The sequence below is a fragment of the Triticum aestivum genome, chromosome 4B (assembly GCF_018294505.1).
Source record: "Triticum aestivum cultivar Chinese Spring chromosome 4B, IWGSC CS RefSeq v2.1, whole genome shotgun sequence".
In the NCBI taxonomy this organism is placed as follows: Eukaryota; Viridiplantae; Streptophyta; class Magnoliopsida; order Poales; family Poaceae; genus Triticum; species Triticum aestivum.
In genome coordinates this window covers 17,646,765-17,718,853 of record NC_057804.1, presented here as the reverse complement: position 1 = coordinate 17,718,853, position 72,089 = coordinate 17,646,765, and the positions used below count along the sequence as shown (strand labels likewise).

The following is a 72,089-nucleotide window of genomic DNA, read 5'->3' as shown; positions in this document are numbered from 1 at the left end:
CCCTCTTGCCACTTTTGGATTATCAATCTCAATGAGTAACCTCCTTCCAAGAGTCACCTCCAATCGAATAACCTGAAAAAAGGGCGAAAAAAATTAGAAAGAACAAATCACAGAGAATTCCATATGAGCTGCTAGAATACTGACACTTGCACAACACACAGATTTACTTAAACCTAATGTTGCTACCAACTTGCTCTTGACTGTTACAACATGAACCTAAACCATGTTGGCAATGAAACAAGACAAGACAAAACAGCCAGAGTTGGACTTGAAAAAGAGATGTCAAAGTTTACAAAATATATGTAGCGAATTTCAAAGTTTACTACTCAAACATCAAGCTTCCAAAGCTCTGGTTCACAAATGAACTGATGGGCATAGGTCCAAACTAAGATCACTGCAAGTTTGTCATGGAAACTGCAGCAACAACATATGTATAATGCTACGTGGACATGGAACCAAGCAGTCATAGCTGGAAGGCAATCATCGCCAAAAGCATGGCAGTCTAGCATCACAGAATCAACCATGGCTCAATGGCCGACATGCAGTGCTCGAAGGCAAGGTCCTAGAGCAGGTGAGGCATAGGGGAGGACCCAGTAACCATCAACTTACAAAATCGACTATACCCAACGTCATGCAACACGGGCGCTGAGTCGAACCTTCGACCGTGCACGCATTGGAGGCCATGTCTGCCACCCAGCAACCGTCGTCGGGGACCACAACAACAATCACCAAGTAAGTGCCGACGAAAGCAACTTCAGCTTGACGACCATCTCCAGGTGACCCTTGAGCGTGTCAACTTTCCTCGGTGACCTATAACAACCTGGAGAATAGAGGAGTGAGCAAAAGATTATTAACAGGAAAAGACTAGAAGAATGGTTGGCTTAATCCAAACAGGGAATAAATCTGCTACATATTCGACATCAAAAGCTTACCGAATCCTTCTCAAGGACGCGGCCTCTTCTCACAGATGGAGAAGTTGGTTGGGTTAATTCAAACATGGAATAAATCTGCTACATAAGAAGATGCTTGTTCTCAGCAGACTACTCTTGTGTGTTGAGCAAACTAAATCGCACAGTAACAAGGGATCACCTCTCCAGACCTGCCATATTGCCACACTTTGTTGGGACGCTTTCTGCCTTGGTTTTGCACAAGGTTTGAACATGATCTGTTCAAAAGAAATGCACGTTTTTAACATGACAGATATGTGATAACTGATACCCAACACAAGCTAGCAGCTCCTTTCTCAATTCATATCATGAAGGGACAGTCATAAATGGCCTCATTTTCAAGCCTATAGCACCTATAGACGCAAACCTTAACATAACATTTACAGAGATAATCTAGGACTAAACCATAACATGAATAAACAGCAAACAACATACAACTTGACACTGAAATCAAAGGCTCATCTATTGGATGGTTCACTAGTCTGCATGTACTAACGAGCAACAAGAATCATTGTGTGAACATGTAAAAAGAAAGCTGTGTTGTGTTGGATTCTAAAGGACACATACTAAAGCAACAACAAAAGGCGTTCCACTAAATTCTTACTCACGGTTATTAAAGCAACATGCATTGGCTTGCGCACACACAAGCGGCAATCATGTGTTACACTAGGTAACGAAACTATCATCATTAGCAAGAAAGCAAGAAAACTTTGAAAAGACATGTCAAAGTTTACCAAATACTACCTCTGTTCCTAAATTTAAGTCGTTACGGGAGTGTAAAGTAAACTCCCACAACTACTTATATTTAGTATCAGAGGGAGTAAATGTACGGGATTCCAAATTTTACTACTGAAACAACAAGCTTCCAAAGCTCTGGTTTATAAATGAACTGATGGGCATAGGTCCAAACTAAGATCAGTTCAAGTCTGTCACCCTAATTATATTAACTACGTGAACATGGAATCAATCATCGCCAAAAGCATGGTTGTCTAGCATCACAGAATCAACCACGGCTCGATGGCCGGCACGCAGTGCTCGAAGGCAAGGTCCCAGAGCAGGTGAGGCCTAGAGGACGAGACCCAGGAAAATCAGCAACTTACCTAATCGACTATAGCCGAGGTCATACAGCACGGTCGCTGAGCCGAGCCTTCGACCGTGCATGCATTGTTGGCCATGGCTGCCGCCCAGCAACCTTCATCGGAGACCACGGCAACCACCACCAAGTCAGTGCCAACGAGAGACACTTCCGCTTGACAACCATCTCCAGGTGGCCCTTGAGCGTGTCAAGTCCCCTTAGTGACAAATAACCTCCCTTGAGCATGTCAAGTTCCCTTGGTGACAAATAACCTGGAGAGTAGAGTGAGCAAAAGATCACTCACATAAAAACAGACTAGAAGAATGGTTGGCTTAATTCAAACAGGAAATAAATCTAGTGTGTATTCGACATTAAAAGCTTACCAAATCCTTCTCAGGGACGTAGCCTCTGCTCATAGATGGAGAAGTTGGTGTAGCAAAGACATGTGCTTTTAAGAAGACGCTTTTTCTCAGAAGACTACCCAGTGTGTTGAGCAAACTAAACCGCACAGAAACAAGGAATCACCTCTCTGGATCCTGCCACACTTTGTTGGGACGATTTCTGCCTTGGTTTTGCACAAGGTTTGAATATGACCTGTTCAAAAGAAATGCACGTTTTTAACATGACAGATATGTGAGAACTGATACGCAACACAAGCTAGCAGCTCCTTCTCAATTAATATCATGAACGGACGGTCATAAATGGCCTTATTTTCAGGCCTATTACCTATCGACGCGAACAAATGTTCAAGGACTAAGTCATTTCTAGAGAGCAAAAAAGCCAGCACATTCAAGCCTTGGACAGTGGATGAGGACAAAAAAAGCATCTCTTAAGCCACCAAATCAGTGCTAGAAGGAAACTAAAGTTCCAACTAATCACAGCACAAACATATGACATGTTCCAACAAAATGATAGCTCAATACAATAACAAGATATAATTGGTTGGAAGAACATCGATCAATAGCTGCAGTTCACAAGTAAAAAGAGCAAGGCTCAAAAGGGAGGCCCAACCTATATCACTGAGTTATTAGATGTGATCATCAACCACACAAGCATCATATTCTTAACTCAGCAAATACTAGACAACGACAGAACTAATTAATACTAGAACTAAAGAATAATACACAAACACCAAGAGACAAAGCACATGCCTATCAGCACGAGGGAAAGCACAAAAGGGTATTTAATCCTACCTGCAAATATATCCTCACTGATATTGATGATACAGGAAGGCGTACTGATGCCGCCCTTTGTAATATTAAATGCCCTCCAGGTGTTGAGAAAACTAAATCTCTCGCGAAGAAGTTGCTTAAGGATGGAGAAGTTGATGTCATCAAAGACATGTGCATTTAAGAAGGTGCTTGTTCTCAGCAGACTACTCTTTGTGTGTCGTGCAAACTAAATCACACAGAAACAAGGGATCGCCTATCCAGATCCTGCCATTTTGAAACACTTTGTTAGGACGCTTTCTGCCTTGGTTTTGTATGAGGTTTGACCATGATCTATTCAAAAGAAATGCACGGCTTGAACTTAGCAGCTCTTTTCTCAATACAAACTTAGCAGCTCTTTTCTCAATAAATATCATGACAGGACAGTTATAAATTGCCTCATTTTCAGGCCTAGCTATTCATGGTTCACACGAAACATGTCAAAATATTGACAGATGCTGATAATAATCATGAATTCCGCGTATTTGTAATTCTCATAACAAAAAATAGGTAGCCTCAAGGCTACCTCAAGGCTACCTATGCACACATTGATAATCATTGTCCGCACATGTAAAAAGAAAGTGGTGTTGTGTAGGATTCTATAAGACCCATACTAAAGTAACATCAAGAGGCGTACCACTAAATTCTTAAACACGAATATTAAAGCAGGAGGCATTGGATTGCACACACGCAAGCGGCAATCGCGTGTTACACTGGGTAACAAAACAAGTATCATTAGTAACAAAGCCAGAAACTATGCACATCCGACTTCTATTTGTCCGAAAGGAGCACACGGCAAGCAAATCCCCAGCACAAGCAGAAGGAAAGACGGCTTAATGCACGTTGTAACCATGGACTTAACTTTCATGCATCAATGAGCAACAAGAATAAATCTCTGCAGAGGTAAACAACAATTGCTGTTCTGGCAAATCACAAAGTACATATATGAAAGCACCAGCAACTAGATTGACCACACACAAACAATGACCAGGCAAACAAGGAGCAACAGAACTGTCAAAAGCTATAGCCTGACCATGCAAGACAGGGTACTGAAAATCAAGGAAATCACACAAACATGGAGCTGAACCTAAATGACTATACACCTCCGAAAGCACCATGCAATGTTATGAGATCGGAAGGATAACCCACAAGCAGCAGGACAGGCACACACAAATAATAAAGCAAACTAATGAAAGCATGTCTAACCTTGTCAGCTAACGACACCGACGCGCAGCGAACGAGCAAAGAACCTGGACAGGGAACGAAACAAGAAACAGAGCTATGTCAGTTCACATGCAGAAATAAAAGGAATTGAAAACTTCAGCAAAGAACACAAACTTTGACAGCAAGACCGAGCAGCTGGCGAGCCAACAGAGCAGTAGACGATAACAACAGGACCTGCAAAACAAAAGGAATTAGGGCCCTACATGACATACATTGGTTAATGAACAGAGAATTAGAAAGGGCAAGCACAAACCTTAGCAGGCAAAGCAGCAGATGACAGGCCGAGCAGAGGCTAGAATCAGAGAGGCCAAGCAGAGGCAAAGCAGCAGATGACAGGCCGAGCAGATGACAGGCCGAGCAGGCAAAGCAGCAGAAAACAAGTCAGCACTCAGCCAGACAAACAACCTACACAGTAAACATAACCAGAATCAGAGGGTCAAAATGGGACAAAAAGAAAGATCATGTTTAGCTAATCAATTCCCATTTGTCAATGAGCAACAAGAACTATGCATGCATATGTAAACAGGAGAAGGTGCCCCGCATATCAACTACTCCCTCCATTCACTACTATAAGACATTTTTGCTTTTTCTTGGTTTGTATGTGTCTAGACACATTTTAGTATATATGTTCACTCATTTTAGTACATATGAAGTCAATACTGAAATAGCTACAAGGTCTTACATTAGTGAACCGAGGGACTATTTGTTTAGCCATGCCAACAAGCACCAACTATTATGTGTGAACAATGAGAAGCAAAGCAGCATGCATGTAAACAACAAACAAACACTTACTTGGCAATGCAACCATAGTTTCATTTTAGTTGTTGGTTAATTAACTTCCATATATTAGTGAGCAACAAGAAGAAATCCTTCCATATGTCAACAGCTAGAGCTGTTCTGTTAGATTTTAAATGACCTATTTTAAAGCAGCAAGAATTAGTTTGGGAATAGAGGAACAATGATCATCTATTCTACTGGAATCTTCCTACCAAGAAAAGCAACATGCATGAACAAAGAATAATTACTCCTTTCAACCAACATGCATATTTTAAAGCAGCAAAAATTAGTTCGGGGCACAGATTCCTACGAAACAAAGGCCTTACTCGACACTGTAACCATAGTTTCATTTTATTTGCTGGCAAATTAGCTTCCATGTATCAGTGAGCAACTAATTAGCTCCAACGTATCAATGAGCAACAATAATTACTCCTACTATGTGCCAACAGTAAGAGGTGCTATGTTGGATTTCAAAGCACATTATTTTAAGCAATAGGCTTTGGTTCGGGCATACAGAACCAATGATCAGCACAAACAGTGACCTGGACATCTAACACAGTGACATGAACCTATCTTTCCCAGAGCAGGAAGCAGAGAACCATAAGCAAAGAATGGTCGTTGTTTCTAACGAGATGGGAAGGAAAAACCCACAAAATAGCAGGAGAAATGTCAAAACAATAAAAGGTACTATGTTAGCGCAAAGGCATTTTATCAAACAAGAGACGAGCAAGAAAGAGTTTACCTCCCCGAGCAGGCAGCCCAGAGATGAACAAGCAAATGAGAGACGAGATGCGAACAATGTAAAGAGTGAGCGAAAAAGACGAGATGCAAACAAGCCAATGAGAGACGAGGAGCCACGCATCCAACCACTGCCGCTGGTTCACCGAACGTGGCACTTAGCATCCCTGACAAGCCCCATCCACACAGCCGCTGTAATTTTCAAGAGAACCCAGGTGCTCTTACCCATTTAACCGACAAGTGGGACCACACAACACAGGGACCACTCGCACCGATGGAGCCTCTCTCAACCGGGTAGAAATGTGGCGTGCAACCCTCACCCAGCGTGACACACCCTTCAACTCAACGGACGGAGGCCTGCACTGCTTTACCAGCGGGCACCCCGGATGAACCCAACTGATATAATACCCAAGCCATTGCTCCGCGGGCCAAACCATGAACCGGGACCACCATCAAGACAGGGTACACAACAAGCCAATAAAGTAGCAGAATTCCACCCCTGACACTCACACTAGCCAATCCACACGCACGCAAGCGTCTCGGCCAACCAGGAGGAGAGAGATGAAGCAACGCCGGTGATGCATAGGCAAGACCCACCCGCTGGCTTCTGGCCCTACCGAAGCATGGCCCCAGCTGTCATACGGCACCACTCGTATTGATGATACGGGATGCCGTACTGATGCCACCCCTTGTGATATTGAATAGCCTTCGTGTGTTGAGCAAACTAAATCACTCGTGGAGAAGTTGCTCAAGGAAGGAGAAGTGCTGTCATCAAAGAAATGTGCTTTTAAGAAGGTGCTTGTTCTCAGCAGACTGCTCTTTGTGTGTCGTGCACACTAAATCACACAGAAACCAGGGATCGCCTATCCAGACCCTGCCATTTTGAAACACTTTGTTGGGACGCTTTCTGCCTTGGTTTTGTATGAGGTTTGACCATGATCTGTTCAAAACAAATGCACGGTTTGAACACGACACTTTATGTGATAATGGATACCCAACATAATCTACTGGATATGGTTCACTAATCTGCATGTATTAACGAGCAACAAGAATCATTGTGTGCAAATGTAAAAAGAAAGTGGTGTTGTGTCAGATTCTAAAGGACACATACTAAAGCAACAGCAAGAGGCGTTGCAGTAAATTCTTAAGCACGGCAGAAGGCATTGATTTGCGCACACGCAAGCGGCAACCACGTGTTACACTGGGAACCGAAACAAGCATCATTAATAAGAAAGAAAGAAAACTAGGCACATCCGACTTCTATTTGTCCAAAAGGAGCACCAAGAAGCAAATCACCAGCACAAGCATAAGGAAAGACGGCTTAATGCACGTTGCAAACATGGATCAATTAACTTTCATGCATCAATGAGCAACAAGAGTAAATCCATGCAGATGTAAACAACAGTAGGTGGTCTCGGGAATCACAAAGTACACATTCTTGTGCATATTCTTTGTGAATAAACTTTGGCGAATCATAAAGTACATATATGAAAGTACGAGCAACTAGATTGACCATACACAAACAATGACCAGACAAACAAGGAGCAACAGAACTGTCGAAAGCTATAGCTTGACCATGCAAGAAAGGGTACTGAAAATAATGAAAATGACACAAACATGCACATGAACCTAAATGAATATACGACTTCGAAAGCACCAAATAGTGTTATTTTCTGATGAGATCAGAAGGATAACCCCACAAGCAGCAGCACAGGCACACACAAATAATAAAGCAAGCTATGAAAGCATGTCTAACCTTGCCAGCTAATGACACCAACATGCAACAAACAAGCAAAGAACCTGGGCAGGGAATGAAACAAGAAACAAAGCTATGTCACTTCTCATGCAGAAATAAAGGGAACCGAAAAAATTAGCTAACAACTAATAGATTTTAGCGCTCCAAATAATTACGCTCAAGCAATAATTATATGAAAAATATTTCGGATAGATAGGAAAGATTTTCTAGTCTTACACCCTCATCTTTAGATATCACAAACCAAAATTGTTGATTTAACAATATGTGCTACTGATGTTCATAACACCTCCATATGTACAAGGGACTATGAATTTGATGTACAATAAATAGCATCACATACTAATATAGCCCACAATACGGTCAGTGGTAAGAAAATATAAATGGCCTGTAGCCAAAGAGAAAAAAGACGCTCACACCGATGCAAAATATAATTAAAATAGTAGCAAGCTGAACTCACTGATCAAAATAGAAAGGAAGATCAGCAAGCCAAGTGTGACTATGACATCACAGGCTCAACCCCGTAGCATCATATTCATGAATAATATATAAAGATCAAGAGGGGGGAAATATTCATCCCAAGACACAATCTGTGGTGGAACTTCACAAGAGGAAGAAAATAGTTGCCTGTAACTAGTCTGTTCATAGAGTTTATTAACTAAATTAGTTGAGAGAGAGAAAATATAGGGGGATGCAACAAGGCTGAGGATGCATGTTATGTCGTTTTCTGAAAACTCAAGTTGAAGATAATGTTCATCCAAGGATGAGATCAATGGCTGGCTGTAGCTAGTCTGTTGACACAAGTTAGTAACTAAATTAATTGAGAGAGAGAAAATATGCAGGGATGCAACAAGAATGAGGATATTAATGATAGTACCTTAAACATTGCAACTCTAGGAGTAACTTGTTCTAGTTTGTGCATGGAAACATAATTAGCTCACTGTTAGAAACAGGATTAATGGTGCCATTGAACTGTGTATCATTCATGACCTATGATGCATGCCAATCCAATATCAACGCAAGACCTACCATCTCAACTAAAGATCAATAGTAGTAGGCTCTAGCCTGTCCAATATGAGTGCAAATGTGACCATCAACTCCTAGAAGCCTTCCATGGACGACACAATGGCCAGCAGCCCAGCCCAGAGTTTACTACAGCTCGATGGCTATGGACAAGCAAGCACCAAGACCATCGGAGGGAGCAGAGGAGAGTACCGGTCAGTGGCTTACCATCATCCACGCTGGTGTGGAAGAGGAATCGGGGCTACCGGAGGGGCCGGGGTGGAGCTGGCTCTGTCCTGCACATGTGCGTGTGAGGAACTACATTATGGAACCACCAAATCAAACAATAGAGAGGGAGAAGGAGGAGAAGGGAGACCTTCCATGGCAGCGTCAACAAAAGAAGAAGCCTCCTGGCTACTCCTCCCCTTGCATCGAGTTGGTGATGCTTGATGGCATCAGAGCAGGGGGAAGAGAGGCATCCTGAGCAGAGCATGGCCCTTGATGACGGCGCAAAAAATTAAGTTGAGTGAAGCAGCAACGTCTACATTGGTACTGGAGTTCAACCAGAAGATAGGCCAAAGCCACTTCGCACCATGGAACTTTGGAGACTATGTCGAATAACAATAGCAACTGGGCTAGAGCTAGATACTAGACCACTGTGAACACGGACATGATATGAGTGTCTAGAAACTATGTTAGAGCAGAGCAGCGATAACTTGGGAGAAAAAAGCATCTTGGTGGGAGGGCGGAGTAGAGAGCAACCTTCGGCATCGTCGTCGCCTCGGGGTAGAGGTACAACCCAATTATGTCCACGTCGAGCTTGACAGCTTGGGCGCGTGGTCCTGCATGTTCCTCATTGATGTCGTCCATGGAGAACGCCTGCTGCTCTGAATCGAACAAACAAATAAATTAGGAGATCTGAGATAGACTAGAAGTCCAAGCAACACTCTTTTCAGTGGAATATGTGGAAGTAGCACAATAACAATCAGGAACTAATCTCTATCAAACAGTAGCATAAACTATCTATCTCCAGTTCATTATACATATATCGAGAACTAAGAAAAATGATGAGCACCAAACTAAGTTAGATTCCAAAACTGGAATAGGTCAAGCATTCTTATCCAGCAGAACCAAACTACAGCTCACACTCAGTAAAATATCAAACAGAGGGTATCTCTTCTTCTCTTCTCCAATATTATCGGACTACTAGACCAAGAAAGAATCACCTACCATGGCCAAGAAGCATGCGTGCATAGATGTTTATTTAACTCAAGCCGTTAAATTACTTCAGGGAATTTAACCTAGGTAGCTTAGCATCACCTAGAAATAAACAAGCCCTCTTCTTACCAAAACTACTCCATCAAAATTCTATCAAGGGAAGAACAAGGTCTTACACCCAGAAGCTACATGCAGTGCCATTCATAACACACATGCTTAAGCAATCATAATAACGAGAGAACTTAATTAAAAACAAGAGCTGTGTTCAACAAGAGACATCCTGACTATTCAACAAGAAACATATTGACCATCTAAGAGATACAAATTACACAACACCTACACTACATGCTTGGCTAAAAGGACTATAAATCATCACAATGCCAAATTACTACCACAGCTTGATGACCATGGATGGGCACACAGAGCATACAAGAAAGCAGCAGAGAGCAACCAAAGTGGCTCACCTACACTGGATTCGAAGAAGTGGCCACCGGGAGGCGCCAAGAAGGGATAGAGTGCTGGCACAACCAGAGCTGCTTTGCCGGCCAAACTCATGATGAAAAGCATTTGTCTCCATGAACACACAGATAGGAACAACTCTGCCTGGCACCCCGGCCATGGTGGTTCCATATTTCCTGTACGCCAAGCTTACCAGACATATTTATCTGAGCCACACACAACCAAAAAACACATGACGAGCACATCAGTACCAAGATACAAAGTGTGTCTACATCTCCTAGTATACACTAAATTGAATGAAGACAGATAAAAATATCAGTTTAGATGTTCATGAGAAGATCTACATTGTTCATAGGCATAAATTCCCAATTTTATAAATTGCTAACACATGGAAAGAATAAAACATGCATGCTTCTAACCAAGAGCAGAACCGTAGTAGGCTTACTCTTACAAAGTAGTAATCACTTGGTAATAGAAGCTACTTCATGTAGTGCCATTCATAATACACATGCTTAAGCAATCATAAACAATAGCTATGTTGAACAAAGAGACATCCTAACCATTCAACAAGAAGCATCCTGACCATCTAAGAAGAACAAATTACATAGCACCTGCACTACACATGCCTTTCTAAAAGGCCCATAAACCATCACAATGCCGAACTGCTACCACGGCTCAATGACCATGGATGGGCACACAAAGCATACAAGAAAGTAGGGACGAGCAACCCAAGTGGCTTACCTATGCCTTATTCGAAGAAGTGGCCACCAGAGGCGCCGCGCAGGAATGAGCTTCGACACAGGCAGAGCTGCTTTGCCGAGCAAACTCGTGTTGGGCAGCATTGTTTCCATGTCATAGTCCATGAGCACACACTCGGTAATAACTCTGCTTGGCAGCCCAGACATGGTGGCTGCTTATACGGCAAGCTTCTCAACCATATTAATCTGCGCCATACAAGATAAAAAAAGGCATGAGCAAGCATGATTCAACCTTTTCAAGATTCCCAAACTATTTTTACCACAAAAAGCATTGCACTAAACAGCAGTTCAATATCATCATAATTTATCAAAAGAAATTTGCAAACTCAAATATCATAGGAGAGATTATATGTTCTTTTCTCAATATGTGAGGACATGTACTGCTAGTTTGATTGATATGTAGTACCAACTATCACTTAAATTAAAAGAGTGAATCACTTAAATTAAACAGTTTGAAACGCAACGACACTTCAAAAGAATATGCAACCAAAACGCAGAGTAGCAGAAAGAGTCACAATGTGCAAAAAATAAAATAGACATGCACCAAGCAAACTAGAACAAACACACATACTTGAACACACATCCAATGACGTTTTCCTGAGCCTATTGAGGCCACCAGGGCACAGAGGCCATGGATGACTACATGCCCAGAGCGAAAAGAATAGAGAAGGAAGAAAAGCAGTGGGAGTACAAGTGATGAACAGATGTGTATATTCAAGTTTATACAAAGTCCCGGCCATTTTCTTGTTTAACGAATGTGGAAGTACAAGTGGCCAGAAATTTCAGTCCCAAAACAGTGGCACCACTGAGATATCACGAGGGACGAATAAGAAACATGCAAAATGTAAATAGGTAAAAAATTCTGTGCCGCCAGGATGAAGAGATGGATATCAATGCGCAAGCACAGGGACAAACATAAACACTCATCTCTCTTCATCTCCTAGATGAAGAGATGGATGTCAATGCACAAGCATGGAGACAAAACATAAAAAAAAATCTCGATCATGGTCCATCATGGTGAACCAGGAAGGATGGTAAACGAAGAAAGAGCATACTGGATACTCATGTTCTATCTACACGATCAGCACTCAATGACCACTGTAGTGAGCAGATAAGTAGGTCTGGAGAACAAAGGAACTCACACGGTCCATGTTGAAGTGCATGAAGGAGAAGAAGCAAGCAGAGGACGAGGATGGTCTGGCGCTTGGGGAACCGTAGCCACCAGGCGGGAGCCAACTTCATCTATCCTCAAACAAAGCTTTCAAGGCGTCTTTCCTTCTTCAAGCATCCAACCAGATGCATGACAAAAAATAGAATTAGAATGAGCACATCAAGGATGTTTGGGGATTGAAGTGTTATAAGCAAGAAATCAAATTTTTGATGTCATGGTCAAGACATACAGCCAAGAAAAAAACGGCATGGTGATTTCGCTAACTAGTACAGCAACATCCTACCAGTTGCAATGCTGGAAGTGTTTTTCCTTCCATATGAAGCAAGAACAATAATTTTCTTCAGGTTCCACTATCAGCGATAGCAGAACAAGCACAAAGTTTAGCAACAAAACCAAAAGAAAAGAAACGAATTCATTGGCACCCGGCCAGCCTGACTAACACTCATGTAGAAGTAGAAACTACAGCCAACGCAAGCATGACAAGCTATCAAGTGGAAGGCTGGAGGTCCTAGCCTTCTCTCAGCAAAATAAATGTAATTTGAGTTGCATTTTGAATCTTAACTTGCAACAACATAACCATCTTGTGAAGAGTCAGTTTGTTACCTATAACTTGCCATGCACTCTCTAACAGATCATTTTTAAGACCGGAATTCATATAGGAATGAAATGCACATTTATAGTAACTTCCGTTCAATATGAAAAACAAAATCAGGGCACACAAGATCACACGCAAAATTTTAAATTACAAATGTGAATCAAGAAAAAATGTATGTCTAAATAGTTACTGTTTCTGGGAAAACTAACTTTAGTAATTAAAGATGTAGATGATTGATAAATGATATGCACTTAGCTACTCTTTAATAATCAGGAAGTATCAAATGCAATGTTCATCATTGGGCAGATACTTATTTGAACCAGCAAAATAGAACCATGATAAAGAAAAGCTTAACAAATCAGTTCAAAAGCCAAATTATGCAAGATAATAGGAAAGAGAAAGGAAGAAACCCAAATCTATGGAACCGCTACATTTGTCGAATAGTGTTACACATGGGCAATTTTATCTCTCTAGAGTTTCTATTATCTAAAGAACCGAGTTAGGAAGCTAAAATGCTATGACATCATGGGATTTTGGTACACACCAAATCACCTAGCATGTGAAATTGTCTCACTTTTTTGGGACTTCAGCTATGTTGTATGGAAGAACATGACAGTGAGGGGAACACGTGACATTGCCGAGGCACTGATTACAAGAGCTATTGATTATTCGCAATGCATCTGATCCGCTGTCCTATATTTTTTTTCCAGTGAGACTATATACACCATCCAATTACCGAGAGGCCTACATCCGATCCGCTGCCTGAGACAATTTGCTCTCGACCAATGGTTAATCTCAGGAATGAGCTTGACCAAGACAAACCTTTTGATGGCTTAAGCTTATTCCTAAAGCTTCTTTCTTCGGAAAGGGGTTTATATCATAACCATTTATGTAGTGTGAATCACTCCTTAAGATGGTTAGGAAATATAGGGAAACAAAAAAACTAAGCTCCTGATGAGCCAAATGTCTCGGCTTGAGATTAAATCATTATAACCGGCAACCAAAAATGCTAATAATTGTAAACTAACATGAGAACAAAAACCATGGGATGCAAACTGAAAACGCAGCATGGTGATCATATTATTGTATTCACTGCACATAGCACAACACACGGAATATAGGTCAGGTATGCCACACTTTTCAGCAATACAAAGCACAACAATAACACTTGGGAATAGATATGTCTCTCCTTGTCCAATCCCATCAATAGTGAACATAAGATAGACTAAGGGCTATTCTCACCTGATAGCACAAGGACAAGGTGGGCATGCTTAATGAAACAAATGACAACAGAGATTGTACAACATCAGCCTAGCAAAGACCGGACCACGAGCTTTTACAAAATCAAGCTAGATAAACCAAGCTATCATAATGTTTGTCTCCTGTGATAATCAAAAGAAATGCCAAGCCAGGTCTCTCTCTTATGAACACTACGCACCACTTAGGAACCCATTCAAGAAGACAACATGCTGTCTTTTTTCGTAAGATAAAAAGACTATTAATAATATGAATCCAAAGTACAAGCAAAAGCTCGAAAGACATGAGAAATAAAAATAGCAGGATATCTAGATACTCTTCAATTAGTAATTACGAGGTAGCCGAACAATGCTTGCAAAGCTAGTTATCAAATAAGCCATCAACTCAAAAAGAACAACATTAAATAATCCGACACAAGTTAAATATTAGCTCTTATTGTCCCCCTACATAGTTCTGCAACTATGGATGTTGTTCACTCTTGTTGGTGTATTTGTCATACACATACACAGTAGGCACTCTTGTTCTGCAACTAAATCATCGTCTCGATGGCCAAACCAGCTCCGATCAAGAGAGAGAAAAAGAGAGGAATCCAAGGACTCACCTGAAGCAAGAACTAGGCAGACACCACTGCCACTGCCATGGCACGACATCACCACTGCCAGCTGTTGCGCTCAACAAGTAATGAGATGAAGCCCAAGAACTGTTGCTGCATCCGTAGGGTCACATCATCATTGCACTTGGGTTGCATTGCATGTAGAATTGCAGGCAACTCCTCTACCCGATCCTCTGGCCTGGCCTACAAAGCAAAAAAAGGAAGATGTTAATAAGCACCTCAGAACTAACCGGGCCAACAATTTCGTTCTGTCACCACTTGGCACTTGCCTTAAAGACTAAGATCTATATTTTCAAAATCTGACCAGACAAGTCCAACACCGGCCCACTCAACTATTGATGGATCACATCCATTTGATAATGTTTCAATCAATCAAAACATAACTTTGCCACCCAAAGTCCGAACAATATCTTAAAACACAGAATGAAATATCATGTGGAGTCTTTTTACAAAAAAACCATGTAGAAGCACTCCACCCAAACAGACATGAAGGACTAATATGTAGGGGTTGTTTGGTTTAGATCCGTGACTTGCCCGACCAAAAAATTGGTCGTTGACTAGCCTAGTGGTGGCGTTTGGATTGGATCCAAATAATTGGCATGCCAGCCCTGCCTCAGCCTTCCCTCCTTCTTTTGCGCCAATTAGTTGGCAGAATCGCAGGCGAGGGAATCGTTCGCCAATTTTTTGGCTAGCCAACAGCGCCAACGATTTGGCAGGGCTGAGATGGGCACAAACCAAACAGCCCCGTAACTTTCAGGAATGTAGTCTGCCAACTAAAACAGTGAAAATAACAACTCAAATCCATAAAGAAACTGCTACTGCAACACAACTTCTAATGAAATCTGATTGTTCATTGATTCAAAATTCAGAACACAAGGTTCTCATTGCTGCTTAACAGGGATAATAGGGACTAGAGACAAGATGGTCAGAAGACCTCCAGCACAGGCGCCATGACCACATAACCAGGCCCTCAAATCAATGGTTCGACGGTCTACACCACAATCAGCCACGGCTCGAAGGACGGCCAATCTCAGGGGCACAAGTGAGATAGGGGGGGAGACCACAAACTCACCAGAACTGAGGACGAGGCAGCCTAATCGCCCTACGGGGGAGGTCAGAGTAGTGGCCGACAAGGAGGTAGCCCACCGAAGCCATACTAGCCGGACATGAAGGCTACGACACAGCCAGTGCCATCCCGTCAGTGACGGCGTCCAAACCAAAGGGCTGCGGCAGTAATCGTTCTGTCACTAAGCCACACCACGGTCGGGCACCTTTAGCAGTTGAAGATCTCATGCGGGCAGGTCGATGGACTAGCTGGTGATGTTGGGCACCTTCCCCCTCACACACACGATCTCTTCCTCTGGCGCCCACATGTCAACGATGGTGTGGCTGCCAGACATGCTCCAACATATGCTGCATCTTGCATATGTTCTAGTCTGCATGCATGAGAAAAGCAAGTCATGTACCGTACAGATAGAGGAGATTAAAACCTTGAACAATGCAGATTCCAAAACACTTGTACACTGATAAACGGAAGAGCGCAACTGAATCCCGATTTGCTGGAACTACCAAAGGCACTAGTTCTGAACGCCAATTAAATAACTGCATAGTCCAGCCAGCTACACTGGGAGCTACAGAGTGGCCGGCTGGTAGCCTCGTACTATTGTCAGATCAAGTTAATTTTGTGGCGCACATGAACATCTCCCAAAGCGGCTGATGCAATCAAAATTGGGACTAATAAATTAAGAGGAATTGAGCGACACTCCTAACCAATGGTTCTTGTTTTTCTTCAGGCCACAATCAAACAGGCCATAGATGAGGTGCTCTGTTTGATGGTTCAATAACTGACTCAAACTATGAACAAAACCAATAAGATATCTGACTAAGCACATACAAAGTACGCAAAAGAAATTATGACAGCCCGAGTACTAAGCTTGTAGGATAGCTATGCCCAAAACAAATATATTTGAGGACAAGACCAAAATAAAATACATAATGTTTCAGCTCTTCACTTGGGGACACAATCCATCCAAATTCAGCTAACCAATTTTCTTACTGAATCTAACTTAATTCAAGCAGATACTTGGCATGGGAGAGTAAACTACACATACACAACGGAGAGGGGGTGATACTGAAGAACTCCGATGGCGAACACCTAGTTGCTGACCGCTGTCGTGGGAGTAGGTGCAGCCTGCATCAAGCAGAATGCCAACCACCACCGTACCCTAACAATGATTGCCAGTGATGTTAAAATATTACACAAGAACAGAAGTTGCTATATGAAAACAGTAGTAAATAAACACATAATTCGAGCAAATGTGTTGGATGGGAGAATAAGACACATACTCATATAAATTGATGGAGAGGAGGCGATACCAATTGTATTACTATGGTCATAGCAAGTGATAAGTAAAAAGTGCACTGGGATTTCCTTTGTTGAAGTTATTACTTCATACAGTTTCTGATTTATCCAGTAATCTATGTGGGGACTGTTCAAGCTAACTCAGCATTTCTTTAATCCAATTATAGATGACCTGGTAGCCTTATATAAATTTTCATGTTGTGAAGAAAGTTTCAAACAGCTAATTTAATATTTTACGCAGAGACATCAGGCTAGCTGAAACCAAAGCAAAGTGAACACGGTGATGGTCATAAGTCTACTTGATTATCATATTTCTCCACGCCTTAAATCTGAACTGAACTCTTAGATCACGATTCATGTCATCTAAATATTACAGTTTGAACAGGACAATGGTGGAACTTTGAGCAAACAAATTTTTTTTCTCTTTGATCTGTAAAGTTATAACTATATATTTTGGAGGCAAAGCTATCCTTGTAATAAGGAGAGAAAACTCGAATACAGAAAAACACCCATAAGCTTTATACTGCATCACTGATTTGTTGGAACAACCAAAGACTTAATTGTTTCTGAGTTGATGGATTTTTTACAACAGAAACAAACTACATGGATCGGTGCACCCAAACCAAACCAAACCAAACCAACCGAGCTAGCTAGTGGGAAATTAAATCGCTGCAACCATGGAAGGGGAGGAAGGAAATTCGTCGCTACAACAAATTGCTCTCTATTAGAACAATAACATCATCCAAAGAGAAGGGGCTGCCCATTCATGAAGAGCAAAATATGCAGTATAGCGTTACCATCAATCAGTTGAGCACTTACTTGTAAGGCACAAATAAACAGAATCACTTGCAATAGCTTAGCAGCGACGAAACCAAGTGCCAAGTCCAAACAATGCAGTAGCTCGGTGCCAAACCCAACACATAATTTCTTAGAAAATAAAGCAGAACTCAACCAAGCCTAGAACATGAATAGGAATTGCAGGCAATAAAACATAAATGTTGCCTTTGTATTTCATTCACAGAGCAAAAATGTCAGGTGAGTAATTTGTTGGTGGCAGAATGACATTAATAGCATATGATGCGACACCCAGAACTGTTTGACGATCAATATTTATGCCAAGACCATGCCGAAAAACCTACTGCCCTTTTGCACGTCTAAAATCATTCGCCAGACCAGAACATTGCACAAGCTACTGAAAATGACTAAACATTGTGAAGTGGGCAAACTGAACATTTCTGAAATTTCAAGTCTGTCTCTTCTCTCTCAGTTTTCTTCTTCCTGACGAAGCTATTCAGGCCAGGGCTCACGACGGCAGTCACACCAGCAATCGCAGGATGAATGTTTTAATCTCAGGACGAAGAATCCACCGCATGGTGGCCTGCGTGCCTAAGGAATCCAACCGCATCAGGAAGGGCAGAGGAGCCTGAATCGAAACCAATAGTGGGGGAGCGGGAGAAAGAGGTCACCTTGGCAAGATAATCACGGTGGTGAGGTTGAGCAGCCTGGTAATGGTGGGCATCCTCCTTCCCCAGATCGGACGGGAGCATCTCCCTCTCCTCCATAGCCCCCAAACTGCACGTACAGATGGAACGCACGCATCAGATGCGAGAGGTGATGAAGAAAACAGGAAGAAGAAAGAGAAGGTGGCGAGGGGATTGATGCCGTACCACTCCATGGCGAGGTCCCATGCTCGGTCGACTAGGGTTTCGGCGCGCGGAAGGAGGGGGCTTCCATGGCTGGGTGGGAGCTCTACCGCTGCGTGGTCGTGGAGGAGGAGGACGACGGGTGGTCGTCGGCGTCGGTTGGGTGGGTGGAGGAGTACGCAGTGGCGGATCTGCACGCCGCATGACCGGATCGGGATCCAGATCGAGAAGGGGAGAGGGTAGGGCGGCAGCGCCGATGGGAGACAGGCCCGGGTGTGGGTGAGGAGGCCGTCGCCCTCGCCGCCGCCGCCGGCGGCGGCGGGGTTGTGGTTGAGGGAAGGGAATCGGAAGCGGCGGCGCAGAGCGAGTCGCGAGAGGAGGAAGAGATTGGGTCTGTGGGTGGTTTGGGCCTCCGTTGGTTGGATAAGATTCATTTGTCTCCGTGAGCGCGCGCGCCATCCAAATTATTCGCGAAAGACCGGGAAGTGAGCGCTGATTGGTTAACCCGGTCCTCCCACGGATTGCCCTCATGGCGTCAATCTCAGCCGTCCATCCTTTCTTGATCCGACGACAGATGCCCCATGTCACGCGGATCACGCTACTTACTAAATAAAACCCGTCAATCCTTTCACCATCTCCATCACCCCGGCCTAAAGTGCCTTGATTGGTTATCACAAAATCCGTTACAAAAAACAGCCATACCCAATCATTGCGATAGATAATAAACATGATGTATGGTCATCGCAGAAACACGTTCTTAAACCGGTCACATGTGACGTACCCACCGTGAATAGCAATTGATGATGTTTCACCGACGTCTCGCGTTAATGTATCTTTGTACACGGACAACGCATGGGTATTTGGCTAGTTTTTGTACCTGCAACCTCTAGCTCGGTTTTTTTTTCACGTGAGACCCACTCACCAGTGTGTTACCATCTACTTCCTTCGTCCCGTAATATAAGAGCATTTTTTTTACACCACACTAGTGCCAAAAACACTATTATATTATGAGAAGGAGGGAGTATTTTATTTTCTCTCATACACCAAGTGCGTCTCATCGGAGTGGCCCTTGAGGCTACAATACCCCAACACCGACCACCTTGTCCGCAAGGACGTCCAACCAATCCATCTACCGTGTCGCGCTCTCGAAGCTTTGTGTTGTCTACTGAGCCATCTCTTTGGGTCAGGTGAGTAGCAATCGACACTAATGAACATACTATGGAAGTGAATAGACACGCCCAACCCAACACCACACATCACATAACGACTTGTCTTAAATCCGGCTTACTAGTAGTATATATGATTTTGAGAAATGCTAGTTATTGAACACTGTTTATTTTGTGCCTTCAATGTACATGGCAATTCTTTTCATGAGAACACCAGGACAGCCGGTAAAAAGAAAAACTAGAAACGATTATAAGATTTGTTTCATGTTTGCTTGGCTAGGCTTCGCTTGACACGACTATCTCCGGACGGCGGTGGCCACTTGAATCCTGGTGCCTTGGCTCCGGTTAATAGATAGGCAGGCATTTAGTCCTCGCAGGGGCGTCACTCGTACGATGGCCGCATTTCTTATTCGAGTCAGTCCTTCGGGCCTACGATCCTTCTCTGGTCAACCATGAGGTTAGGTTTTCTATGAGCTCCTCGGGGCGCATGAGGTTAAGGTTTCTCACCATGCATATATATACAATGGCGAGATTTGAGATCAGGTTCTTCAGATCCATCCTAGGAGAAAAACGGCGACGTCGATGGTTGTGGGTCTAGGGTGCTCGTCCTTAGGGGCACATGCACGAAGACTTTTCGACTGTTATCGATAAGGTTAGGGGGCTCTAGTATGAGAGTGGCGGCAGGGCCGCGCCCGCAGTTCATCCTGCCGGCGGAGACAAGCCCCAGACTGCCCAGGCGGTGGCCTGGGGCGTGAGGCTGTGTTCCTTTGTGTATTGTAGCTAGTTTTATACTGTTTATTACTGTAGCTAGTAGTTTGCCTGGGGCGTTCCTAGTTTCTGGCTCCGCCACTGGACCCAATGTTATATTTTATTGTGTTTAAGATGCTTTGGTACTTCCGATGAATCTTTTGTAGTATATTCTATGTCTTTGCAAAAAAAGATGTTTACTAAGGGAATGACATATGATGTTGTCGATGACTCCCAAAAAAATAAAAACTTTGCATCGCCTGCTCCCAAAAAGATAGAAACGGGTTGTGCACATTCAATCCGTTCGTGCATGGCAAGATAGCCCGGTCGTGGTACGTAGCACATCCGGGGAGGACGGCGGATGGGTCGTGTTTCGCGGTATGACGCCGGCTCGAAGTAGCTGGCCTATCTACTCGATCTATCATCGATCCCTGGCCGATGCAGATGGAATTGAGTGCAGTGCAGCAATTTGGACGCGGACGGCAAAGTGTAACCGCAAGATGCTTGGTGTTGAGCTATATATCCATGCACGGGCTGGCCATGGTGGATGGAGATGGAATAAAACGCATGCACGCACTCAGCGAGGGTTGGTTCGGAGGCCGACGACGTGCATGAAAACAAGTTTTTCATTTTATGCATGCATGTATTGTGTGGTACGTGAAGCTACTAGCTATACTACTCCTAGCTATGATGATATGATGAAGACCTTCAAGACGTCGACTCCATAAGATCCCCATGCAGAGCAAATCCTAGCCTCATTTCACTCCGATCCGTTTCCTTTTGCTCCAACCCGTTTCATTTCTCCCGAGCACGTGTGACCACGTGCAGCAACTCTGACGGCAGCTCCGGTTTAGGTGCGGCGGCGCCCGCGCACGGATCTGCGAGGGCAGCTCAATTGGCGGCGCCCGGCCCGTCCGTCGGCCTCCTCCACCTTCGGCCGTTGCTTCGTGCGGGCAGCTCCGAATCAAAGACTTTTCGACTGTCACCGATAAGGTCAGGGCGGCTCTAGTATGAGAGCGGTGGCAGGGGCGCGCCCACGGTTCGTCCCGCCGACGTCAATTGTCGTTTGGTGGTCCATGGACCCGATGTTATATTTATTATGTTTGAGATGTTTTTGATACTTTCGATGAATCTTTTATAATAGATTTTATGTCTTTGCAACAAAAAAATGATTACATGGCATCGTGAACGTTGAAGCAGGCTTGAAGCTCATCATCGCGTCAGGAGCTCGGTGGGTGACGTGCATGCACGCATGCAAAGAAGTTCTTTTTCTTTATGCATGCATGTGTGGTACGTACGTGAAGCTACTGGCTAGGATGATATATATGATGAAGACCTTGAAGCTCGTTGACGCGCCCGGGCACGTCTGGTCCCACAAAATTCCCATCTAAAGCAAACCCTGGCCTCCTTTCACTCTGCTCTGCTTCGCTCCAATCCGTCAACTCCCGAGCGTCGGCGATAATGTCCAACATCAGCAGTCACTCTGATGGCTCGAGCGACGACGGCTGGGACTCCTTCCTCAGTGATGATGTCGGAGACAAGGACAAGCTGGGCCTCCGCACCGTGCTTTGTGGTGCGGGACAGGGACAACCACGCACACCTTTCTGCTTCCTTTGGGTTCGAGAAAACAAGTGGTCATTACATAATACTTTAAAAGAAGTTTTTTACTCATCAGTTACAAATACGTAATCAAGAATGAAAACTGAAAAGCCATAAGCACTTTATTATTGCCACCCATTGATAAGCATATAATATTTCATTAACATGCCGCCTCTAGCTTCTATGGGAGAATTAAGACCACGGGAGCCTCATCATGGTCTTTTTTTTTTGAGAAAACCATGGTCTATTATTTTTTTGAGGTGATCCATGGTCTATTGATGTGACTGCGTGTGCACTTCACAAACAAAAAAGGCCCACAACAACCCAAGAAAAAAAGAAAATTCTATTACGTGGCCCATAACATCCTAAAAATATATAAAAAGCAAAATACATGTTTTTACAAAAAAAAATGCAAATCGATTTCATCCAAAATTCCTAATACACGGGCGCAGCAACGCGCGCCATTCACGATCTAGTAACAAATGAAGAGGGACAAACACTATGAGGTCGTGAGCAGATTAGTCGGTATGCGTGGAGATCGTACGTTGGTGGCAGACTGGCAGAACATTTAATCTCGTCCATTCATTTGGATGGCAGACCACCAAAGTAATATGTGCTCTTAGATACAATTAAGTGGGTTAGAGCAACTCCAACGGGGCGACCCATTTCGTCCGCCCCGTCCGTTTGGGTCGGCGCGGATACAAAAGGCAGCCCAACACGCCAACCCAAACGGATGCGCGTCCGCTTTTTGTCCGCTGGCGACCCATTTCCGGTCTAATTTTGAGCCGGATTTGCGTCGGCGCGGACACACGACGGACACGCGTACGGTCACTCTGTCCTTCCCTCGGGCCCGCTGGTCTGTGCCACATTGCCCTCCCCATCCAACAACAACCCTCGCCCTCCTCCTTCGTCGCCGACGCCGCTGCCCATTTTTGCCGGCGACTCGGCCAGCTGCCAGGGCCTCCACATCCGTGCAGCTACGCCGCCCACTCCCACGTCGCCCGCCACCACCGTCTTGCCGCCGGGGAGCCGAATGCTTCCCATCCCCCGCGCCCCCCACCACACAGCCACCCCGACCAAGAAGTCGCCTTGCCGCCCAGCCAGATCCTCACCGACACGCTCGTCGGACGGCGGCACGCTCGTCGGACGGCGGCACGCTCGTCGGACGGCGGCACACTCGTCGAACGCCGGCAGGACAGCTAGCTGGTCCGTGCGTGCTGCGACTCCCTTCACCGGCCGTCTCCTTTGCCGACGCCTGCAAGCTGTTCGACGGTTTGCCAAGGTACAAAATGGACTCCGCCGACGAGTTCTTTTTTCACAATTTTCTTTGCGACTCCGACGATTCGTCCTCCTATGACGAGGAGGAGATATTCGCTGCCGTGTTGGTCCATCACCACCTCAACAACCAGTGGCCATTGTTCCTTGGCTCCATTCCGGGCCACCTTCCGGCGTTGAATCGCAACCGAGAGAGCGGGCATTTCCTTCTTTGAATGGACTACTTTGATACAACAAACTCGTTGTTCAAACATCAGAAATTCCGCCGTCGTTTCCGTATGAGTAGGCATGTTTTTAACCGTATTAAACAGGGGGTGGTCGGCTATGATGACTATTTCGAGTGCAAAGAGGATGCCGTTGGCAAGATTGGTTTTTTCTCTTATCAGAAATGCATTGCCGCCATCCGAATACTTGCATACGGAGTGCCCGGTTATCTCGTTGACGAGTACGTCCGTATGAGCGAGTCTACTTGCCTAGAGTCCCTATATAAGTTCTGCAAGGCTGTTATTGTTGTGTTTGGCCCTGAGTACTTGAGAGAGCCGACTGCTGAAGATACAGCCAGTTTGTTGGCGATGAATGCCAGCAGGGGCTTCCCAGGGATGCTTGGTAGTATAGACTGCATGCATTGGGAGTGAAAGAACTGTCATACTTGAGGTCGTGGCGTCTAAAGATCTCTGGATCTGGCACTCTTTCTTTGGCATGGTCGGATCACACAATGATATCAACGTGCTTCAGCGCTCGCCTGTGTTTGCTAGGCTTGCCGAAGGCAACAGCCCACCGGTGAACTTTACTGTCAACGGCCACACCTACGACAAAGGATACTATCTGGGCGACGGTATCTATCCTCAGTGGACCACTATTGTGAAGACAATACCCAACCCTGTCGGAGAGAAGAGGAAAAGATTTTCCCAAGAGCAAGAGAGTGCTAGGAAGGATGTCGAGCGTGCCTTTGGTGTTTTGCAATCTCGATGGGGCATCGTTCGGTATCCTGCTAATACCTGGAGCACGCGAAAACTGTGGGAGGTGATGACTGCTTGTGTGATCATGCATAATATGATCGTAGAAGACGAGCGCCCAGAATGTCTGTATGATCAAGGGTTTCAGTTTCAGGGTGAGAATGTTGTGCCTGAGCATGGAGTAGCGGCAACGTTTGAACAGTTTACCCAATTTCATGAAGACATGCGTGATTGGGAAACTCACGTGCAACTGCAAAATGATTGGGTTGAGCATATGTGGGCTCATGTTGGCAACCAATAGATGCATATTTATTTTTTATTCGTTTGTAAAACTATGTGAGAGCTTTTTTTATTTTTATTTGGCTGGTAATAAACTATGCAATTTTATTCGGTCCAAAACGATTTTATTTTGATTCAAACTATGCAATGCATGTCGTTGGCAAGATTAGTAGTATAGATCACTTTTAATGCTGAGCAGAAATTATAGAGCTGGAGAGGAGGGATACAAACAGAACACACCACGCGCAAAATATATTATTACAGGATCCGTATGTGTTGAGGATCAGAGAGACACACCCACACACACTTAGAATATATGGTGGTTCTCCTTCCACACACAGCAGGACGTCACGCGTCCTCATGGTCCTGGTATACATATTCGGTACGATCGCGGGTGGATCTCTTGACCCGATCGATCTATATATCGCACGTACTCCGATGCGAGGGTAGAGAGCACATACATAAACAGGATTTAGGGGACTTATATATCATCAAAGCCCCCCCCTTGTACGGGACGCCGGTCTCCGGCAGCCAGGCGCCGCCATCGATGAAGTTGTTCACAGTAAACTTGGCCGCCTTGGACGCCTTTTTTATGTTGTGGAAGCCAGCCCAGTTGACGCGCCCGCGCACGTCGGCTCCAGGACCCTGGTTCTCGAACTCGGCGAAGAAGACAGTGCGCGTGGCAGTGACGTTATTGTTCCAGGGCAACCACCCTGTCCATAAGGGGTGCACTATGGCGTCCATGTGGCAGTGGATGAAGATTACCCGGGCATACGGCTGCCATGGGCGCCCGAGATACGTCTCGACGCCGCGGAGGTCCTCGCGTTGCATCCCTGAAACGTGAACCCCGAGGCATTGTCGACTCCGTTGCGTCCCTGGCCAGTCAACACATTCTGCTGCATGATGCCCGGGCGGCGCGCGACAAGGACACAATCTTGGAACACAGCAGCGGCAGCCCCCCAGATGAAGTCCACCGTCCCCGCGATTTCACATTCCTTGTAGAACTGCAGAAAGTTCTCGGCTAGCAAGGTGTCCTGGAAACCCAGGATCTGGCAGCGGTAAAATACGGATTTGTTGGAGTTGGACAGAAGGGCCACGGCTTGTTTTGCTTCCGGCCCCGCTGTGTTTTCGATGGTCAAGTCTCGAATGATGATGCCTTTCCGTTGTGCGCCTGCATGCAGCAGCGCACCATTTAGTTACCTCAAGCATGCATTCACTCATGCGCGGGTGAAATTGTTTTCCAATTATATTATGCAGAACAAGTGCATGTGAAATTTACAGATATATATATACTACTCCCTCCTTTTGTTTTCATATATAGTGGATGTCTAAAATGTCTTATAAAAGGAGAATGAACAAAGGTAGTACAAGATAAAAAGGGGGGAACGCCTACAACAAAAATCACACTAACAAAATTAAATAATCTCTGTTCGAGCAGCTCCATCTCCGATGAGCATGACATTGCTCCGTTGGAGCACTTCAACCTTCTCCTGATACAGTCCTTCCTTGATGTGGATGATGTACCTTGAACCCCCTGGCGGTGCTGCCGCCACAGCCGCACTGATGGTGTCATGATCCCCGCTACCATCTTTGGCAACCACGACATCCACAGGTGGGGACGCCGTCAGGAGCTGGAAAAAAAAGAACATTTCACATTAAAGTTTTAAAGAAGAACTGATGCCATTTGATTTTTGTAGCCGTCACCCTAAAGTTTTCATTTTTATACAAACAAGGGCCTACCATTTTACAGCCGACACCCTGAAGTCGGGGGAAATTTCGCTAGAAATTTCGGCAGCATAACGCGTTGAGAAGAATCACAAGTCTTCTTGTATTTCGTATTTCACATGGAAGGGAGACCATTACAAATTACAACTACTCCACCGCGGCCGGGCGTCTTCTTTCTTCGTTCATTTTATTCCTACGCCTTTCTATTTCCTTTTGAGCGGTGCCTTTCTCGAAACCTTCTCTACTTGAGCAGAATCACCTTTCTCCTCTCGCCAAATCGATGTTTTTGTTATGGGATCCCACTGACAAACAGGGACCTCGGTGTCTTTTAGGAAATCCGGAAAGGCAAAATTAAAATGTATCTTCGATATATCAGGGTTTCTTTTCTTCAAAGCTATATATAATATAATGACAGAAAATGCAAACCAAGATTGTACATGTCAGAAGAGTGAAACCGTCAAATCAAAAACATGTCTGGTAAGACTTTTTCTTCTCCCACATATTGATTGCTACGTTCTACAAAGTTTTAAATCCAAACAACATAAGCACGTTCCTAGCCAATATTAACCTATATAATCCTACAGTATCCATTAGACTAGAATGCATGTATAATCTCCAAGACACATAAAGAGATTACTTGTACGCTGCTATATATGTCATCACTCATTAAAAAAAATGCATGACTCAAATTACATGGTGGGAGCAGAAATTGGTGCTTTGCCTTGACACAATTCAATAACAGCGGCAAAAGTTCACACCATAAGCAAGGGGCCGAAGCATTTAAATGGTAAAGAGGACACAGTGTGCATGATAAAAGTCCCCATGTTCGCATAGTCAAACCAGCACATATTCAGAGAGGTGACTATCTATTTCTCAGTTATGCCATATTCAGTCACTAGCTTCTGAAAGAAAAGCAGAACATGGGTTGTTCTGTTCATGACAAGTACCCCAAGTTTACTCGGAAGCATAAAAATTGAACATATATAAAACATAGAAATTCAACATATATAAAGCAGAAGCCAAATGAAACAGGTATCCAGGTTTTATTCTCTCAGTGAGAAGGGAGATGGTTTTATCAACTGAAACATCGTCGGCCATTCCTGAACTAGACTTCAATCAGATATGCAGGCATCTAGAGAAGGAAATCAACAAACCCAAGGGAGACTTACTAAGCTTGGGATTGCAACACTAATAACAACTTGTGAAGAAAAATCAGTAAGTACCTGATGAGTAGTACGTAGCCCATGGAGAAGAATGGAGGGAGGGGATCTGCTTGGAGGGGTTCCCTCTGCCAAATTGCAAACCATGTGTCTCCATGGATAAATGGAAGCAGATGGATGGATCGGGCAGGCTGTGCTTGGCATTGGACCGAGGAGAGAAGAGGAGCAAAGTGGGAGGGATTGGATGGAGAGGAGGCCATTTATAGAGAGACATCGATAGGAGCGGCGCGTGAGGCGACGGATGGGAGCCCGATCCGCGTGAGGCGAGCGAGAGCCAATAGATGGATTGGATCACATCGCGCATGGACGAACGAGATGCAGGGAGGGAGGGAGGGAGTAATGGAGCCAGCTATGTTGGTTTTGGAGAGAATTAACGTCGGCTCCTTGAAAGGTGCACGGCCAGACGTTTTATTGTTTCCCTTCCTTCCTTGTAATCAGCAGCAGCTGGATCTGGCCCGTGGGATTCCCTAAAACTACGCAATCGGTTTCCTTTTACTGCTGCTTGGTTGTTTTGTTGCCAGATCTTCTCTCGTGCTTTCTTTCTCATCTCCATTGCATTACTGCTGGGATATATTTATATTTTAACCACCAATCTTTCTTTCATCTGGAATATATTTACATTTGAACCACCAATCCGATCTTTCTTTCTCCATTGTATTTGCTACTGGCATATATTTATATTTGAACCACCAATCTTTCTTTCTTTCTTTTTTTCTTTCTCCATTGTATCTGCTGCTGGCATATATTCATATTTGAACCACCAACGTTTCTTTCCTTCTTCATTTGTGTCTACTGCTGGTATATGCACACAGTTTGGCTCAGGCATTTCTATGTGTATTTAGAGAAGTTTCTGTGTAGATTTAGAGAGGCAGATTGGCCAATAAGATTTGAGTATTAGCTATAGTATATATAATCTAAGCAAATCATGAGGCCATGCTCACATTTGATTATTTGGACATTCAATTTGAGAAGGATGATAAAACAAAGATTGCTGCCATATGAAATGGAAATAACGGACACAAATAAGTTGCTGCCACAGGAATGCCTTTTCCCATTTACTACATCGCAGCAACGTGTACACAAGGGCAAGAATAAGTGCCTCAGGGCTCAGCAGAGAATGGAAAAGGAAATTAAGCATGCCATCTAGCCAGCCATTTGCACTCAGCCAAAAATGAATCAACAAAAGCGAAGAATTTTATTTCATTTTTTTTTCATTCACAACATGCATTGTTCGTACGTACATACATAGCTAGCTCAAGTAGCCACCAGGACAAGAAAGTAGAGAAATCACACACAAATAAAAAAGGACATCAGCCTCCAACACTAATTCCGCAGCCGGCAAATAACTCGCCTAGCCATTTTATCTAGTGCCTCCAAATCTAGGCTATCTCTTCCTCTCCTGCCCTCTTGCCACTTTTGGATTATCAATCTCAATGAGTAACCTCCTTCCAAGAGTCACCTCCAATCGAATAACCTGAAAAAAGGGCGAAACAAAATTAGAAAGAACAAATCACAGAGAATTCCATATGAGCTGCTAGAATACTGACACTTGCACAACACACAGATTTACTTAAACCTAATGTTGCTACCAACTTGCTCTTGACTGTTACAACATGAACCTAAACCATGTTGGCAATGAAACAAGACAAGACAAAACAGCCAGAGTTGGACTTGAAAAAGAGATGTCAAAGTTTACAAAATATATGTAGCGAATTTCAAAGTTTACTACTCAAACATCAAGCTTCCAAAGCTCTGGTTCACAAATGAACTGATGGGCATAGGTCCAAACTAAGATCACTGCAAGTTTGTCATGGAAACTGCAGCAACAACATATGTATAATGCTACGTGGACATGGAACCAAGCAGTCATAGCTGGAAGGCAATCATCGCCAAAAGCATGGCAGTCTAGCATCACAGAATCAACCATGGCTCAATGGCCGACATGCAGTGCTCGAAGGCAAGGTCCTAGAGCAGGTGAGGCATAGGGGAGGACCCAGTAACCATCAACTTACAAAATCGACTATACCCAACGTCATGCAACACGGGCGCTGAGTCGAGCCTTCGACCGTGCACGCATTGGAGGCCATGTCTGCCACCCAGCAACCGTCGTCGGGGACCACAACAACAACCACCAAGTCAGTGCCGACGAAAGCAACTTCAGCTTGACGACCATCTCCAGGTGACCCTTGAGCGTGTCAACTTTCCTCGGTGACCTATAACAACCTGGAGAATAGAGGAGTGAGCAAAAGATTATTAACAGGAAAAGACTAGAAGAATGGTTGGCTTAATCCAAACAGGGAATAAATCTGCTACATATTCGACATCAAAAGCTTACCGAATCCTTCTCAAGGACGCGGCCTCTTCTCACAGATGGAGAAGTTGGTTGGGTTAATTCAAACAGGGAATAAATCTGCTACATAAGAAGATGCTTGTTCTCAGCAGACTACTCTTGTGTGTTGAGAAAACTAAATCACACAGTAACAAGGGATCACCTCTCCAGACCTGCCATATTGCCACACTTTGTTGGGACGCTTTCTGCCTTGGTTTTGCACAAGGTTTGAACATGATCTGTTCAAAAGAAATGCACGTTTTTAACATGACAGATATGTGATAACTGATACCCAACACAAGCTAGCAGCTCCTTTCTCAATTCATATCATGAAGGGACAGTCATAAATGGCCTCATTTTCAAGCCTATAGCACCTATAGACGCAAACCTTAACATAACATTTACAGAGATAATCTAGGACTAAACCATAACATGAATAAACAGCAAACAACATACAACTTGACACTGAAATCAAAGGCTCATCTATTGGATGGTTCACAAGTCTGCATGTACTAACGAGCAACAAGAATCATTGTGTGAACATGTAAAAAGAAAGCTGTGTTGTGTTGGATTCTAAAGGACACATACTAAAGCAACAACAAAAGGCGTTCCACTAAATTCTTACTCACGGTTATTAAAGCAACAGGCATTGGCTTGCGCACACACAAGCGGCAATCATGTGTTACACTGGGTAACGAAACAATCATCATTAGCAAGAAAGCAAGAAAACTTTGAAAAGACATGTCAAAGTTTACCAAATACTACCTCTGTTCCTAAATTTAAGTCGTTACGGGAGTGTAAACTAAACTCCCACAACTACTTATATTTAGTATCAGAGGGAGTAAATGTACGGGATTCCAAATTTTACTACTGAAACAACAAGCTTCCAAAGCTCTGGTTTATAAATGAACTGATGGGCATAGGTCCAAACTAAGATCAGTTCAAGTCTGTCACCCTAATTATATTAACTACGTGAACATGGAATCAATCATCGCCAAAAGCATGGTTGTCTAGCATCACAGAATCAACCACGGCTCGATGGCCGGCACGCAGTGCTCGAAGGCAAGGTCCCAGAGCAGGTGAGGCCTAGAGGACGAGACCCAGGAAAATCAGCAACTTACCTAATCGACTATAGCCGAGGTCATACAGCACGGTCGCTGAGCCGAGCCTTCGACCGTGCATGCATTGTTGGCCATGGCTGCCGCCCAGCAACCTTCATCGGAGACCACGGAAACCACCACCAAGTCAGTGCCGACGAGAGACACTTCCGCTTGACAACCATCTCCAGGTGGCCCTTGAGCGTGTCAAGTCCCCTTAGTGACAAATAACCTCCCTTGAGCATGTCAAGTTCCCTTGGTGACAAATAACCTGGAGAGTAGAGTGAGCAAAAGATCACTCACATAAAAACAGACTAGAAGAATGGTTGGCTTAATTCAAACAGGAAATAAATCTAGTGGGTATTCGACATCAAAAGCTTACCAAATCCTTCTCAGGGACGCAGCCTTTGCTCATAGATGGAGAAGTTGGTGTAGCAAAGACATGTGCTTTTAAGAAGACGCTTTTTCTCAGAAGACTACCCAGTGTGTTGAGCAAACTAAACCGCACAGAAACAAGGAATCACCTCTCTGGATCCTGCCACACTTTGTTGGGATGATTTCTGCCTTGGTTTTGCACAAGGTTTGAATATGACCTGTTCAAAAGAAATGCACGTTTTTAACATGACAGATATGTGAGAACTGATACGCAACACAAGCTAGCAGCTCCTTCTCAATTAATATCATGAACGGACGGTCATAAATGGCCTTATTTTCAGGCCTATTACCCATCGACGCGAACAAATGTTCAAGGACTAAGTCATTTCTAGAGAGCAAAAAAGCCAGCACATTCAAGCCTTGGACAGTGGATGGGGACAAAAAAGCATCTCTTAAGCCACCAAATCAGTGCTAGAAGGGAACTAAAGTTCCAACTAATCACAGCACAAACATATGACAGGTTCCAACAAAATGATAGCTCAATACAATAACAAGATTTAATTGGTTGGAAGAACATCGATCAATAGCTGCAGTTCACAAGTAAAAAGAGCAAGGCTCAAAAGGGAGGCCCAACCTATATCACTGAGTTATTAGATGTGATCATCAACCACACAAGCATCATATTCTTAACTCAGCAAATACTAGACAACGACAGAACTACTTAATACTAGAACTAAAGAATAATACACAAACACCAAGAGACAAAGCACATGCCTATCAGCACGAGGGAAAGCACAAAAGGGTATTTAATCCTACCTGCAAATATATCCTCACTGATATTGATGATACAGGAAGGCGTACTGATGCCGCCCTTTGTAATATTAAATGCCCTCCAGGTGTTGAGAAAACTAAATCACTCGCGGAGAAGTTGCTTAAGGATGGAGAAGTTGATGTCATCAAAGACATGTGCATTTAAGAAGGTGCTTGTTCTCAGCAGACTACTCTTTGTGTGTCGTGCAAACTAAATCACACAGAAACAAGGGATCGCCTATCCAGATCCTGCCATTTTGAAACACTTTGTTAGGACACTTTCTGCTTTGGTTTTGTATGAGGTTTGACCATGATCTATTCAAAAGAAATGCACGGCTTGAACTTAGCAGCTCTTTTCTCAATACAAACTTAGCAGCTCTTTTCTCAATAAATATCATGACAGGACAGTTATAAATTGCCTCATTTTCAGGCCTAGCTATTCATGGTTCACACGAAACATGTCAAAATATTGACAGATGCTGATAATAATCATGAATTCCGCATATTTGTAATTCTCATAACAAAAAATAGGTAGCCTCAAGGCTACCTCAAGGCTACCTATGCACACATTGATAATCATTGTCCGCACATGTAAAAAGAAAGTGGTGTTGTGTAGGATTCTATAAGACCCATACTAAAGCAACATCAAGAGGCGTACCACTAAATTCTTAAACACGAATATTAAAGCAGGAGGCATTGGATTGCGCACACGCAAGCGGCAATCGCATGTTACACTGGGTAACAAAACAAGTATCATTAGTAACAAAGCCAGAAACTATGCACATCCGACTTCTATTTGTCCGAAAGGAGCACACGGCAAGCAAATCCCCAGCACAAGCAGAAGGAAAGACGGCTTAATGCACGTTGTAACCATGGACTTAACTTTCATGCATCAATGAGCAACAAGAATAAATCTCTGCAGAGGTAAACAACAGTTGCTGTTCTGGCAAATCACAAAGTACATATATGAAAGCACCAGCAACTAGATTGACCATACACAAACAATGACCAGGCAAACAAGGAGCAACAGAACTGTCGAAAGCTATAGCCTGACCATGCAAGACAGGGTACTGAAAATCAAGGAAATCACACAAACATGGAGCTGAACCTAAATGAATATACGCCTCCGAAAGCACCATGCAATGTTATGAGATCGGAAGGATAACCCCACAAGCAGCAGGACAGGCACACACAAATAATAAAGCAAACTAATGAAAGCATGTCTAACCTTGTCAGCTAACGACACCGACGCGCAGCGAACGAGCAAAGAACCTGGACAGGGAACAAAACAAGAAACAGAGCTATGTCAGTTCACATGCAGAAATAAAAGGAATTGAAAACTTCAGCAAAGAACACAAACTTCGACGGCAAGACCGAGCAGCTGGCGAGCCAACAGAGCAGTAGACGATAACAATAGGACCTGCAAAACAAAAGGAATTAGGGCCCTACATGACATACATTGGTTAATGAATAGAGAATTAGAAAGGGCAAGCACAAACCTTGGCAGGCAAAGCAGCAGACAACAGGCCGAGCAGAGGCTAGAATCAGAGAGGCCAAGCAGAGGCAAAGCAGCAGATGACAGGCCGAGCAGATGACAGGCCGAGCAGGCAAAGCAGCAGAAAACAAGTCAGCACTCAGCCAGACAAACAACCTACACAGTAAACATAACCAGAATCAGAGAGTCAAAATGGGACAAAAAGAAAGATCATGTTTAGCTAATCAATTCCCATTTGTCAATGAGCAACAAGAACTATGCATGCATATGTAAACAGGAGAAGGTGCCCCACATATCAACTACTCCCTCCATTCACTACTATAAGACATTTTTGCTTTTTCTTGGTTTGTATGTGTCTAGACACATTTTAGTATATATGTTCACTCATTTTAGTACATATGAAGTCAATACTGAAATAGCTACAAGGTCTTACATTAGGGAACCGAGGGACTATTTGTTTAGCCATGCCAACAAGCACCAACTATTATGTGTGAACAATGAAAAGCAAAGCAGCATGCATGTAAACAACAAACAAACACTTACTTGGCAATGCAACCATAGTTTCATTTTAGTTGTTGGTTAATTAACTTCCATATATTAGTGAGCAACAAGAAGAAATCCTTCCATATGTCAACAGCTAGAGCTGTTCTGTTGGATTTTAAAGGACCTATTTTAAAGCAGCAAGAATTAGTTTGGGAACAGAGGAACAATGATCATCTATTCTACTGGAATCTTCCTACCAAGAAAAGCAACATGCATGAACAAAGAATAATTACTCCTTTCAACCAACATGCATATTTTAAAGCAGCAAAAATTAGTTCGGGGCACAGATTCCTACGAAACAAAGGCCTTACTCGACACTGTAACCATAGTTTCATTTTATTTGCTGGCAAATTAGCTTCCATGTATCAGTGAGCAACTAATTAGCTCCAACGTATCAATGAGCAACAATAATTACTCCTACTATGTGCCAACAGTAAGAGGTGCTATATTGGATTTCAAAGCACATTATTTTAAGCAATAGGCTTTGGTTCGGGCATACAGAACCAATGATCAGCACAAACAGTGACCTGGACATCTAACAGTGACATGAACCTATCTTTCCCAGAGCAGGAAGCAGAGAACCATAAGCAAAGAATGGTCGTTGTTTCTAACGAGATGGGAAGGAAAAAGCCACAAAATAGCAGGAGAAATGTCAAAACAATAAAAGGTACTATGTTAGCGCAAAGGCATTTTATCAAACAAGAGACGAGCAAGAAAGAGTTTACCTCCCCGAGCAGGCAGCCCAGAGATGAACAAGCAAATGAGAGACGAGATGCGAACAATGTAAAGAGTGAGCGAAAAAGACGAGATGCAAACAAGCCAATGAGAGACGAGGAGCCACGCATCCACCCACTGCCGCTGGTTCACCGAACGTGGCACTTAGCATCCCTGACAAGCCCCATCCACACAGCCGCTGTAATTTTCAAGAGAACCCAGGTGCTCTTACCCATTTAACCGACAAGTGGGACCACACAACACAGGGACCACTCGCACCGATGGAGCCTCTCTCAACCGGGTAGAAGTGTGGCGTGCAACCCTCACCTAGCGTGACACACCCTTCAACTCAACGGACGGAGGCCTGCACTGCTTTACCAGCGGGCACCCCGGATGAACCCAACTGATATAATACCCAAGCCATTGCTCCGCGGGCCAAACCATGAACCGGGACCACCATCAAGACAGGGTACACAACAAGCCAATAAAGTAGCAGAATTCCACCCCTGACACTCACACTAGCCAATCCACACGCACGCAAGCGTCTCGGCCAACCAGGAGGAGAGAGATGAAGCAACGCCGGTGATGCATAGGCAAGACCCACCCGCTGGCTTCTGGCCCTACCGAAGCATGGCCCCAGCTGTCATACGGCACCACTCGTATTGATGATACGGGATGCCGTACTGATGCCACCCCTCGTGATATTGAATAGCCTTCGTGTGTTGAGAAAACTAAATCACTCGTGGAGAAGTTGCTCAAGGAAGGAGAAGTGTTGTCATCACAGAAATGTGCTTTTAAGAAGGTGCTTGTTCTCAGCAGACTGCTCTTTGTGTGTCGTGCACACTAAATCACACAGAAACCAGGGATCGCCTATCCAGACCCTGCCATTTTGAAACACTTTGTTGGGACGCTTTCTGCCTTGGTTTTGTATGAGGTTTGACCATGATCTGTTCCAAACAAATGCACGGTTTGAACACGACACTTTATGTGATAATGGATACCCAACATAATCTACTGGATATGGTTCACTAATCTGCATGTATTAACGAGCAACAAGAATCATTGTGTGCACATGTAAAAATAAAGTGGTGTTGTGTCAGATTCTAAAGGACACATACTAAAGCAACAGCAAGAGGCGTTGCAGTAAATTCTTAAGCACGGCAGCAGGCATTGATTTGCGCACACGCAAGCGGCAACCACGTGTTACACTGGGAACCGAAACAAGCATCATTAATAAGAAAGAAAGAAAACTGGGCACATCCGACTTCTATTTGTCCAAAAGGAGCACCAAGAAGCAAATCTCCAGCACAAGCATAAGGAAAGACGGCTTAATGCACGTTGCAAACATGGATCAATTAACTTTCATGCATCAATGAGCAACAAGAGTAAATCCATGAAGATGTAAACAACAGTAGGTGGTCTTGGGAATCACAAAGTACACATTCTTGTGCATATTCTTTGTGAATAAACTTTGGCGAATCGTAAAGTACATATATGAAAGTACGAGCAACTAGATTGACCATACACAAACAATGACCAGGCAAACAAGGAGCAACAGAACTGCCGAAAGCTATAGCTTGACCATGCAAGAAAGGGTACTGAAAATAATGAAAATGACACAAACATGCACATGAACCTAAATGAATATACGCCTTCGAAAGCACCAAATAGTGTTATTTTCTGATGAGATCAGAAGGATAACCCCACAAGCAGCAGCACAGGCACACACAAATAATAAAGCAAGCTATGAAAGCATGTCTAACCTTCCCAGCTAACGACACCAACATGCAACGAACAAGCAAAGAACCTGGGCAGGGAATGAAACAAGAAACAAAGCTATGTCAGTTCTCATGCAGAAATAAAGGGAACTGAAAAAATTAGCTAACAATTAATAGATTTTAGCGCTCCAAATAATTACGCTCAAGCAATAATTATATGAAAAATATTTCGGATAGATAGGAAAGATTTTCTAGTCTTACACCCTCATCTTTAGATATCACAAACCAAAATTGTTGATTTAACAATATGTGCTATTGATGTTCATAACACCTCCATATGTACAAGGGACTATGAATTTGATGTACAATAAATAGCATCACATACTAATATAGCCCACAATACGGTCAATGGTAAGAAAATATAAATGGCCTGTAGCCAAAGAGAAAAAAGACGCTCACACCGATGCAAAATATAACTAAAATAGTAGCAAGCTGAACTCACTGATCAAAATAGAAAGGAAGATCAGCAAGCCAAGTATGACTATGACATCACAGGCTCAACCCCGTAGCATCATATTCATGGATAATATATAAAGATCAAGAGGGGGGAAATATTCATCCCAAGACACAATCTGTGGTGGAACTTCACAAGAGGAAGAAAACAGTTGCCTGTAACTAGTCTGTTCATAGAATTTATTAACTAAATTAGTTGAGAGAGAGAAAATATAGGGGGATGCAACAAGGCTGAGGATGCATGTTATGTCGTTTTCTGAAAACTCAAGTTGAAGATAATGTTCATCCAAGGATGAGATCAATGGCTGACTGTAGCTAGTCTGTTGACACAAGTTAGTAACTAAATTAATTGAGAGAGAGAAAATATGTAGGGATGCAACAAGAATGAGGATATTAATGATAGTACCTTAAACATTGCAACTCTAGGAGTAACTTGTTCTAGTTTGTGCATGGAAACATAATTAGCTCACTGTTAGAAACAGAATTAATGGTGCCATTGAACTGTGTATCATTCATGACCTATGATGCATGCCAATCCAATATCAACGCAAGACCTACCATCTCAACTAAAGATCAATAGTAGTAGGCTCTAGCCTGTCCAATATGAGTGCAAATGTGACCATCAACTCCTAGAAGCCTTCCATGGACGACACAATGGCCAGCAGCCCAGCCCAGAGTTTACTACAGCTCGATGGCTGTGGACAAGCAAGCACCAAGACCATCGGAGGGAGCAGAGGAGAGTACCGGTCAGTGGCTTACCATCAGCCACGCTGGTGTGGAAGAGGAATCGGGGCTACCGAAGGGGCCGGGGTGGAGCTGGCTCTGTCCTACACATGTGCGTGTGAGGAACTGCATTATGGAACCACCAAATCAAACAATAGAGAGGGAGAAGGAGGAGAAGGGAGACCTTCCATGGCAGCATCAACAAAAGAAGAAGCCTCCTGGCTACTCCTCCCCTTGCATCGAGTTGGTGATGCTTGATGGCATCGGAGCAGGGGGAAGAGAGGCATCCTGAGCAGAGCATGGCCCTTGATGACGGCGCCAAAAATTAAGTTGAGTGAAGCAGCAACGTCTACATTGGTACTGGAGTTCAACCAGAAGATAGGCCAAAGCCACTTCGCACCATGGAACTTTGGAGACTATGTCGAATAACAATAGCAACTGGGCTAGAGCTAGATACTAGACCACTGTGAACACGGACATGATATGAGTGTCTAGAAACTATGTTAGAGCAGAGCAGCGATAACTTGGGAGAAAAAAGCATCTTGGGTGCGAGGGCGGAGTAGAGAGCAACCTTCGGCATCGTCGTCGCCTCGGGGTAGAGGTACAACCCAATTATGTCCACGTCAAGCTTGACAGCTTGGGCGCGTGGTCCTGCATGTTCCTCATTGATGTCGTCCATGGAGAACGCCTGCTGCTCTGAATCGAACAAACAAATAAATTAGGAGATCTGAGATAGACTAGAAGTCCAAGCAACACTCTTTTCAGTGGAATATGTGGAAGTAGCACAATAACAATCAGGAACTAATCTCTATCAAACAGTAGCATAAACTATCTATCTCCAGTTCATTATACGTATATCAAGAACTAAGAAAAATGATGAGCACCAAACTAAGTTAGATTCCAAAACTGGAATAGGTCAAGCATTCTTATCCAGCAGAACCAAACTACAGCTCACACTCAGTAAAATATCAAACAGAGGGTATCTCTTCTTCTCTTCTCCAATATTATCGGACTACTAGACCAAGAAAGAATCACCTACCATGGCCAAGAAGCATGCGTGCATAGATGTTTATTTAACTCAAGCCGTTAAATTACTTCAGGGAATTTAACCTAGGTAGCTTAGCATCACCTAGAAATAAACAAACCCTCTTCTTACCAAAACTACTCCATCAAAATTCTATCAAGGGAAGAACAAGGTCTTACACCCAGAAGCTACATGCAGTGCCATTCATAACACACATGCTTAAGCAATCATAATAATGAGAGAACTTAATTAAAAACAAGAGCTGTGTTCAACAAGAGACATCCTGACTATTCAACAAGAAACATATTGACCATCTAAGAGATACAAATTACACAACACCTACACTACATGCTTGGCTAAAAGGACTATAAATCATCACAATGCCAAATTACTACCACAGCTTGATGACCATGGATGGGCACACAGAGCATACAAGAAAGCAGCAGAGAGCAACCAAAGTGGCTCACCTACACTGGATTCGAAGAAGTGGCCACCGGGAGGCGCCAAGAAGGGATAGAGTGCTGGCACAAGCAGAGCTGCTTTGCCGGCCAAACTCATGATGAAAAGCATTTGTCTCCATGAACACACAGATAGGAACAACTCTGCCTGGCACCCCGGCCATGGTGGTTCCATATTTCCTGTATGCCAAGCTTACCCGACATATTTATCTGAGCCACACACAACCAAAAAAACATGACGAGCACATCAGTACCAAGATACAAAGTGTGTCAACATCTCCTAGTATACTCTAAATTGAATGAAGACAGATAAAAATATCAGTTTAGATGTTCATGAGAAGATCTACATTGTTCATAGGCATAAATTCCCAATTTTATAAATTGCTAACACATGGAAAGAATAAAACATGCATGCTTCTAACCAAGAGCAGAACCGTAGTAGGCTTACTCTTACAAAGTAGTAATCACTTGGTAATAGAAGCTACTTCATGTAGTGCCATTCATAATACACATGCTTAAGCAATCATAAACAATAGCTATGTTCAACAAAGAGACATCCTAACCATTCAACAAGAAGCATCCTGACCATCTAAGAAGAACAAACTACATAGCACCTGCACTACACATGCCTTTCTAAAAGGCCCATAAACCATCACAATGCCGAACTGCTACCACGGCTCAATGACCATGGATGGGCACACAAAGCATACAAGAAAGCAGGGACGACCAACCCAAGTGGCTTACCTATGCCCTATTCGAAGAAGTGGCCACCAGAGGCGCCGCACAGGAATGAGCTTCGACACAGGCAGAGCTGCTTTGACGAGCAAACTCGTGTTGGGCAGCATTGTTTCCATGTCATAGTCCATGAGCACACACTCGGTAATAACTCTGCTTGGCAGCCCAGACATGGTGGCTGCTTATACGGCAAGCTTCTCAACCATATTAATCTGCGCCATACAAGATAAAAAAAGGCATGAGCAAGCATGATTCAACCTTTTCAAGATTCCCAAACTATTTTTTACCACAAAAAGCATTGCACTAAACAGCAGTTCAATATCATCATAATTTATCAAAAGAAATTTGCAAACTCAAATATCATAGGAGAGATTATATGTTCTTTTCTCAATATGTGAGGACATGTACTGCTTGTTTGATTGATATGTAGTACCAACTATCACTTAAATTAAAAGAGTGAATCACTTAAATTAAACAGTTTGAAACGCAACGACACTTCAAAAGAATATGCAACCAAAACGCAGAGTAGTAGAAAGAGTCACAATGTGCAAAAAATAAAATAGACATGCACCAAGCAAACTAGAACAAACACACAGACTTGAACACACATCCAATGACGTTTTCCTGAGCCTATTGAGGCCACCAGGGCCAAAACCTATGTAGCCAGGGCACAGAGGCCATGGATGACTACATGCCCAGAGCGAAAAGAATAGAGAAGGAAGAAAAGCAGTGGGAGTACAAGTGATGAACATATGTGTGTATTCAAGTCTATACAAAGTCCCGGCCATTCTTGTTTAACGAATGTGGAAGTACAAGTGGCCAGAAATTTCAGTCCCAAAACAGTGGCATCACTGAGATATCACGAGGGACGAATAAGAAACATGCAAAATGTAAATAGGTAAAAAATTCTGTGCCGCCAGGATGAAGAGATGGATATCAATGCGCAAGCACAGGGACAAACATAAACACTCATCTCTCTTCATCTCCTAGATGAAGAGATGGATGTCAATGCACAAGCATGGAGACAAAACATAAAAAAAAATCTCGATCATGGTCCATCATGGTGAACCAGGAAGGATGGTAAACGAAGAAAGAGCATACTGGATACTCATGTTCTATCTACACGATCAGCACTCAATGACCACTATAGTGAGCAGATAAGTAGGTCTGGAGAACAAAGGAACTCACACGGTCCATGTTGAAGTGCATGAAGGAGAAGAAGCAAGCAGAGGACGAGGATGGTCTGGCGCTTGGGGAACTGTAGCCACCAGGCGGGAGCCAACTTCATCTATCCTCAAACAAAGCTTTCAAGGCGTCTTTGCTTCTTCAAGCATCCAACCAGCTGCATGACAAAAAATAGAATTAGAATGAGCACATCAAGGATGTTTGGGGATTGAAGTGTTATAAGCAAGAAATCAAATTTTTGATGTCATGGTCAAGACATACGGCCAAGCAAAAAACGGCATGGTGATTTCGCTAACTAGTACAGCAACATCCTACCAGTTGCAATGCTGGAAGTGTTTTTCCTTCCATATGAAGCAAGAACAATAATTTTCTTCAGGTTCCACTATCAGCGATAGCAGAACAAGCACAAAGTTTAGCAACAAAACCAAAAGCAAAGAAAAGAATTCATTGGCACCCGGCCAGCCTGACCAACACTCATGTAGAAGTAGAAACTACAGCCAACGCAAGCATGACAAGCTATCAAGTGGAAGGCTGGAGGTCCTAGCCTTCTCTCAGCAAAATAAATGTAATTTGAGTTGCATTTTGAATCTTAACTTGCAACAACATAATCATCTTGTGAAGAGTCAATTTGTTACCTATAACTTGCCATGCACTCTCTAACAGATCATTTTTAAGACCGGAATTCATATAGGAATGAAATGCACATTTATAGTAACTTCCGTTCAATATGAAAAACAAAATCAAGGCACACAAGATCACACGCAAAATTTTAAATTACAAATGTGAATCAAGAAAAAATGTATGCCTAAATAGTTACTGTTTCTGGGAAAACTAACTTTAGTAATTAAAGATGTAGATGATTGATAAATGATATGCACTTAGCTACTCTTTAATAATCAGGAAGTATCAAATGCAATGTTCATCATTGGGCAGATACTTATCTGAACCAGCAAAATAGAACCATGATAAAGAAAAGCTTAACAAATCAGTTCAAAAGCCAAATTATGCAAGATAATAGGAAAGAGAAAGGAAGAAACCCAAATCTATGGAACCGCTACATTTGTCGAATAGTGTTGCACATGGGCAATTTTATCTCTCTAGAGTTTCTATTATCTAAAGAACCAAGTTAGGAAGCTAAAATGCTATGACATCATGGGATTTTGGTACACACCAAATCACCTAGCATGTGAAATTGTCTCACTTTTTTGGGACTTCAGCTATGCTGTATGGAAGAACATGACAGTGAGGGGAACACGTGACATTGTCGAGGCACTGATTACAAGAGCTATTGATTATTCGCAATGCATCTGATCCACTGTCCTATATTTTTTTCCAGTGAGACTATATACATCATCCAATTACCGAGAGGCCTAAATCCGATCCGCTGCCTGAGACAATTTGCTCTCGACCAATGGTTAATCTCAGGAATGAGCTTGACCAAGACAAACCTTTTGATGGCTTAAGCTTATTCCTAAAGCTTCTTTCTTCGGAAAGGGGTTTATATCATAACCATTTATGCAATGTGAAGCACTCCTTAAGATGGTTAGGAAGTACAGGGAAACAAAAAAACTAAGCTCCTGATGAGCCAAATGTCTCGGCTTGAGATTAAATCATTATAACCGGCAACCAAAAATGCTAATACTTGTAAACTAACATGAGAACAAAAACCATGGGATGCAAACTGAAAATGTAGCATGGTGATCATATTATTGTATTCACTGCACATAGCACAACACACGGGAATATAGGTCAGGTATGCCACACTTTTTAGCAATACAAAGCACAACAATAACACTTGGGAATAGATATGTCTCTCCTTGTCCAATCCCATCAATAATGAACATAAGATAGACTAAGGGCTATTCTCACCTGATAGCACACGGACAAGGTGGGCATGCTTAATGACAACAGAGATTGTACAACATCAGCCTAGCAAAGACCGGACCACGAGCTTTTTCAAAATCAAGCTAGATAAACCAAGCTATCATAATGTTTGTCTCCTGTGATAATCAAAAGAAATGCCAAGCCAGGTCTCTCTCTTATGAACACTACGCACCACTCAGGAACCTATTCAAGAAGACAACATGCTGTCTTTTTTCGTAAGATAAAAAGACTATTAATAATATGAATCCAAAGTACAAGCAAAAGCTCGAAAGACATGAGAAATAAAAATAGCAGGATATCTAGATACTCTTCAATTAGTCATTACCAGGTAGCCGAACAATGCTTGCAAAGCTAGTTATCAAATAAGCCATCAACTCAAAAAGAACAACATTAAATAATCCGACACAAGTTAAATATTAGCTCTTATTGTCCCCCTACATAGTTCTGCAACTATAGATGTTGTTCACTCTTGTTGGTGTATTTGTCATACACATACACAGTAGGCACTGTTGTTCTGCAACTAAATCATCGTCTCGATGGCCAAACCATCTCCGATCAAGAGAGAGCAAAAGAGAGGAATCCAAGGACTCACCTGAAGCAAGAACTAGGCAGACACCACTGCCACTGCCATGGCACGACATCACCACTGCCAGCTGTTGCGCTCAACAAGTAATGAGATGAAGCCCAAGAACTATTGCTGCATCCGTAGGGTCACATCATCATTGCACTTGGGTTGCATTGCATGTAGAATTGCAGGCAACTCCTCTACCCGATCCTCTGGCCTGGCCTACAAAGCAAAAAAAGGAAGATGTTAATAAGCACCTCAGAACTAACCGGGCCAACAATTTCGTTCTGTCACCACTTGGCACTTGCCTTAAAGACTAAGATCTATATTTTCAAAATCTGACCAGACAAGTCCAACACCGGCCCACTCAACTATTGATGGATCACATCCATTTGATAATGTTTCAATCAATCAAAACATAACTTTGCCACCCAAAGTCCGAACAATATCTTAAAACACAGAATGAAATATCATGTGGAGTCTTTTTACAAAAAAACCATGTAGAAGCACTCCACCCAAACAGACATGAAGGACTAATATGTAGGGGTTGTTTGGTTTAGAGCCGTGACTTGCCCGACCAAAAAATTGGTCGTTGACTAGCCTAGTGGTGGCGTTTGGATTGGATCCAAATAATTGGCATGCCAGCCCTGCCTCAGCCTTCCCTCCTTCTTTTGCGCCAATTAGTTGGCAGAATCGCAGGCGAGGGAATCGTTCGCCAATTTTTTGGCTAGCCAACAGCGCCAACGATTTGGCAGGGCTGAGATGGGCACAAACCAAACAGCCCCGTAACTTTCAGGAATGCAGTCTGCCAACTAAAACAGTGAAAATAACAACTCAAATCCATAAAGAAACTGCTACTGCAACACAACTTCTAATGAAATCTGATTGTTCATTGATTCAAAATTCAGAACACAAGGTTCTCATTGCTGCTTAACAGGGATAACAGGGACTAGAGACAAGATGGTCAGAAGACCTCCAGCACAGGCGCCATGACCACATAACCAGGCCCTCAAATCAATGGTTCGACGGTCTACACCACAATCAGCCACAGCTCGAAGGACGGCCAATCTCAAGGGCACAAGTGAGATAGGGGGGGAGACCACAAACTCACCAGAACTGAGGATGAGGCAGCCTAATCGCCCTACGGGGGAGGTCAGAGTAGTGGCCGACAAGGAGGTAGCCCACCGAAGCCATACTAGCCGGACATGAAGGCTACGACACAGCCAGTGCCATCCTGTCAGTGACGGCATCCAAACCAAAGGGCTGCGGCAGTAATCGTTCTGTCACCAAGCCACACCACGGTCAGGCACCTTTAGCAGCTGAAGATCTCATGCGGGCAGGTCAATGGACTAGCTGGTGATGTTGGGCACCTTCCCCCCTCACACACACGATCTCTTCCTCTGGCGCCCACATGTCAACGATGGTGTGGCTGCCAGACATGCTCCAACATATGCTGCATCTTGCATATGTTCTAATCTGCATGCATGAGAAAAGCAAGTCATGTACCGTACAGATAGAGGAGATTAAAACCTTGAACAATGCAGATTCCAAAACACTTGTACACTGATAAACGGAAGAGCGCTACTGAATCGCCGATTTGCTGGAACTACCAAAGGCACTAGTTCTGAACGCCAATTAAATAACTGCATAGTCCAGCCAGCTACACTGGGAGCTACAGAGTAGCCGGCTGGTAGCCTCGTACTATTGTCAGATCAAGTTAATTTTGTGGCGCACATGAACATCTCCCAAAGCGGCTGATGCAATCAAAATTGGGACTAATAAATTAAGAGGAATTGAGTGACACTCCTAACCAATGGTTCTTGTTTTTCGTTAGGCCACAATCAAACAGGCCATAGATGAGGTGCTCTGTTTGATGGTTCAATAACTGACTCAAACTATGAACAAAACCAATAAGATATCTGACTAAGCACATACAAAGTACGCAAAAGAAATTATGACAGCCCGAGTACTAAGCTTGTAGGATAGCTATGCCCAAAACAAATATATTTGAGGACAAGACCAAAATAAAATACATAATGTTTCAGCTCTTCACTTGGGGACACAATCCATCCAAATTCAGCTAACCAATTTTCTTACTGAATCTAACTTAATTCAAGCAGATACTTGGCATGGGAGAGTAAACTACACATACACAACGGAGAGGGGGCGATACTGAAGAACTCCGATGGCGAACACCTAGTTGCTGACCGCTGTCGTGGGAGTAGGTGCAGCCTGCATCAAGCAGAATGCCAACCACCACCGTACCCTAACAATGATTGCCAGTGATGTTAAAATATTACACAAGAACAGAAGTTGCTATATGAAAACAGTAGTAAATAAACACATAATTCGAGCAGATGTGTTGGATGGGAGAATAAGACACATACTCATATAAATTGATGGAGAGGGGGCGATACCAATTGTATTACTATGGTCATAGCAAGTGATAAGTAAAAAGTGCACTGGGATTTCCTTTGTTGAAGTTATTACTTCATACAGTTTCTGATTTATCCAGTAATCTATGTGGGGACTGTTCAAGCTAACTCAGCATTTCTTTAATCCAATTATAGATGACCTGGTAGCCTTATATAAATTTTCATGTTGTGAAGAAAGTTTCAAACAGCTAATTTAATATTTTGCGCAGAGACATCAGGCTAGCTGAAACCAAAGCAAAGTGAACACGGTGATGGTCATAAGTCTACTTGATTATCATATTTCTCCACGCCTTAAATCTGAACTGAACTCTTAGATCACGATTCATGTCATCTAAATATTACAGTTTGAATAGGACAATGGTGGAACTTTGAGCAAACAATTTTTTTCTCTTTGTTCTGAAAAGTTATAACTATATATTTTGGAGGCAAAGCTATCCCTGTAATAAGGAGAGAAAACTCGAATACAGAAAAACACCCATAAGCTTTATACTGCATCACTGATTTGTTGGAACTGTTAGAACAGGGTTGTGCTGTGTGTGTAGTTATCATATTGTATAGGGGCTTCTTTGCTTATTTCCCTTCATGTATATGTGCTGGCCTATTGGCCCGATGGAATATGGGCTCACTTCATAACATGGTATAAGAGCTAGGGTTAGGTTCCCCAGCCGCCGCCGCCGCCTCTGGTCGCCGCCGCGGCCGCCGCCGGCCGCCGCTCCTCTCTTCATCGAGCCTCTCCCCTTTTCTTCCTGGTAGCTGCTGCCGCCTGCTGGTCCAGGCCGCCGCCGTTCCAGGCCGCTGCTGCCGCCGTCCTTCCCGGCCGGCGCCGCCGCCTCAACGTGCTGCTGCTGCTCTTCAACGAGCTGCTGCTGCTGCTACTCCTCTTCTCTGCTGCTGCTGTTGCTCTTCTTCAACGAGCTGCTGCTGCTGCTCTTCTTCAACGAGCTGCTGCTGCTGCTCTTCAAAGTGCGGCTGCTGCTGCTCTTCTCCTCCTGGTCTGTTGCTGCCATCAAGCTGTGCCTCCTGCTGCTGCTGGTCTTCAACGAGCTGCTGTTGCTGCTCTGCTGCAATGGCGCCCTCCACCACCACCGGTGCTGTCCCAGTCCCACGATGTCCTGTTATCTTCAACGGACAGAACTACAGGGACTGGGTGCAGCACATGAAGCTTCACATGAGGGGCCAGCTGGTCTGGGAGCACCTCTCTGGTGCTCTGCCTTGTCCCCTGCTGCCCACTCCTCCAGCTGAGTTGGCCTTCCCTGTTGATGCCGATGAAACCAAGCAACGTGAGATGCTAGATGCTTTTGAAGAGGCCACTGAAGAGTATCAGAATCAACTCCACTTATACAAGCAATGGACAAATGATGATGCTCGAGCCTCTTCTATCTTGGTGAACAACATGGATGTTGATCTCACCATGGATGTGGTGGCCCTTACCACTGCATATCAGATGTGGGAGCACCTTCGCCATCGCTATGAGTCTACAGGGGATGCCATGTATCTCTCTGTTGTTCGTCAAGAGCAACAACTACAACAGGGAGATGCTACTGTGGATGATTTCTACAAGGAGATGTCGGCGGTGTGGCACCAATTGGACTCTCTGGGAGCTGATGTTTGTCGCAGATGTCAGTTTTGTGTGTGGCAACAAGCTAAGCTGGAGGTTCGTCACCTCTACGACTTCCTCACTCGCCTCCGGCCGGAGTTCGAGCAGAGTCGTGCTCAGCTATTGGCACGCCATCCTCGGCTCTCTACTCCGGAGGCCCTTGCTGGGGTGCGATCTGAGGAGGTGCGCCTACGGAGCACGGGCTTATTGCCATCCTCTTCAGCAGTCCTGGCTGCCCGCGTTCCACCACCGCTGCCTGGTGTGCCCTCTTCTACACAGGTGGCAACAACCTCCACTAGTGCTTTCTGCAACTACTGCAAGCAGGATGGTCACATGATCACGGAGTGCATCAAGAGGAGGAAACAGGGTCGCCGTGGTGGCCGTCCTCAAAAGGACTCAGGAGGCTCCTCTAATTCTCGTGAGGGCTCCCTTGAGAAGGTTCACCAGGAGATGCTCACCTTGCTGCGCCGCCTTACTGCTTCTGCACCATCCTCAGGTTCTGCTGGTTCTGCTGGTCAGACGTCTGGTCCACCACCGCACTCTTCGTCAGGTACATCTTTGCCCTGGATTCTTGATTCTGGGGCCTCCTTCCACATGACACCACACAGAGATCATCTTTGTGCTGTCAATTTCGTGCCTTCTCCTCTTACAGTTCAGACTGCAGATGGCACTTCTCTTTCTGTTGCCGCAAGAGGGACTCTTTCCATGTCTTCTTTTCATGTCCCTGCCGTTTCTCATGTTCCTAAACTGACTATGCAACTTCTATCTACTGGTCAACTTACTGACTTGGGTTGTCGTGTTATTCTGGATTCTGACTCTTGTTGTGTTCAGGACTGTCGTACGGGGACTCTGGTTGGGATCGGTCCTTGGCGCCATGACTCTCAGCGCCTTTGGGAGCTCGATTGGCTGCGCCTTCCTTCCGCTGCGTCCTCTAGCCAGTCAGACATCACCACCCCTTTTGCTTCAGCTGCCACCTCCACCACATCCTTCGCTCAGTGGCATCATCGATTGGGTCACATTTGTGGCTCCCGCTTGTATTCTTTGGTTAGGAGTGGTGTTCTAGGGTCTGTATCTGGTGATAGTTCACTAACTTGTATGGGTTGTAAGCTTGGCAAGCAGATACAACTTCCATATCCCTCTAGTAATTCTGTTTCTCAACGACCTTTTGAACTTGTTCAGATGTATGGGGTCCTTCCCCCTTTGTTTCGAAAGGGGGTCACAAATATTATATAATTTTCGATGATTTTTCTCGCCACACTTGGATCTACTTTATGTCATCTCGTAGTCAAGTGCTTCAAATTTACAAGTCGTTTGCTACCATGGTTCGCACTCAGTATGATTCCTCTGTTCGAGTTTTTCGTGCTGATTCGGCTGGCGAGTACTTATCTCGTGCGCTTCGTGGCTTCCTTGCTGAACAGGGTACCCTTCCTCAGTATTCCTGTCCTGGTGCACACGCTCAAAATGGGGTGGCTGAATGCAAACATCATCACGTCCTTGAGACTGCTCGGGCTCTTCTTTTATCTTCTGCTGTTCCCCCGCACTTTTGAGCTGAGGCTGTCTCTACCGCTGTTTATCTCATTAATATTCAGCCTTCTGTTGCTCTTCAGGGAGGGATACCAGTTGATCATCTAGGTGATGGTCCAGCTGATTATAGTGGTCTACGCCTATTTGGTTGTGCCTGTTTTGTTCTTCTCCACCCTCATGAACGCACCAAATTGACTGCTCAATCTGTTGAATGTGTTTTCCTTGGCTACAGTTTGGAGCACAAAGGTTACCGTTGCTGGGACCCTATTGCTCGAAGACTGAGAATCTCCAAAGATGTCACTTTTGATGAGTCTCGCTCCTTCTACCCTCGTCATTCTTCTACTGCCACAACCGAGTCGTTAGTCAAGCCTCTCTCTTTTTTGACTCTACCTAATTCTTCACCTTTATCGTCACCTGGTAGGTCCACTCCTAGCCTTTCACCTGTGTCTGCTCATGAGCTTCAGCTTACACAGGATGAGGTTTCTATTCCCGACTCTCCTACTCGGGTTGAGCCATCCACTCTTCTCCTTTTCCTTTTACCTACTCCCGTCGTGCTCAACATCCTTCTCCCTCTGATGCGCCACCTTCCACTTCCCCTCTCTCTCCGCTTCCTTTTGTCTACTCCCGTCGTGCTCGGCACCCTTCTCCCTCGGATGCGCCCACTTCCACTTCCACTCCTTCCCTGTTGGGTCCCATTCCTTCAGAACCACCTACCCCTCCTGCTCCTCGGTATAATCTGCGTGATCGCCACACTCTCCAGCCTCCTGCGTACTATGTTGCTGCTGCTACCACTCTTGTTGAGCCGTCTACGTATCGTGAGGCTGCTGCTCATTCTGAATGGCAGCATGCTATGGCAGAGGAAATTCATGCTCTTGAGCGCACAGGCACTTGGGACCTTGTACCCCTGCCTACAGGCGTTAGACCCATCACTTGCAAATGGGTCTACAAGGTTAAGACACATTCAGATGGTTCTCTCGTGCGCTACAAAGCTCGCCTTGTTGCGCGTGGATTCCAGCAGGAGTATGGTCGTGACTATGATGAGACTTTTGCTCCTGTTGCTCACATGACCACTGTTCCCACTCTTTTGGCTGTTGCTGCTGTTCGGTAGTGGTCCATCTCTCAATTAGATGTCAAGAATGCCTTCTTGAATGGTGAGCTGCGGGAAGTGGTCTATATGCAGCCGCCTCCGGGCTATACTGTCTCTGATGGCACTGTCTGTCGCCTTCGGCGCGCTCTTTACGGGCTGAAACAAGCTCCTCGTATCTGGTTTGAGCGTTTCTCCGCCGTCATCACAAGGATCGGGTTCTCTACTAGTGTTCATGATCCTGCTCTGTTTATTCACACTTCTCCTCGCGGTCGCACCCTTTTACTACTCTATGTTGATGACATGATTATCACAGGGGCTGACCACCAATTCATTGATTTTGTGAAGAAACGTCTACATGAGCAATTCTTGATGACTGATTTGGGTTCTCTTCGCTACTTTCTTGGACTTGAGATCATTTCTTCCCCTGAGGGTATTTATCTCTCTCAAGAGAAGTACATCCAAGATCTTCTCACTCGTTCCTGCCTCACTGATCAGCGCACGGTTGCCACTCCTATGGAGTTTGGTCTCCATCTTCGTCCTGGTGAGGGTGAACCCCTTGCAGATCCCACACGCTACCGCCATCTTGTTGGGAGCCTTGTCTATCTAGGCATCACTCGTCCTGACATTTCTTATGCTGTGCACATTATAAGTCAGTTTGTCTCTGCTCCCACTCAACTTCACTACAGTCACCTTCTTCGTGTTCTTCATTACCTTCGTGGTACCGTGACTCGTTGCTTATTCTTCCCTCGCTCCAGCTCTCTTCAGCTTCAGGCCTACTGTGATGCTACCTGGGCCAGCGATCCCACTGATCGCCGCTCTCTCTCTCTGCCTATTGTGTTTTTCTTGGCTCCTCCCTGATTGCCTGGAAGACCAAGAAGAAGAATGCTGTATCTCGCTCCAGTGCTGAGGCTGAGCTGCGAGCTATGGCGTCCGTGACTGCAGAAATTACTTGGCTACGATGGCTTCTTCAGGATTTTGGTGTTTCCACTGCTACACCGACCCCTCTGCTCTCCGACAGCACTGGGGCACTCAGCATTGCCCGTGATCCTGTTAAGCATGAGCTCACCAAGCACATCGGTGTTGATGCCTCCTACACTCGTTCTCAGGTGCAAGACAGAATTGTGGCCCCTCAGTATGTGCCCTCGGAGCTTCAACTTGCTGATTTTCTGACGAAAGCTCAGACACGGTCCCAACACAGCTTTTTCCTGTCCAAACTCGGTGTCCAAGATCCCCCTTGAGTTTGAGGGGGGGTGTTAGAACATGGTTGTGCTGTGTGTGTAGTTATCATATTGTATAGGGGCTTCTTTGCTTATTTCCCTTCATGTATATGTGCTGGCCTGTTGGCCCGATGGAATATGGGCTCACTTCATAATAGGAACAACCAAAGACTTAATTGTTTCTGAGTTGATGGATTTTTTACAACAGAAACAAACTACATGGATCGGTGCACCCAAACCGAACCAAACCAAACCAACCGAGCTAGCTAGTGGGAAATTAAATCGCTGCAACCATGGAAGGGGAAGAAGGAAATTCGTCGCTACAACAAATTGCTCTCTATTAGAACAATAACATCATCCAAAGAGAAGGGGCTGCCCATTCATGAAGAGCAAAATATGCAGTATAGCGTTACCATCAATCAGTTGAGCACTTACTTGTATGGCACAAATAAACAGAATCGCTTGCAATAGCTTAGCAACGACGAAACCAAGTGCCAAGTTCAAACAATGCAGTAGCTCGGTGCCAAACCCAACACATAATTTCTTAGAAAATAAAGCAGAACTCAACCAAGCCTAGAACATGAATAGGAATTGCAGGCAATAAAACATAAATGTTGCCTTTGTATTTCATTCACAGAGCAAAAATGTCAGGTGAGTAATTTGTTGGTGGCAAAATGACATTAATAGCATATGATGCGACACCCAGAACTGTTTGACGATCAATATTTATGCAAGACCATGCCGAAAAACCTACTTCCCTTTTGCACGTCTAAAATCATTCGCCAGACCAGAACATTGCACAAGCTACTGAAAATGACTGAACATTGTGAAGTGGGCAAACTGAACATTTCTGAAATTTCAAGTCTCTCTCTTCTCTCTCAGTTTTCTTCTTCCTGACGAAGCTATTCAGGCCAGGGCTCACGACGGCAGTCACACCAGCAATCGTAGGATGAATGTTTTAATCTCAGGACGAAGAATCCACCGCATGGTGGCCTGCGCGCCTAAGGAATCCAACCGCATCAGGAAGGGCAGAGGAGCCTGAATCGAAACCAACAGTGGGGGAGCGGGAGAAAGAGGTCACCTTGGCAAGATAATCACGGTGGTGAGGTTGAGCAGCCTGGTAATGGTGGGCATCCTCCTTCCCCAGATCGGACGGGAGCATCTCCCTCTCCTCCATAGCCCCCAAACTGCACGTACAGATGGAACGCACGCATCAGATGCGAGAGGTGATGAAGAAAACAGGAAGAAGAAAGAGAAGGTGGCGAGGGGATTGATGCCGTACCACTCCATGGCGAGGTCCCATGCTCGGTCGACTAGGGTTTCGGCGCGCGGAAGGAGGGGGCTTCCATGGCTGGGTGGGAGCTCTGCCGCTGCGTGGTCGTGGAGGAGGAGGACGACGGGTGGTCGTCGGCGTCGGTTGGTTGGGTGGAGGAGTACGCAGTGGCGGATCTGCACGCCGCCTGACCGGATCGGGATCCAGATCGAGAAGGGGAGAGGGTAGGGCGGCAGCGCCGATGGGAGACATGCCCGGGTGTGGGAGAGGAGGCCGTCGCCCTCGCCGCCGCCGCCGCCGGCGGCGGGGTTGTGGTTGAGGGAAGGGAATCTGAAGCGGCGGCGCAGAGCGAGTCGCGAGAGGAGGAAGAGATTGGGTCTGTGGGTGGTTTGGGCCTCCGTTGGTTGGTTGGTTGGATAAGATTCATTTGTCTCCATGTGCGAGCGCGCCATCCAAATTATTCGCGGAAGACCGGGAAGTGAGCACTGATTGGTTAACCCGGTCCTCCCACGGATTGCCCTCATGGCGTCAATCTTAGCCGTCCATCCTTTCTTGATCCGACGACAGATGCCCCATGTCACGCGGATCACGCTACTTACTAAATAAAACCCGTCAATCCTTTCACCATCTCCATCACCCCGGCCTAAAGTGCCTTGATTGGTTATCACAAAATCCGTTACAAAAAACAGCCATACCCAATCATTGCGATAGATAATAAACATGATGTATGGTCATCGCAGAAACACGTTCTTAAACCGGTCACATGTGAGGTACCCACCGTGAATAGCAATTGATGATGTTTCACCAACGTCTCGCGTTAATGTATCTTTGTACACGGACAACGCATGGGTATTTGGCTATTTTTGTACCTGCAACCTCTAGCTCGGTTTTTTTTTCACGTGAGACCCACTCACCAGTGTGTTACCATCTACTTCCTCCGTCCCGTAATATAAGAGCATTTTTTTACACCACACTAGTGCCAAAAACGCTATTATATTATGAGAAGGAGGGCGTATTTTATTTTCTGTCATACACCAAGTGCGTCTCATCGTTGTGGCCCTTGAGGCTACAATACCCCAACACCGACCACCTTGTCCGCAAGGACGTCCAACCAATCCATCTACCGTGTCGCGCTCTCGAAGCTTTGTGTTGTCTACTGAGCCATCTCTTTGGGTCAGGTGAGTAGCAATCGACACTAATGAACATACTATGGAAGTGAATAGACACGCCCAACCCAACACCACACATCACATAACGACTTGTCTTAAATCCGGCTTACTAGTAGTATATATGATTTTGAGAAATGCTAGTTATTAAACACTGTTTATTTTGTGCCTTCAATGTACATGGCAATTCTTTTCATGAGAACACCAGGACAGCCGGTAAAAAGAAAAACTAGAAACGATTATAAGATTTGTTTCATGTTTGCTTGGCTAGGCTTCGCTTGACACGACTATCTCCGGACGGCGGTGGCCACTTGAATCCTGGTGCCTTGGCTCCGGTTAATAGATAGGTAGGCCTTTAGTCCTCGCAGGGGCGTCACTCGTACGGATGGCCGCATTTCTTATTCGAGTTAGTCCTTCGGGCCTACGATCCTTCTCTGGTCAACCATGAGGTTAGGGTTTCTATGAGCTCCTCGGGGTGCATGAGGTTAAGGTTTCTCACCATGCATATATATACAATGGTGAGATTTGAGATCAGGTTCTTCAGATCCATCCTAGGAGAAAACGGCGACGTCGATGGTTGTGGGTCTAGGGCGCTCGTCCTTAGGGGCACATGCATGAAGACTTTTCGACTGTTATCGATAAGGTTAGGGGGCTCTAGTATGAGAGTGGCGGCAGGGCCGCGCCCGCAGTTCATCCTGTCGGCGGAGACAAGCCCCAGGCTGCCCAGGCGGTGGCCTGGGGCGTGAGGCTGTGTTCCTTTGTGTATTGTAGCTAGTTTTATACTGTTTATTATTGTAGCTAGTAGTTTGCCTGGGGCGTTCCTAGTTTCTGGCTCCGCCACTGGACCCGATGTTATATTTTATTGTGTTTAAGATGCTTTGGTACTTCCGATGAATCTTTTGTAGTATATTATATGTCTTTGCGAAAAAAGATGTTTACTAAGGGAATGACATATGATGTTGTCGATGACTCCCAAAAAAATAAAAACTTTGCCTCGCCTGCTCCCAAAAAGATAGAAACGGATTGTGCACATTCAATCCGTTCGTGCATGGCAAGATAGCCCGGTCGTGGTACGTAGCACATCCGGGGAGGACGGCGGATGGGTCGTGTTTCGCGGTATGACGCCGGCTCGAAGTAGCTGGCCTATCTACTCGATCTATCATCGATCCCTGGCCGATGCAGATGGAATTGAGTGCAGTGCAGCAATTTGGACGCGGACGGCAAAGTGTAACCGCAAGATGCTTGGTGTTGAGCTATATATCCATGCACGGGCTGGCCATGGTGGATGGAGATGGAATAAAACGCATGCACGCACTCAGCGAGGGTTGGTTCGGAGGCCGACGACGTGCATGAAAACAAGTTTTTCATTTTATGCATGCATGTATTGTGTGGTACGTGAAGCTACTAGCTATACTACTCCTAGCTATGATGATATGATGAAGACCTTCAAGACGTCGACTCCATAAGATCCCCACGCAGAGCAAATCCTAGCCTCATTTCACTCCGATCCGTTTCCTTTTGCTCCAACCCGTTTCATTTCTCCCGAGCACGTGTGACCACGTGCAGCAACTCCGACGGCAGCTCCAGTTTAGGTGCGACGGCGCCCGCGCACGGATCTGCGAGGGCAGCTCAATTGGCGGCGCCCGGCCCATCCGTCGGCCTCCTCCACCTTTGGCCGTTGCTTCGTGCAGGCAGCTCCGAATCAAAGACTTTTCGACTGTCACCGATAAGGTTAGGGCGGCTCTAGTATGAGAGCGGTGGCAGGGGCGCGCCCACGGTTCGTCCCGCCGACGTCAATTGTCGTTTGATGGTCCATGGACCCGATGTTATATTTATTATGTTTGAGATGTTTTTGATACTTTCGATGAATCTTTTATAATAGATTTTATGTCTTTGCAACAAAAAAATGATTACATGGCATCGTGAACGTTGAAGCAGGCTTGAAGCTCATCATCGCGTTAGGAGCTCGGTGGGTGACGTGCATGCACGCATGCAAAGAAGTTCTTTTTCTTTATGCATGCATGTGTGGTACGTACGTGAAGCTACTGGCTAGGATGATATATGCGATGCAGACCTTGAAGCTCGTTGACGCGCCCGGGCACATCTGGCCCCACAAAATTCCCATCTAAAGCAAACCCTGGCCTCCTTTCACTCTGCTCTGCTTCGCTCCGATCCGTCAACTCCCGAGCGTCGGCGATAATGTCCAACATCAGCAGTCACTCTGATGGCTCGAGCGACGACGGCTGGGACTCCTTCTTCAGTGATGATGTCGGAGACAAGGACAAGCTGGGCCTCCGCACCGTGCTGGAGCAGTGCTTGCGCGTGTGTGTATATATGATCGAGTGACGGCTTTGGTTTTAGGTGCTTCGTGCCCCGCGCGCGGATCTGCGAGGGCAGCTCAATCGGGCCGGCCGTCTGTTGGCCTCCGGCTATTGCTTCGCGCATGCAGCGGTGGGTTCTAGTGCCCGCTCCGCCGGCGCCGCGGATGTGCACTCCGGAATCGGATGAGCGCATCCTCAAGTGGGTATAGTGACGGTCACTTACGACGGACACCCGGCGGGTTGAGTAGTCTGAGTAGGCGGGAGGCGACGAGGGTGGGGCAAGCTCAAACGCATCGTCCGACGCTTAAAGGGCCACATGGTCATCTCCGATCAGCGAGGCGTGCACGTCCATACACACATACGTACGTACGTACATGCAAGAAATTCAATTCAATTCAAATTTGAATTGAAATAGGAGGGAGGATGGATCGCGCGATGGGTTTCCAAAATAAGGGACCGGCCAGCGAGCCAGCGTGCAATTAAGGGACTGGACTGGACTTGGCGTTCTTTCTCAATCAATAATAATGATAATAAAAAAAGAAAAAAGGGACTGGACTTGGCTCACCGGCAGGACAGGAGAGGACGGTAAAGACATCCACCACCGTGCGGGCTGACAGGGAAAAATATCGCTGTGTGTCAAAGTATAAAATATTCAGATTCCATGTGTACATGAGGCTTTATTGATTTGGATTCCAGCTTACCTTAATAGTGGAGAATAATTCACAGGGACTTGAGGCTCACACAGGTGACAGGCCCCTCCAAAGGAGTCCAGAAACCCAAGCCTTGGAGGAACAAGTTGAGAAGCAACCCAAGCCACTTCCTGTAACTGTAAGCATTCCATTCCTTGAGCAGAACGCAGTGAGCCTTGCATGCTCTGGTGATGCAGTGATCAAGCATGATCTGTTTTCGTGTAACCTCGGAGCTCATTTGTTGTGAAACCCAAGCCATGCATGTCTGTCTATCTACATGTGCCAAACTTGTAACTTGTTTTGTCCGGCTGTTATGTCATGTGCCCCTGGGCTGAACTGAACTCTCTATGCATGCATGCTAGGTTGCACTGAATCGAGCAACAGACGGACACAGATGAAGCATACGATATGATCCCAAATGAAAAACAAAGGACACAGATGAAGCCCTGGCACTGTTGGACATGGATGGCTTCACCATGAAACACCTCGGAGTGACGGGGGAGGGAGGACAGCCACAACCCATTTAACACAGCGAGCGACCCGGGAACGAACGGCTTCTAACAAAAAGGGACGCTCCGCTTCGAATTCGCATCGTGTGTTACTGTTTCAGGAAAGAAATTGCACGGTCGGAGCAGGGACCGGCTGCCTGCCTTATTTGTGGCGCGACGCCGACATCACAAGATGATCGCTCCGCGGCTTCCTTCCAACCATGACGCAACGAATGATTGGCCGGCGATGCGTCTTGGTAGGCAAGGAAGGAAGCCACGTGTCGACCTTTGAGCACCGGTAAACAGGGTTCGTATACTTGATGGCATCCGTCCAAACCCAATGTCTAGGACACATAATCGCCGCTAAAGAATTGTATAAATTACCAACACTACGAATTGTGTGCATATTCTAAATGGTAATAGTAATGTTTCAACTGACTCTGATACTTTTACTGCATCCCAACATTGTACCTATCTATAGCATGAGATTAGCATTGATGTGGCAAGGAATAACATGTTTAAATCAGGTGTAACATATACTTTTCATTTGTAGTTCAACAAATAATTAATTAATATGTGGACTTAAGAAAATTCACGTGAGATTTGTCTAAGTGCAACAATGTTGAACAATTAACTGTGATTTCTTTTTGATATACAAAGCCTACTGGTTGATGTGTTTTGGTACAGTTAAGGAGGTGGTGGCGGCCGCCTAGGGTAGATCGGGAGGAGCACGTCGCCTGGCCAGCTCGTGCCTGGCCATGTGCTAGAAGGCTGGTCCAACAAATAATTAATATGCACACCTAAAAGCATAATGTGAGATATGTCTCACTGCTATAATGTTGAACCACCATGTGTGATTTGTTTTCTGACATATGAAATTCTACTGGTTATGATATAGTACTACCTCTGATCCAAATTAATTGACACAACCTCTATACAATTTTCATTTTACATTTTATAGAGGCCGCGTCAATTAATTCGAATCGAAGGGAGTATATATTTTGGTACAGTTGTGAGATTGAACGGATGTGATCATTTTGGGTATAACTATATGGATCCAACGAACCCTATTTATTTAGGCACCACTATATCGATCTATTGTATGTGATCGGTTTAGGTATATTTATATAGATCTAAATGTTATGATCCATTCATGTACAATAATATGACAAATGCAATCTGTCTAGGGACAATTATGCAGATCTAAGTGGTACAGTTTTGAAGATTGAACGGATGTGGTCATTTTAGGTATAACTATGTGGATCCAACGAAGCCTATATATTTAGGCACAACTATATAGATTTAATGTATGTGATCAGTTTAGGTATAGTTATATAGATCTAAATGTTATGATCCATTCATGTACAGTAATATGACAAATGCAACCTGTCTAGGGACGATTATGCAGATCTATCTGCTACAATCATGTACTCTCCCGTCCCATAATACAAATAACTCACACCATATGTTTATAATCTACCAATAAAGTGATGGTCCACCAGATCGACGACCAAACGTTTTTCTTTTCTTTTTTAGGAACCTCTAGCACATCTGTTTCATTGTATAGTACTCCCTCCGTCTCGAAATACTTGTCAGATAAATGGATATATCTATACATATTTTCATTCTACATACATCCATTTTCCGAAAGTATTTTCACATGGAGGGAGTATATTTAAGATTGGAATATATGATTTCATGAATGATTTGTTTTTCAAATGTGTGATATACTGTAAAAGGCCTCTTAAAATTGTGATTTTGCATAATTAACTCATACCTTTTCTGCTTGCTCACGACAGTGCAACTGCACACTTCGTGAACAGCGCACTTAACAGCGACCATGTTGTTCCCTTCGATGATTGGACCCTTTTCCTCCCCACATATGACTGTCCAGCTACTGTGCTTCCCGGACAGTAACTGCAAACCAGACACACGCTCACAAATCAATCCAGAATTTAAGGCAACTAAATAGACAGCTTCCATTTGCCCTAAATAGGCTTCCTCCGACGATTAGACCTCGCCGGCCGAGTCACCAGCCGGACAATCAACTCATGGATCAGCTCCCTCTTCTTGGGAGCGGCCCCAAAGCCGCAGCCATTACCCCTTCCTTCGTCGCAACGGATCAGTACGCCGCATCCACATCAGCTTCACCACCGGAAAAGGCGCCGCCGGCAGCACCGCTCCCGGCCCCGGAACACCATGGAAAGTCCAGCCACAACAGGAGATCATCTGACACGATCAAGGCCAAGATCATGTCGCATCCTCTCTATCCGGCTCTCCTCGGAGCCTTCATAGACTGCCGGAAAGTACGTACTGTACATATATAGACGAGCACAGCTTGTATCTTTGCTGCCCTGCTGTTTCTTATTTTGTTATTTTTTCTCTGTCTAATAAGGTCGGAGCGCCGCCGGAAGTCGTTGGTCGGCTCTCCTCCCTCGTCGACGAGCTCCGGCCAAATTCAGCCGGCAGGCAGGAACAGCCGGCGGACCCAGAGCTCGACCAGTTCATGGTAACAAGTATTACATGATTAGTTTAGCTGGCTGGAGCTCAATTATTTGCATATATGGATCTAGCGATATATATGCTTTTGTGTGTGTGTGCAGGAGACCTACCGTGATATGCTGGTGAAGTACAGTCAGAAGCTCACGAGGCAAATCCAAGACGCCAATCAGTTCTTGAGGAGCGCCGAGGCCCATATCGACTCGTTTGCACTAGGTGTGTGCATGCTTAATTACACTAAGTTACTAGTATTTTTGCGGGCTTGTCTTTCTAGGTTTGGGAGTTTGAGATAATGCCAAGACTGTTGCAGCTTTGCAGGCATATCCTATACTTACTTATCATCTTTGTTTTTTGCGGGAATACTTTCTTTTATTGGAACTTTCGATCTATTCATCTCTAATCATTGTAGTACAACAAACGCAAAAAATAATAAAAATTATATCCAGATTCCGTAGACCACCTAGCGACGACTACAAGTACTGAAGCAAGCCGAAGGCGCCCCGCCGTCTATGTGTGGTCATCTATGAAAGAAAACAAGTGTCAGTGTAGCGTACCATGTGGTGTGTATAATTACCGAACCTCTAGCTTAATTAATTAGGACTCTTAAATGTCTTAAAGTGGTCTGTGTGCATCTTGTGATCCAGAGGCCGTGGTTCTCCCCTTATAAAAGAAACATGGCAAAGGTGATATAACCGCAAGGAGTATAAACTCGATATCAACATAGCAAGATGCGCACAGCCCCATCAACTCGACAATCCCCCAAAAAATAACAGTCATCGTCTGGCATAAAAAAAATGAAGAATGTCTTAGGGCGATGGGGTAAACAACTTGCACACGAGCCATACACTAAACCGGCATTCATGTGGTGTAAACACCTCTCTAATTAGGGATGTAAATTTGTGACCCTCGGGGTTCCCTCTGACTCATTGAGTTTATTTAGTAGAAATAAAGAGGGCCAGAAAATGCTCTAAAGGGTACCAGTTTGCACCCCTATCCCTGATCATTTGTTCACACCGCCTACATGCTAGTTTGAACAACTTCATGTGCTCCGACCGCTGAAGCATAGACCATTTATGGGACCAACACTTAAATGAGTGTATAACCTGCAAAGGAGTACAAGTCTTCTTTTTGTCAAAAACCATATCGTTCTTGGATAGCGAAAGAACCCAACATAAGGCATCACCCCCATCAAGATATGAGAGGAAAGCTTCTTATTGATACCCACAACCAGGTGTCAAAAATATTATGCACATTACAATATGGATGTATATTTAAGGTCACCATGACTATAGACCAAACAACTCAAGGGGACTTGTATTCTGGTCACAATAAAAGACCAGAGTTTAGTAAACAAATTATATAGGCACCTTTAGGGTAGAAATATGCGATTGTACATGTACTTAAGATACTAAGCTCCCTAGGGATGCTAGCTTCTGGTGTGCCAGGGCTTAAGGGGTCACTGATGGGACCAGTAATAAGGGAGTGAATCAATATATTGTGTGTTACGTTTATGTTTACTTCGAGGTGAACATGTAACGCCCATATGTTAATTTATGTGTTACGTGTAATAACGGCATACCCACACGTAGAACAACTTAGTATACCTCGCACACCAGACACCCTATTTCGCCAACAAAAAACAAACAAACACAAATGTAATTAAAAGCCCGCCTACGTCGGATGAAACACACAATATTAATGAAGCAACCAGCCGTATAAGGATGGAAAGAAAAACTTAACTCATGACTGAAGAACGGTGCGGCAAAACACGCATTGCCCTCTGGTTATAGAAACATGTAACTACCAAATTTTCATTAGATACAAAACCCATTGACATCTCTTGAGTTAGCAAGAAGTATTTCTAGTCAACTTAGGAACATATATGCCCCCTTTTTTTTATTTATTTACCATAGCTATGTATGAAGACACTGCTGAACTGGGACATAATCAAGCTATAAGAGTTGCCACCTCAGTTTTCTTTATGAGTTTGGGAGAGAGAAGAGGAGTGGGTTGTAAACTTATAGCGGGCTGCAACATGGACTTCAACACACTTTGCAAGAGAAAAAGATGGGTAAGACCAGTGGCGGAGCTAGCGACAGATGACCGAGGGGGCAAATGACCAAATATTTTTTTAAAGGGGTCAAAAACTCCATTTCTCTCAATTTAGGGCATCCAAATACAGAGTTCCTTCACAAAAAGTCCAAGAGCTGGGAGGGCCATGGCACCTGCAGTAATACACATAGCTCCGCCAGTGGGTAAGACATTAGTGACATAATATGTAGAGCTAGCGTCTACCATATGGATATGCTTTTGGATTGACTATATATATATATGAGCATTAGCCTTGGGAAAATACACATGAGCTCCTGGGTGCTCCACACCCCTATACGAATATTAAACATAAAAAATACCAATTTTTTAAAAAAATCTGAAATTTGCGGATATCAAACCTGGGTTCTCAATCTACTCCCGTGTGAAGTTTGGTGAAAAAAATACTAGGAAACGTATCCGTGGCGAATGAAATACTGTCCGAACAAAAATTCATCCAAACAGTTTTTTCCATACATAGAAAGTTTTTTTGTCTTTTTTGCCACGAATACGCTTCCTGGTATTTTTTTCTCACGAAATTTCACACGAAGGGTAGATCGGGAACCTAGGTTTGATATCCCAAAATCTCAGTTTTTTTAAATTTCTTTGATATTTTTAAAATTTAATGTTCGTATAGGGGTGTGGAGCACCCGGGTGCTACAAATCCGCTTCCATTAGCCTTGCTCTTAGAGCTAGGCTCATATATACCCCCTTTGTTTCAGTATACAAAACATGTTGTTATTTTCAAAAGCCAAACATTTCTATGTTTGATCAACTTTATAGAATGGTTGTATTAGCATCTACAATATCAAATAGAAGATATAAATATATTTATGGTGAATCTTATGATACTGATTTGACGTTGTAGATATTGCAAATCAACCACAAAAACTTAGTTGTCCCAAATCATTGCTAGCTAGATGCTCCATTATTATGAGAGTAAAAGCAAAAAGGACACGAGGCGTACTGTATGAGACACCCGTTGCCTTTTGTTGGAAAAGAGAAGCATGGAGGCACATGCATGCTGAAACGGCCCGTACGGCCACATGCATATGCATCAACGGGCATCTTCCCGTCCCGTGTGAAGACGCCCGTTGATGCATATGCATGTTAGCCTAGCTAGGCGATGCGGTTGCGATCTCGCCAGGCATACATGCATGGCATGTGAACATCTGACTGAAATGTTCTGTGCCTCTGATGGCCGTACCGCCCGATTATTATCCAGCTTTTTTGTGCCTGCATGATTGGGCATAGGATCAATTAGCTTGATCTGGAAGAGATCATGATCAGTTCGATGTTGGATGGTGTGGTGGTGGTGGATTGGTGGTGGGGCGTGCTAGCATGCATGTTCTGTGGTAATCGATCTGGTGGTTACATGTGCAGCCAGCAGCCGATCGTCGATCGATGATAGCAAAAGCAAACCGATCGATCTAGTGTCACTAGTGACAATATTTACGTCAATTTACAGCACACTATGCGTGTATCTAACGTTGTGCGGGGGTTCTTCTTCTGAAGATGAGCAAGAGACCGGCGAGGGCATGCAGCAGAAGAGCCAGCTCCTGGACAAGTACAGCGGCTACCTGAGAAGCCTGTGGAAGGAGGTTTCCGGGAAGAAGAAGAAGAGCGGCAGGCTGCCGAGGGAGGCGCACCAGAGGCTCCTGCACTGGTGGCAGCTGCACCAGGGATGGCCCTACCCATCGGTACGTGCTTGGCTACGTACGTACTTTGAGTTCATGCATGCATGCATGGAGATCGTTACGTATCTTGGTTGGAGCTTCAATAAAAGCGCTAATGGCGCCATACGTGCGTGCGTTCCAGGAACAGGAGAAGCTGGCGTTGGCTGAGTCGACGGGGCTCGACACGAGGCAGATCAATAACTGGTTCATCAGCCAGAGGAAGCGGCACTGGAAGCCGACGCCGCCGGCGATGGACAGCAGGTTGCAGCACATCAACGCCGGTGCTTCCAGCAGCAGCTCTCCTGCGGTCCTTGGGATGGAAGGGCAGCACTTCACCGTACGGAGTGGGTGTCCCGACGGTGGTCCGTTGAGACCCTGATCAGTGGACATATACCATCCTATGCCATATATATACACACACGTCCAGACGTGGTAGATGTGATTCATTGCAGAGTGAAGTTCATGATGGAGCGTAAATGTGATCAACTCAACAATAATTTTTCCAACCATCAATTATAGTTAAATACTGAGGCCGGTAACCAGGCCCAGCTAGGTGCAAAAGAATGTTAAACATTGGGCGGGCCGGAATTGGCCAGGCCAAGTGAAAGAACTTCATTCCTTCTCTCAAGGCCCAGTTCTGACTTCATTCTTCAATATTTTATGTGGATTGTTAGAATTGAGAGAGAGAGAGAGAGAGAGAGAGAGAGAGAGAGAGATTGACACGATTTTTTAAAAATAAAATGGATTTTATGACCTAACAACTACTACACACGCCCGCCAACTCTGTATATCCCTAGTTAACAACCGATCTATTTTTATATTTTTGGAACGAAGGCTCGTGAAGAGCCCAGTTTTGAATTAACAAAGTCATCAACCGGCCAGGAGTTACATCATACAACACAAAGGACGACGACCAAACTGATACAAAGGGGAGGCTGGTAAGCAAACCAAAACCACAGCCTACACAAGCTAACTGAAGAAAGGAAAATGAAGATTGCAGCTTGCTAGAGGGAGAGTACTCCACACTAGTATCCTACAAATCAAGAACAGAGCCGCAGGGCAAGACAAAGCCAGCCGTCGAAAATGGACATTGCTCCAGGAGCACCTAGGGAAGGAGGGAAAACACCAACTTCATTCTCTGTCACCGAAGAGGGACCCTACCCCCTCGCCATGGCTCGTAGGCGCCGTACAGTTGAGATTCAGAGAAGCTCACCCAAGAGCTAGAAGGATGCGCCCTCACATCGCATGGTGGACCTAGGGTGACCACCTCGATTTGGGATAAGCCAAGCCGCCAGCACCGCCAATGTCCACGCCCAACTAATTGGAGAAGGAAAGCTTCATGGAGAGTCGGGCGCCGAAGAGGAGGCAGCAGGGAACCGAGCAGAAATACGAGAGGCAAGGCAGCAGAGCACCACCGTGAGAAGACCCAGGTTTCTCCGGTTTACATGAAACCACAGCCGGCGGGAAGGGGAACCCTATCCCCTACTATCAGGATCGAGACGCCGAGCTGCCGGGGCCGAGAGGCATCCACCACCACCGGAGAGCACCAACTAGAAGAGATGACAGTGCCTACAGCCCACACCTCATCCACACAAGCTCGAGACACAAGCAACCTCAATCCCACACTGCACATCCTCCCATCCGAGCCCCAACACCCCTGACGACGCCTTCAGAAAGGTCACTAACGACGCCTTCAGGAAGGTCACGACACGTAAGGCGCCACCGCTGCCAAATCCATAGGGGATTGTGGGTTTTCACCCAGGCAGGAGCTTGGGGTGGAGAGTTGGGGACCTTAGCAGTGCCCCTATGGAAGAAAGCAGTGTCGTTGGGCGTCGCCGCTGTCGGGCCAGCCAAGCCGGCCAAGGTTTCCCCCGGGCCCCAAGCTACTCCACCATGCTCACCAACGCCAGAGCCAACGAGCGAATCGCAATCCACGATGTACAGAGCAAAAGAGGTAGCAGGGAGGCGGGATCTTGTACCACCAGATCTGACACATATGAGATCCGCAGCGCGAACGAAACTCCACAAGCGGCCTGCCGCCCTCACGGCCGAGCACGCTGGCCAGCACATCGCCTGCGAACGCCTCCTCAACGGCAGGGGCCACCACCCCAGGTACCAATGGCCACCAAGAGGGACGAAGCGCCGCAGTTCCCACCGCCACCTTCACCGGCGCCCGCGTTGGCCATCCTGACGGCCGTCTCCGGTGGCCGCAAGGGGGGAGGAGATGGTTGGAGGGGTGGCGGAACTCTAGTCGCTGGGAGGAGCGGGGTGACGCGAGGGTCGAGTGGGGGGGGGGGGGGAGCGATAATTTCTCCTGTCAAAAACTGGCAGATCCACAAAGGATCGAATTGTTACAGCTAATACGATGATAGTCAAAAGTTACAACATATACATGCAAAAAATACATTGATATGTGCCCGTGTGTATTTAGTCAAAGTTTCTCTCATGCTATGTATCTTGGATTTTGAGCATGACTAAAGCTCCACTGCACATGCTGATCTCAGTTTGCTTGATTAAGAATCAGAGGTTAAACCTTGACATGTTCTGCAATTTTTTAATAGGCCACATACATACATGGACCTCTAATTGGGGTTGCATTGTAGCATATTGTAGCTTAACTCACTAGTATGTTTGGCTAATGAGGCACCGACACCTTTTTTATTTAACCACAAAAAAAAGAAAATCTTTTTTATGAACATATATCCTTCATAGATTCTTCTTTTTTTTTGAGAAACTTACCATCCAAAACTAAACCGGGGGTAAAGCAAGTTTCACCTCCTTGGCCAAAAAAAAGTCCGGTTTCATCCGAGCATCAGGTTGTGTACCATGGGCACATCCGTTGGAAATGTTAACGAATTTTAAAAAAAATCTCGTGTTTCAAACATATGTTCGTGACATTGTTCAAAAATTTTATGATGTAAAATAGTGCTCGCATAGTTAAAAAAAGTTCATACCATCAGAAAAATATTATCCACATATTAAAAATATATTTAACATGTATTTGAAAAATATATACTTTGTATCAAAAAATAGTCCGTGTGTATAGAAAAATGTACAATGTGTGTTCAAAAAGGATAGGCATGTATTGGAAAAAACAAAAGAGATTACAAAAATTAAAAAACGAAAAAAAAACAGAAGACCTAACATATAAAAAAAGAAAAAACAGAAAAACTTCTCAAATCGGTCTAAACCGATCCATAGAATCTTGCCCAAACTGCTCTACTGAGCCGGCCCACTAAGGCAAGACGCTACAGAGTGCCAGAGGCGATGCAAGGAGCTCTCGCCAATACTAATTTGAAGATAGTTCATTAAATTAAAAAGGGTTCATGAATTTGAACTTTTTTATAAATTAGAACTTCTTCGATGGGAGTGAAAACTATTCACGTCATTGAAAAAAGTTCACAAAATTTGATACAAAATTCAAGAATTTGAAAATTTTCATAAATTTAGAATTCCTTTTACAAATGTGTCAAAAGTTCTGACATTTAAGAAAGGAAAATATTTTATAAAAATATATAATTTAAAATTTTCTTGAATTTGAGAAAAGGCACGCATTTGAACAAAAAGAAAAATCAAAAATGGAAAAAGAAAAGAGTAAATAAAATAAAAAAGAATAAGGAAAAATGAAGAAACCAAAAAAAGCAGAAATAAAACATGCAAAAGCTTCCAGAAGCTTCTTGAAACCCCAAAGCCAAGAACGGAGAAAACTGTCTTAAATGGGTTGGTCCATTGTGACCGAAAAGTCTGTGTGACGTACTATTAACGCTACAAGTAACGGCTTAAGCGCTAAATAAGATCTGGGAACATTGTAGTAAAAGCCTTGGAATTTGAGCGTTGAGCATATTCTTGCCCATATTTTGTACTATGAACACACAGCCTTATTCGTAAGACGGGTGTTCATTTTCTCAAGAAATTTTGACATTTTTCACTCCACTAAAAAAATCAAGGGCCCTAAAAAATGTAACTATTAATTTGTCTTCATTCCAAGAACAATAATCCTCAATCTACAAAGCTGCTATACGTGATTTAGGTAATCTTCCTCTTAATCCCTCCCTCACCCCCGACAACCCCCCCCCCCCACCCCACCCCCCGAATTCCACGAGGGTGGGCCCACCTTCCCCCTTATCCCCAATCAAAACTTGCCAACTGGCCTATCTCGTAGAAACTTTTAGGCTAATGAGGCCGTGTAATTTTTTTAGTCACCCGCCAAAAAGGGAACTCTTTTCTTATTAACATATATCCTTCATGTATTTATTTTGAGAAACTTATCATCCAGATCTAAAACGGGGTAAATCCAGCTTCAACTCCTCGCCCGAAAAAAGAACCCAATTTCATTCGAGTGTCATCTTGTCTAGGTCTCGCTACGTGCGAGACCGACGGCGGCCTCGCCTTAGGCTAGAAATATGGTATGTCGGCATAGTAGTGTTATGTTCGTTAGTTTCATTCTTTCTTTAGTAACATTTTATATTTGTTTTCTTTTTTACTTTGTACATTTGGAAATGTTGAAAAATATATCTTTCAAAAATAAATTTACATAACATTAATCACACAATAAAACAATATTAAGTCCATGTAGAACATTTGTTCATGCAATTCTTAAAAATATTAGGATTAGTCTAAGACATCGTGGCATTTTCAAAATGCTCATGAATTTTCTTTTGTAATTTTTATAAAGTGTTCATAGAATTCTAAAAATCCCATAGTTCAAAAAAACATTAATGGTACTTTTAGAAAAATCAAGTGTTTCAAAATTATATTCTTGATTTTTTTCAAAAGCATTTATAATGGAAAATGTAAATTCACATAGTTAAAAAAAACTAATTGCATACCATTCGGAAAACATATGCACTATGTAATTAAACAAATAATTAAACTGTATTCAGAAAATGTTTAAAACATGTACTTGACAAAATGTTCATTATCTATTTGAAAGATGTTGACTGTGTATAAAGAAAAGTCCCCTTGTATAGAAAAAGTGTAACGTATATTGAAAATAAGGCTAGCATGTATTGGAAAAAGATTTTTTTTAAATGTATAAGAAAAATAAAAAATGGAAAGCATCCCAATAAAAAAAAGCTATACACAAAAATAAAAGAAAAAACAACACGAAAGCTTCTAAAACTGGTCTAGAATCTTGCAAAACTGCTCTACTGGGCCGGCCCGCTAAGGAATGACGCAGTGCAGCGTTAGTGGCGATTTTGTGATTGGTCTGGCAAAATTTGACGTACAGCATTGGCGACAGCATTACGTGCGGCTAGTGAATTGGCGCTCACAGCCCTGCTCGCGGGGGCCGACACACCAAATGCGAGCTACTGGCTCGCTCGGGTTGTCTCCCCTCGCTCGCTCGTTTGACCGGTAGACTGTTGATTTGTCAAGAAATCATGTATCTGAATAAACTTGTAATTTTGGAGAACAAAATGCAAATTTGACGAAGTTCATGAAACTGGAAAAGGTTCGTACATGTGGAAAAAAATGTGGAACTAAAAAATAATTTTTTGAGAAAGTTCACATAATTTGAAAAGGTTCATAAATTAAGAATTTTTTTGGAATGTAAAAAAATTTCACTAATTTGAAAGAGCTACGTTTTTTGGAAAACAAGTATGAATTTAAAAAAAACTAAAATTGAAAAAAAATCATGTGTTTGAATAAATAAGAAAAATATTATTTGAAACAATGAAACAGAAAAGAAAAGGAAAAATAAAATGAAAAATGAAGAAACCAAAAGAAAACCTGCTATAAGAAACCAGAAAAAAAAGAAAAAGAACCACCCAAAGCTTCCGGAAACTTCCTGAAACCCCCAAACCATGACGAGCTTCGTGCGAAAACTGCATTAGATGGGCTGGTCCATTGCAATCGAAGGGTCTGCACGATGTACGGTTAATGCTATAAGTAGTACCTTAAGCGCTAAATAAGACTGGCAGCATGGTTGTGTACCATCGAGTTGGAATTTGAGCGGTGAGCGGTGAGCAGACTCTTGCCCAAATCTTGTACCATGAACACACGACCTTATTCGCAGGATTTATATCCCATCTCTCAAGAAAATTTTGATGTTTCTCACTCCACTAAAAAAATCGTGGTTTCTCAGCCAGAAAATAGTATTTATAATTTTTTAGTCATTCCAAGAACAATAATTCTACACATACAAAACTGTTACGCACGATTTTACGTAACCTTCCTCTTAGTTCTCTTCACCCCCGTCCCATGAATTCTACCGGGTGGGCCCTTGCTTCCCCTTCATCTTCAATCAAACCCAAAACATATGTGGATGTAGCATTGCTCTTTCAAGAATCATGGGTTCCGACAACAAAGCAACCTGGAACTATGAATTTTGACATTTGAAAGTTCCAAAATTTTACGTTTTGGGCCTTCAGATTTAAGCAACAAAACAAGCTTCACTCACCCACCGATACTCTCCGTAACATCATCTTGGATTTTACGCTTTGGGCCTTCAGATTTAAGGACCCTGTTACGAGGGAGGCGGTCGTGTCTTGGCGCCTCTACCTCTCCTCTCACTGTAACCACTGATGTAACTTGCCCTTTGGGAATCCCCCCCCCCCCCCCCCCCCCCCGCGGTGATTTTTGAAAAAAAATCAGGTTGTTCAATCCAAACTTAAAAATCTTTTAAGGATAATGGAACTTTTTTCTCTAGTATTTTTGCTAGGAAGTCACTTCTTAAAATGACGATAATCGGCACAAAAGAAAATTCATGAGTATAGCTCCAACTGTTAATTTGCTAGTGCATCCGCAAATGTCGCTTTTCCTCCTTGGGCCAGTTTCAGAGCTCCTCCTCTCCCTGCACCCCCATGTCATTTTCCCTCGAGCATGAAAACCTAAAACTCCGGCGTGGGCAGGGCGACAACATTGATTTCCACTTCGCTACATCCTTTCGCATGTGTTATCCCAGAACTGAACGTGCACAACATCGGGGTTGGCAAGTGGATGGCCATTGTTGTGGTTGCGGTTGTTGAGGCGACTTCCTCCCGTCCGGTGGTGCTGCTTCTTTGTGCGGCAGCGATGAGGGTGGCAAGAGGAGCAAGGTCGCGGCAATATCCTTCGTCATCGATTGTTCGGCATTGCCCTCGAGCATGAAGTCAGAATTGTAGCATTGCAGAGTGACCTTGGCGGCAAGGATGCCATATGATGATGTACATGTTATGCCATGTTGTTACAATACATGCTTCTCCTGCGAGGCTTGTTATCGAAGTCGGAGCTGCTTGATCCTCAACGAGTTTCGCTGATTGTTGGGCATAGGCCGACGGGATTCGCATATGTCATTCGGTCTGAGGGCTCTTGCTTGGTCGTCAACGCTGGAGCGAGAGTCACTTGATCAGGAAGAAGTGATGACGAGGATACTCTGTAGCCCACCTCAATGGTGTTCTTTTCGACGGCAAGCGTGGATCTTGTGGATAGCAAGGCTAGCGGGATTCCTTGTATTGCGGGCGCGTTGTAATGCTTTTCGTCTGATTTTTCACAAATTGACCGGGCAACTCTTTTCATTTTTTAATGAATTGATTTTGAAGGGTCCGAGTTCAAAAAAAAGCCGGATCGATTGCTTTAATGAATTGATTCTTAAGGGTCCGACTTAAGAAAAAGCCAGATTGATTGTTTTAATGAACTGATCTGAAGGGCCCGACTCACAAATTGATTGTTTTGACACTTTTTTGGGTGCTATGATGTTGTCCGTGTGGTTTGGGTGCATCTTTTGGTGCGGATGCTAGGTCGCCATTTTTTTTCTTGTGATTATGTCCCTCCTTTGGTGCGTTGCAAAGAAATAAAAGCGCCATCTTCTCGCCACTTTACAGTGGCGCAACTAGAGGACCGGGACGGCAACACGAACTCCTGTTCCCGGACGCGCGCGGCGCGGCCCCGGCGGGTGGTGGCGCGTCGCGGCCGAGATCCATGGTCACCTCGGAGCGCACGTACCGGTCGATCGGACCGGAATGATCGATTAGACAGCGCTTTTCCTGCTGCGGACTAGGGATATAGCTGCTCACTCACCCAGTCACCCATCATCATCTCATCGGTGATTGGCATACCAACAAAGCAACCGTGTCCTTTCATAGCTGGTCGTCGATCGAGCTTGCTTCCTAGGAA

At 44.4% G+C, this 72,089-nt stretch overlaps 2 protein-coding genes across 2 annotated transcripts; one reads left to right on the top strand and one right to left on the bottom strand.

Annotated features, from left to right (window-relative positions):
• Positions 1-26,051: 26,051 nt before the first annotated feature.
• On the bottom strand, positions 26,052-27,903 carry LOC123094232 (pectinesterase 3-like). Its single transcript, XM_044516285.1, has 2 exons — positions 27,771-27,903; positions 26,052-26,453 (listed from the first exon to the last, which is right to left on the bottom strand). The coding sequence occupies exons 1-2, from the start codon at positions 27,852-27,854 to the stop codon at positions 26,238-26,240; spliced, it is 300 nt and encodes a 99-aa protein (XP_044372220.1). The 5' UTR covers positions 27,855-27,903; the 3' UTR covers positions 26,052-26,237.
• A 31,822-nt stretch (positions 27,904-59,725) lies between these two features.
• LOC123094231 (homeobox protein knotted-1-like 4) lies at positions 59,726-60,665 on the top strand. The gene is made up of 3 exons (XM_044516284.1): positions 59,726-60,038; positions 60,128-60,241; positions 60,336-60,665. Exons 1-3 carry the CDS (start codon positions 59,784-59,786, stop codon positions 60,522-60,524), a joined length of 558 nt encoding a protein of 185 aa, XP_044372219.1. The 5' UTR covers positions 59,726-59,783; the 3' UTR covers positions 60,525-60,665.
• The last annotated feature ends 11,424 nt before the right edge of the window (positions 60,666-72,089 follow it).

Excerpts from the sequence above, each read along its gene's own strand:
- LOC123094232 (XM_044516285.1), bottom strand. The coding sequence starts at position 27,854 with ATGGTTTGCAATTTGGCAGAGGGAACCCCTCCAAGCAGATCCCCTCCC. Across the intron at positions 26,454-27,770 it reads GGCTACGTACTACTCATCAG|CTCCTGACGGCGTCCCCACC; the intron begins GTACTTACTGAT and ends TTTTTTTTCCAG.
- LOC123094231 (XM_044516284.1), top strand. The coding sequence starts at position 59,784 with ATGGATCAGCTCCCTCTTCTTGGGAGCGGCCCCAAAGCCGCAGCCATT. Across the intron at positions 60,039-60,127 it reads CCTTCATAGACTGCCGGAAA|GTCGGAGCGCCGCCGGAAGT; the intron begins GTACGTACTGTA and ends CTGTCTAATAAG. Across the intron at positions 60,242-60,335 it reads CAGAGCTCGACCAGTTCATG|GAGACCTACCGTGATATGCT; the intron begins GTAACAAGTATT and ends GTGTGTGTGCAG.